The 63,597-nt window shown below is 37.2% G+C and overlaps 2 protein-coding genes across 8 annotated transcripts; both read right to left on the bottom strand.

The window, feature by feature from the left end:
* Positions 1 to 27,706: 27,706 nt before the first annotated feature.
* Positions 27,707 to 35,983, bottom strand: LOC124397586 (C-type mannose receptor 2-like). 2 transcript variants are annotated; one of them, XM_046867139.1, is made up of 9 exons: positions 33,115 to 33,364; positions 32,663 to 33,037; positions 30,859 to 31,245; positions 30,424 to 30,769; positions 29,792 to 30,163; positions 28,696 to 29,061; positions 28,577 to 28,588; positions 28,304 to 28,386; positions 27,707 to 28,076 (listed from the first exon to the last, which is right to left on the bottom strand). In XM_046867139.1, the coding sequence occupies exons 4-9, from the start codon at positions 30,515 to 30,517 to the stop codon at positions 27,996 to 27,998; spliced, it is 1,008 nt and encodes a 335-aa protein (XP_046723095.1). In that variant the 5' UTR covers positions 30,518 to 30,769; positions 30,859 to 31,245; positions 32,663 to 33,037; positions 33,115 to 33,364; the 3' UTR covers positions 27,707 to 27,995. The 2 variants fall into 2 exon arrangements, 1 of the variants encoding a protein (XP_046723095.1); XR_006927938.1 differs by lacking the exons at positions 27,707 to 28,076; positions 28,304 to 28,386; positions 28,577 to 28,588; positions 28,696 to 29,061; positions 29,792 to 30,163 and adding exons at positions 33,625 to 33,987; positions 34,076 to 34,462; positions 34,637 to 34,665; positions 35,924 to 35,983 and having other exon boundaries at positions 30,540 to 30,769; positions 33,115 to 33,488.
* A 1,899-nt stretch (positions 35,984 to 37,882) lies between these two features.
* Positions 37,883 to 60,715, bottom strand: LOC124397585 (C-type mannose receptor 2-like). 6 transcript variants are annotated; one of them, XM_046867133.1, is made up of 18 exons: positions 60,629 to 60,715; positions 53,414 to 53,477; positions 52,233 to 52,462; positions 51,079 to 51,136; positions 50,605 to 50,952; positions 48,675 to 48,840; positions 47,723 to 47,751; positions 45,277 to 45,684; positions 43,950 to 44,312; positions 43,467 to 43,841; positions 43,015 to 43,389; positions 41,432 to 41,818; positions 40,987 to 41,337; positions 40,529 to 40,900; positions 39,045 to 39,410; positions 38,814 to 38,825; positions 38,516 to 38,598; positions 37,885 to 38,285 (listed from the first exon to the last, which is right to left on the bottom strand). In XM_046867133.1, exons 6-18 carry the CDS (start codon positions 48,695 to 48,697, stop codon positions 38,205 to 38,207), a joined length of 3,225 nt encoding a protein of 1,074 aa, XP_046723089.1. In that variant the 5' UTR covers positions 48,698 to 48,840; positions 50,605 to 50,952; positions 51,079 to 51,136; positions 52,233 to 52,462; positions 53,414 to 53,477; positions 60,629 to 60,715; the 3' UTR covers positions 37,885 to 38,204. The 6 variants fall into 6 exon arrangements, with proteins under 6 accessions (XP_046723093.1, XP_046723094.1, XP_046723089.1 ...); XM_046867132.1 differs by lacking the exons at positions 53,414 to 53,477; positions 60,629 to 60,715 and having other exon boundaries at positions 52,233 to 52,635; XM_046867137.1 differs by lacking the exons at positions 38,814 to 38,825; positions 53,414 to 53,477; positions 60,629 to 60,715 and having other exon boundaries at positions 37,883 to 38,285; positions 52,233 to 52,635.
* Positions 60,716 to 63,597: the final 2,882 nt, after the last annotated feature.

A 63,597-nucleotide genomic window follows, 5' to 3' on the forward strand; every position in this document is an offset into this window, starting at 1 on the left:
TGAGGTTGAGCCCAGAGCTCTGTGAAGGACACTTGAGATCTTCCATTCTAACACACAATATCTTCATGGAACTTTCTTTGAGCACAGGGTCATTTTCCTGCTTTAGCAGGTTACGGTCTATAAAGAAAATTATAACATTACAGCATGCTAGACTTTCTATAAATGTGTGGTTTTTTGTAGCTTTGTTGCAGTGGTTTGTTAAAGACATCAGATAAGATACAACTTTATTGTCACTGTACAGGTATGTGGACGTGCCCTCAAAAATTTTGCACATTCATTAATCAGGACGCAGATTTTATATTCTTTGTCGGTAACAATTATGCAAAAGAGCAAGAAGCCTATTGAAATTATTTCCTTTTTCCACCAGTGCACTTTGTACTACATCGGCTTATATACCATGTTCCACTTGACTTGGCTTTTAAACCGTAGCCTATAAACATAGCTATATTCTGAAAAGCTCTGTAAAAATGTCCGAATGTCCTAGGCGGGATTAATTTACTGCAACATCATGCCTGACTGTAGTCTCTTCCAATTTCCTCTAACCTCGGTTACCTTTCTTTTGTACACCAGTGGGGGGAAAAAATACTGCACCAAGGTCCTTATTCAAAACTGTGCTCCGAACCTGAGGTATTATGCATTAATCATCAAGAATAAGTCTTCAGTGGATGAGGTGTGTGTGCGTCCCAATAGACCTGTAATTAAATTACTTACTTTTACCACATCAATATTCCTACAATTTTAACCTGCCTAAGGTTATACAGTATATCAGATCTTACTTATGAAATGTTACTGGTCTTTTCTAGACCACTATCACTGCCAACATCAGGTGACGCACTTTCCTGTTGTTGATTTGTTTGCAGTGAATTTCGCATTCGTGTCGGTATTTTCTATCTTTCTTCCCTTAAATAATCTCGAATTGAATGATTTTCTATATTCTCTACTTTCCATCAGTTGCATTTCTTGGTTGTTGTGGGCCGTCCCCCCGCCTTCTTGATGCCGGCCCATGGCCTAACAATAGCATTTTCACAATACTGGGATTTGAATCATGACTTACAATCACTAGGCCATTGAACTATCTCATTTTTAACTAAAAGATTTTACTGAACATTGTGGTTCATGGCTAAAATATCCGTTTTCCATAACCTACAATGGATTACCTACAATAAAAGATGCTCAAATATTAATCTTAACAATTATTTTCCAAGGTCAAGTGTAGCCACAGTGCTCTGGGACCAGCATTTTGTAGGTGTTGTAGGTATGTTTTATTAATGGTATAAGTTATTTATATTAAAAATGCATATTGTTTATAGCTAAGCACAGTGACTTTACATACTTATTCGTAAATGCAATATCAGTCAGACACAAACAATACTACAATCATTGAAATCTTTCATTTTCTGGAACCGAAGAACATTATTCGAGCCCATCGCTGATAGCAGTAGATATAAACACCGCTTCGGCATCGCTACAGGAACATTTTAATGACTTCCCCAAGCATTGCGCTTCCAGATCAGGATTAGCTTAGCAGTTTTTATAGCAGTCTTCTTTTCTCCTCTATGGACTGCCCTGGCTTGGCCTTCTCATTTAAACACCAATGCCTGTTTATAAATGATTGTAGGGAATACAGAGTGTAGCGATTTGTTTTCATCTAACATCCCATGCTTTACCACTCAGCTACCAATCTTTCGCTCCTGAAGCCAATTACCAAGTACCAGGTGTGTAAGATTGCACATGCGATTATTATGTGCCATTTCCTTTGCAGCACTCAGAGAAACTTTTTACAGATATCCAAGCACTAGTTTACTGAGTAATCTACAAACATGCTTTGCTGTCTGACAAAAGGTCACACATTATTGGAGCCCTTTATATTTCAGATGCTAGCCTGTTTAATTGCGACTCCAATATGGGGGAAATACTGCCCAGTCCTAAAGATCATAACCTACTGTGAAATTCATTTTCATCATGACTCAGTGAAGTGCCATATCTTTATAATTGATGCTTACATATTTACCATGAACATAATGGCCTTCAAAATTGTTTTTGTGCATCACATACTGATATGTATCTCCATTGTCTTATAGTGAGTCTTAATTTGCATTCTCTCTGTCAACAAACCTTGGATATCTATCATACACCTTTTGGCGACTGTGTGACTAATATTCCCAGAACCCTTCGGAGAGACTAAACAGGAACGAGTGGGACGAGACTTTAAGTCTCTGCTGGCTCAAAGATGAACCTAGTAATCAGTTAATAATCTAATTTAAGATTCTGTAGGACCTAAAAAGAATCAAGTCAAGCCAAGGTTTTTATTTACCACATAAAACTTTAAGCTAGGTTTAGGCTTGCACAGGCTTAGGCACATACACACTGTCTATGACTGTCTATCCATTTTCCATACTGCTTATCCTTAAAGGTTGCAGAGGAGCCCAGAGACTGTCCAGGATAACTTTGGCCGCAAGGCATTGGACAACCTGAACAAGGTGCCAACCAATCACAAACACACTATGGACAATTTAAAAATGCCAGTCAGCCTACCAGTTGTTGTGTCTGCAAACTGTTGAGAGACTCAATGTGACCTTGTCAATAGTTATCTCATTGTTGGGAAAAGTTTTGTATGGCAAGGTTTTCCATGACAGTAAGAATAATGACTTGAAATTTACCTGAATAATAATATCCAGCTGGCAGACTCAACAACAAAATCAGTCACTGGACGAGGTGGGGGTGGTTCTGGACTACACAGAAAAGACCCTGAAGTGCAGAGAGAACATGAAACCTCTACAGGATTTAAACCCCCAAACAAAGATGACTGATTTATGCTCTAATCTGACAGTATTCTGGTCGGTAAATGCTAACTTAATCACTACTGAAAACTTATTGGCTGATCACTTATTGGTAGTTATGTTTTAGAGGTTTTAGAGGTACATTTTTTTTTTACATTTTTAGAGCATAAATCTCCAAAATGAACAAGACACCAAATGATGCAACAAACAATCAATAGTCCATAACTTCAAATGTGAACAAGGGATAAACTACAAATAGTCCGACTCAAGTGCTAATCACCTAAAAGTGTAAAATAGTTACCAGAAAAGCAGTAACACATTATTCAGTGAGGTGCAATGAGGTGCATGAGTACATAAGACCATGACTGATTTTCTGGAGTTAAAGGTATGATTTGCCATGACGCTGATTAGGACTGTTTCTTGGCAGACACAGCAACTAAACTGCAATACAATCTTCCGCCATATGTGATATTTTAAGAGTGGTCACATTCATAATTATAATCAAATATTTGGAGACATTCTGGGTACCATCCAATATGTCAGCACTCTTCTTAAAGGACATAGTGTTTTATTTAAATTGTTTACTTTTGTATATTAATACACAATGTTTCGCACCAACTTTTGGCCTTTCCCTGATTTTTTCTTAGACATTAGAGATAAAACTGCAATAGCTAACACTTCCACTTTATAGCCTCAGTGAAAGGGTATGACTCCCAGAGGATTAAAGTGCACTGCCAAGCTATTTGTATTTGGACAATCTCCAGCTGTCTTTCACGTCTCTGTGTTGGCAGGACTGCTTATTCAAGTAGGGCTTTAAATCATTCTTTACCTCCTTATCTGCTGCTGTGGAAACCCTCTAAGCAGAACATAGTGGCTTAGTTTTGAAGGTCTAAGAGGACCACCCCCACCTTTTTCTTTACACAGGCAGTCAGATTTCAGTATTCAAGCTCTGAACTGTGGTGTTTTAACATTTCAAAACAGCTTTGGGCGGATTTAAAGATGTCAGCTTTGTGCACTTATCAGGGGTCTGCATTGAAAATCTGACATTGTGCTCAAGGTCTGTGTTCCTATTAGCAAGACCAGATGACGGTCAAGACTAAACCAGGGTTTGTGTTCCTATTGGCAAGACCAGCTTACAGAGCAAATGTAGAAAGCAAGAGTTGATCTGACAGGCCACTAGCTTATTAGTGTTCTGGCAGCAAGATTTCAAAGCTTTATTGGCTTTTTGGCTACATGTCAGCTTTTCCCCAAAATAATTAAAATGATCTATTGGAAACATAAGGACTTGATATAACTCAGTGAACAGTTTGCATTGGCAGGTCTACGTGCCAGGTTATTTGTATGCACGTTATGTATTTCATTGACACTTAGCTCTAACAGAGTGCATGGTTGACCTTTCGGAAATTTTACTCTGCCGTCGTTTGCTATATTGTACGATGTGGTTTTAAGTCTAGTATCAGTCTTCTGATTTCATTCTTCCTCATAACCCTCTCGGATGGGTTATACATTTAAGCCTTTGTTTGCACTTCTTTGTTCAACTGAAGAAATAGTTGCCCTAAATGCTGTATGATAAATAAGATCAGATGTGTTGTGCTAGTAACATGAGTTATAAGTTTTTGAACGTTACACTAATCTGTATTTGTAAAGAGTGCGAATAGTACAAATACTGTATTTCCACTGTGAGTATTGTCATTGCTATCGTAATGCTAGCTAAACCTATTTAAAGTTTTTACATTTGAAAATTAGCTATGTTTAGCTAGTAAGATTGCGCTAACGTTAAACTAACCATAGTGTAAATAATCAAATTAGCCATGTTTGTTTGAGTTCATGCTACACTAGCCACTGTGTGATTAATAGTTATGCTAGAGCTGTTTGCTAGTACTGCACCTAGCATGTTGAACTAATGTTATATGTAAACTGTGTAAAAATATAATTACCCATGTTTTTGATTGCTAGTTAGCTGACATTATACTGCTCGCTGTGCAATCAATAAAATAAACCAAGTTTAATAATATATATATATATATATATATATATATATATATATATATATATATATATATATATATATATATATATATATATTATTAAACTTGGTTTATTTTATTGATTGCACAGCAGCAGTATATATATATATATATATATATATATATATATATATATATATATATATATATATATATATATATATAAATATGAAACCCAGCCATTAGGGGCACAAGCCAGTGCACTCTTAGTGCCGGTCCCAAGCCCGGTAAATGGGGAGGGTTGCGTTAGGAAGGGCATCCAGCGTAAAACATGTGCCAAATCAAATATGCGGATCACAAAGGAGAATTTCATACCGGATCGGTCGAGGCCCGGGTTAACAACGACCGCCACAGGTATCGTTAGCCGACAGGGTACTGGTGGAAATTGGGCTACTGTTGGCGAAGGAGGAGAAGGAGAGGAGGAAGACGCCTACAGAGACGGCAGGAAAAGGAGCAGTGTAGGAGAGTAGAGGTTCGGGTTGGTACTTTAAATGTTGGTACTATGACGGTAAAGGGAGAGATAGCTGATATGATGGAGAGGAGAAAGGTAGATATGCTGTGTGTTCAGGAGACCAAGTGGAAAGGGAGTAAGGCCAGGAACATTGGAGGTGGATTTAAACTGTTTTATCATGGTGTGGATGGGAAGAGAAATGGTGTAGGGGTGATTCTGAAGGAAGAGTACAGTAAGAGTGTAGTGGAGGTGAAGAGAGTTTCTGATAGGGTGATGATCGTGAAGGTGGAAGTTGAAGGATGATGATAAATGTCATCAGTGCCTATGCTCCACAAGTTGGCTGTGAGATGGAGGAAAAGGAAAGATTCTGGAGTGAATTAGATGACGTGGTAGATGGTGTACCTAGGAAAGAACGATTGGTGATTGGGGCAGACTTTAATGGGCATGTAGGTGAAGGAACAGAGGTGATGAGGAGGTGATGGGTAGGTATGGTTTTAAGGAGAGGAATGTGGAAGGGCAGATGGTGGTAGATTTTGCTAAAAGGATGGAAATGGCAGTGGTGAACACGTATTTTAAGAAGAAGGAGGATCATAGGGTGACGTATAGGAGTGGAGGAAGGTGCACACAGGTGGATTATGTGCAATGCAGGAGATGCAACCTGAAGGAGATTGAGACTGTAAGGTGTTGGCGGGGACAGTGTAGCTAGACAGCATCGGATGGTGGTCTGTAGGATGGTTTTGGAGGCGAAGAAGAAGAGGAGGAATGTAAGGATTGAAAGAAGAATAAGATGGTGGAAACTGAAGGAGGAAGAGTGTAGTGTGAGGTTCAGGAAGAGGTCAGACAGGGGCTCGGTGGTGGTGAAGAGGTGCGGATGATTGGGGAACTACTGCAGGAGTTATGAGGGAGGCAGCTAGAAAAGTACTTGGTGTGACATCTGGAAATAGAAAGCAAGACAAGGAGACATGGTGGTGGAATGAGGAAGTGCAGGAGAGCATTAGGGGAAAGAGGTTGGCAAAACAGAAGTGGGATCGACAGAGTGATGAGAAAAGTAAGCAGGAGTACAAGGAGATGCGTCAGCAGGTAAAAGGGATGTGGCGAAAGCCAAGGAAAAGGCATATGAGGAGCTGTATAAGAGGTTGGACACTAAGGAAGGAGAAAAGGAGTTATACCGATTGGCCAGGCAGAGGGACCGAGCTGGGAAGGATGTACTGCAAGTTAGAGCAATAAAGGATGGAGAGGAAATGTGTTGACTAGTGAGGAGAGTGTGTTGAGAAGGTGGAGGGAGTATTTTGAGCAGCTGATGAATGAGGAAAATCACAGAGAGAGAAGGTTGGAGGATGTGGAGTTGGTGAAGCAGGATGTAGATAGGATTAGTAAGGAGGAAGTGAGAGCAGCGATTAAGAGGATGAAGAATGGAAAGTCGGTTGGACCAGATGACATACCGGTAGAGGCGTGGAGATGTTTAGGAGAGATGGCAGTGGAGTTTTTAACCAGATTGTTTAACAGGATTCTGGAAGGGGAGAGGATGCCTGAGGAATGGAGAAGGAGTGTGCTGGTACCGATCTTTAAGCATAAGGGAGATGTGCAGACCTGCAGTAACTACAGGGGAATTAAGTTGATCAGTCACACCATGAAGTTATGGGAAAGAGTAGTGGAAGCCAGGCTGAGAGAAGAGGTGACCATCTGTGAGCAACAGTATGGTTTCATGCCGAGGAAGAGCACCACAGATGCTCTCAGAGTCGTCACTCAGGATCTACCATATTGAGACTGTGTCTGTCCCCCGAGCAAAACCAAAATATAGGAATTATCAGAAAGTCTGTTTAAGTAACCTGATTAACATTAAATTAAATAGGACTGAACGCACAGCCAGCACCTCTGAGCTAAAAATAGGATTGTTGAATATTAGATCTCTCACGCCAAAAGCGCTGACTATAAACGAAATTATTACCGACCAGGAGTTCAATATAATGTGTTTGACAGAAACGTGGATTAAATCGAATGAATATGTAGCATTAAATGAGGCGAGTCCTCCTGGGTATAGTTACATACACCAACCCCGTCTAAATGGCAGAGGAGGTGGAGTAGCAGCTATTTATAATAATAATCTAAACGTCACACAAAAGACTAAACACAAATGTAAAACATTTGAAGTTCTTTACGCCAACATAAAATATTCAGTGTCCGAAAGCAGGTCAAGTCAGTTAATTCCACTAATTATTATTTATAGACCCCCAGGGCCCTACTCTGATTTTCTGATAGAATTTGCAGATTTCATTACAAATCTAGCTACTTCTTTAGACAAAGCATTAATTGTTGGAGACTTTAATATTCATTTTGATAATCAGGAAGACTCCTTAAGAGCAGCAGTTGTGTCCATTCTAGATTCAGTCGGAATTAATCAGAATGTTATAGGACCCACTCATAGTGGTGGACACACTCTCGATTTGTTGTTAACATTTGGATTAAAAATAAAAAAAGTCATAATTCCACAGTCTGAAGCTATTTCAGACCATTATCTCATCTCGTTTAAAATTTGCCTTAGTCATTGCATTTCTCGTCACCACGTTACCGTGTTAAGCGTACTTTCACGTCAGCTACAGCAGCGTTTTATTAATAATCTTCCGATATTACGATATTAGATAGATCTCCGTCAGACCCGCAGAGCTCGACTGGGCCACTGAACATCTAGAAACAACGTTACGTTACACTCTAGATGATGTAGCTCCCTTAAGACCAAAATGATCAGGAGAAAAATTAGCACAGTGGTATAATGATCATACGCGCACCTTAAAACAGACCACTCGAAAACTAGAACGTAAATGGCGTCAAACAAAATTAACAGTATTTCAAATAGCATGGAAGGAGAGCCTCCTAAATTATAGAAAATCTCTTAGTGCTGCCAGATCAGCATATTTCTCCACCCTCATAGAAAATAACAAGCATAATCCTAGATTTTTATTCAGCACGGTAGCAAAATTAACAGGAATAAAAGCACTACACTAACATGCACACCACCAATAGGTAGTAATGATTTCATGAACTTTTTTAATAATAAAATTGAAAACATCAGGCAAGAAATCCAGGCGGTTAATATAAATCCAAATTATTTTACAAGTAACCCTGTAGACAGCAGTGTCATTATAACGGACAATCAACTACAAAGCTTCACTCCTATTCATGAGAGTGACTTAATTTCATTAATCTCCTCATCAAAACCATCAACCTGCCTTCTCGATCCCTTGCCTACAAGTTTCTTTAAACAGATAGCTCCAGAGGTAATCAAACCTGTTTTAAAAATAATTAACTCTTCCATTAGCACTGGTTATGTACCTAAATCCTTCAAACTGGCAGTTATCCACCCCCTTATTAAGAAACCTGACCTTGACCCATGTCAGTTGTCCAACTACAGACCGATATCAAATCTCCCCTTTATATCCAAAATTTTAGAAAAGGTTGTAGCACAGCAGTTATGCTCACATCTGCTTATGAATAACATTTTGAAATGTATCAGTCAGGATTTCGCCTCATCATAGCACAGAGACGGCGCTAGTTAAGGTGGTAAATGACCTGTTATTGGCCTCTGATCAGGGTTTTGTCTCCTTACTTGTTTTGCTCGACCTTAGTGCAGCTTTTGACACCATTGATCACACTATACTGCTTGCTAGACTTGAGAACGTTGTAGGAATAAAGGAACAGCTCTCTCTTGGCTCAGGTCTTATTTGACTGATCGCTATCAGTTTGTGGATGTAAATGGTGAGTTCTCCACACTCTATGAGGTAAAGTTTGGTGTTCCTCAAGGATCTGTCTTAGGCCCACTGCTTTTCTCTTTATATATGCTGCCTCTTGGTGAAATTATTCATAAACATGGGATTCGCTTCCATTGCTATGCTGATGACACACAGCTGTATATTTCAGCAAAGCCAGATGAGAGATCAGCTTAACAATGTTGAGAAGTGTGTAAAGGACATTAGACAGTGGATGCTTAATAACTTTCTTCTGCTCAACTCAGATAAGACGGAAGTACTTTTACTAGGACCACATGCAGCTAGAAATAAACTTTCCGATTATGTAGCATCTCTGGATGGTGTTTCTGTTTCAGCATGTACGGCTGTCAAAGACCTTGGTGTGATTATTGACCCAGTCTTTCCTTTGAGTCTCACGTGAATAATATCACCAGAATCGCCTTCTTTCACCTTAGAAATATTGCTAAGATTAGAAATATGATGTCGTTACAGGATGCAGAAAAACTAGTTCATGCTTTTGTTACTTCTAGATTAGACTACTGTAACGCTTTACTGTCTGGGTGTGCGAGTAAGTGCATAAATAAGCTTCAGTTAGTCCAGAATGCAGCAGCAAGGGTCCTCACTAGATCTAGGAAATATGACCACATCACCCCTGTTTTAATCAGTCTACACTGGCTCCCAATCAAATCTCGCATTGATTATAAAATATTACTACTGACGATAAAGCGCTTAACGGTCTCGCACCGCAGTATCTGAGTGAACTTCTGTACCAGTATGATCCTCCACGCCTACTTAGATCAAAAGGTGCTGGCTATCTGTTGGTTCCTCAAATAATGAAGACTACAGCAGGGGGCAGATCTTTCTCTTATAAAGCCCCACAGTTATGGAACAGCCTTCCAATCAGTGTTCGGGACTCAGACACAGTCTCAGTGTTCAAGTCGAGGTTGAAAACTTATTTATTTAGTCAAGCCTTTTATCAGTAGATTTTCTTAGGTAAAGGCACAGATCTGGAGGGCATGGATATAGAGTGTTTGGTGAACTGGTATATTTGTATGCTGTCGTCCCTCACATTCACGTTCACTCAGGTTTGTTGAACGGTGGTGTGGTGGGTCGTCTCTTATCCCAGAGATCCCTCATGTCTGTGTTACCTTCTGGTTCTCCCTTTTAGTTATGCTGCCATAGCGAGTCTTGCGAGTCCAAACTGCACAGTGACATTAACTTTCATACACCAATAGTTACACTTAATAATCCATATCCTTCTCTTCCGTCACCTCTCTCTCTCTCTCTCTCTCTCTCTCTCTCTCTCTCTCTCTCTCTTTCGGTCGAGTTAAACATGCTCCTGAGGCTCCAGTGACCACTGTTCCTGCCCCTCTCCCTCCGTGGATCTTCACACTTCTGTGCAGCTCGGGACAGTCTCTCATCAACACCTTGGGTGGTTCCATGTAATTCGAGTAGAACGGGTGCTTTTGAGGACGGATTGGACTGTAGTTGGTGTCAGCGGTCTGCTGCACTGACTCGGGAGTGCAGTTTGCTTCTGATCATCATCATTGTACCCCGCAACTTTGCATATATGCTTCAAATGGACATTTGGTGCAACCCAGATGAGGATGGGTTCCCTCTTGAGTCTGGTTCCTCTCAAGGTTTCTTCCTTATGCCATCTCGGGAGTTTTTCCTTGCCACAGTTGCTCATCAGGGACAAACATACTTACAAAGAACATATTTACATTTAATCACCACATTATCTGTGTAAAGCTGCTTTGAGACAATGTTCATTGTTAAAAGCGCTATACAAATAAAAATGAATTGAATTGAATTGAATTATTTGCTTTGAGGATGTTGATGGAGAAGTATAGAGAAGGACAGAAGGAATTGCATTGTGTATTTGTGGATTTAGAGAAAGCGTCGACAGAGTGCCAAGAGAGGAGTTGTGGTATTGTATGAGGAAGTCAGGTGTGTCAGAGAAGTATGTAAGGGTGGTGCAGGACATGTATGAGGACAGTGTGACGGCAGTGAAGTGTGCAGTAGGTACGACAGACTGGTTCAGAGTGAAGGTTGGACTGCATCAAGGATCGGCCCTGAGCCCTTTCCTGTTTGCAGTGGTGATGGACAGGTTGACGGACGAGGTCAGACAGGAGTCTCCCTGGACTATGATGTTTGCAGATGATATTGTGATTTGTGGTGAGAAGGTCCCCTGGTGGTCTAGTGGTTAAGACGCAGCGCCCCACCGCTGCGACCGGGTTCGATTCGGTCAGGAACCATCCCCAGCCACTCTCAGTGCCGGTCCCAAGCCCGGATAAATTGGGGAGGGTTGCGTTAGGAAGGGCATCCAGCGTAAAAACATGTGCCAAATCAAACATGCGGAGGATCCGCTGTGGCGACCCCTAACGGGAGAAGCCAAAAGAAAGTTATTGTGATTTGTGGTGAGAGTAGTGGAGTGATGCAGGAGAAGAGGTGGAGGAGTTGAGGAGTGGAGGAGTTCAGGTACCTGGGGTCAACAGTGCAAAGTAATGGAGAGTGCGTTAGAGAAGTAAAGAAAGAGTGCAGGCAGGGTGGAGTGGGTGGAGAAGAGTGACAGGAGTGATTTGTGATAGTAGGGTATCTGCAAGAATGAAAGGGAAAGTTTATAGGACTGTGGTGAGACCTGTGATGTTGTATGGATTAGAGACAGTGGCATTGAGTAAAAGGCAGGAGGCAGAGCTGGAGGTAGCAGAGCTGAAGATGTTAAGGTTTTCGTTGGGAGTGACGAGGATGGACAAGATTAGAAATGAGTTTATTAGAGGGACAGCACATGTAGGATGTTTTGGTGACAAGGTGAGGGAGGCGAGATTGAGATGGTTTGGACATGTGCAGAGAAGGGACATGAATTATATTGGTAGAAGAATGCTGAAGATGGAGCCACCAGGTAGGAGGAAAAGAGGAAGGCCAAGGAGGAGGTTCATGGATGTGGTGAGGGAAGACATGCAGGTAGTTGGTGTGAAAGAGGCAGATGTAGAGGACAGGATGGTATGGAGACGGATGATCCGCTGTGGCGACCCCTAATGGGAGCAGCCGAAAGAAGAAGAAGAAGATATATATAAATATGAACTCTTATTAACAGCAAGGATACCTAATAATCTTCGTTTTTCACTTCTCTCTCTCTTTGTTTTCTCTCTCTCTTTTGAGCTGCACATGCTCCTGAAGTCCAGTGATCATATCCTCTTCATCTTACCGGACCTGTGTGATTCATCCTGACACCCCAATTCTGGATGAAGTTTACTTCAATTAAAGACCACTCACTGCACGTCGACGGTTCCACATGAACAACCCAAAGATCCACAAGTCAAGTCAAGTAAATAAGCTCTTATTGTCATTTCTACCATATATTGCTGACACAGTATACAGTCAAATGAGACAATGTTCCTCCAGAACCCTGGTGCCACATTAAACAACATAAAGCTACATAACAGAACTCAGGGCAAGGACTAAAGTAAGTGTCCTCGCCCCATAAAGTGCATCGTGTGCAACCGAGTGCAGACAGACAACACAAGACAGTGTGGGACAAATACACAATATACAAACCTATTCTATAATTTGATCATACAGTAATGTGCAAAAGAGGACTATAAACAAGAGTGTATTTGTTAACATAAGCACAATGGTGTGCAAAAACAGCAAGAGCAGCAGTTGAGAGGTGCAAAGCAGCATGTAAACAGTCTAATATGAATACATATAAATAAGAATAATGGTGGTGGAATGGATTGAGATGAGTAATGAGTGTGTGTTGAGTTTAGGTTGTACAGTTCAGTAACACACAGTTAGGTGAGTGTGTGTGTGTTTTGTAAAAGTTTAATTCTGTGTGTTGAACAACCTGATGGCTTGAGGGAAAAAAACTGTTGCACAGTCTGGATGTGAAGCCCGGATGCTTCGGAACCTCTTTCCTGATGGTAGGAGAGTGAAGAGTGTGTGTGAGGGGGGTATGATACACTGCTGTTGGCTTTGCGGATGCAGCGTGTGGTGTAAGGTTCCTGTGGAGGATAACACTGAAGAACACATGATGTTGGATTTGGATTATAATGAATATAAACAATCTGCTAGAATGTCTTAGGGCTTCAATTGTCAGTGAACGGTTGATAAGCTCAACAATGTTCGGTGTCACCCAGACTTTTCATCTCAAGAATTCTTCCTCATACCATCTAATAGAGTTTTTCCTCTGTATCATCAGGGATAAAAATATAGGGGCTTAATTATTCTGATAAAATGTATATTTGCAATCGATTCGATTCTGTAAAGCTGCTTTGGGATAATGTCTACTGTTAAAGTGCTGTACAAATCAAACTGAATGATTACACAGTTAAATTTATTATACAACCAGAAGTTAATGTAACATTAGGTTTTTATTATGAATTTCTCCAACATTTTAAACCTATTGAACACCTTCAGGATGAAATGGAATTGTATCTTATATTTATATATCTCTTTTATCACTTGAACCTTAAAAAACTATTAAATTTATGGCAATTGGCGGTCACTCTTATCCAGAGCCATTCACAACTGAGCAAAGGGAGGGTTAAGGGCCTTGCTCAAGGGCCCAGCAGCAGCTCGGTGGTGGTGGGTTTTTAACCTGTGACTTTCTGAGCCAAAGTCCAATGCCTTAACCATTGAACTTCCACCTCCTTTATTACAGATCAGGGTAAATATTAAAGATGTTCTTTCCCTACTTGCGTTTTTGTATAGTAGAAGTAACTGTTTTTTCGAAATGTTGAAAACTTGCCCCTGAGAAATCATACTGTACATTGACTGATTTATACATTCTTAGATTTTAGTGCTTCTCGCTTTCATTGCAAATATATCCAGTTCCCGAACCACAATATGTGATCAAATAAAAGACAACCTACACACAATGCATTTTTTTAAAGTACTAAAGTCGATATTTTCACATTATACAATAATCAAATTGACACTTATTTCATACTTTCATCTTTTTTTTTTACTAAGAAATGCAAGTTTCGGTTGAGTTTCTCTGACTATATGAAAGATTATATCGTCTTAGCCACTAAAGATATCAGAGTTTTGCCTTTTATGTCTAATCGGAGTTTCTCATCAAAGAGAAACAATACGTTTGAGGTTTGTTCAACAGTATTTTCCGGTGTTAGTGACTTGATTAATTGCCTCATAAGAAAAAAGTAAAAAAAAATAGTATTTTGCAATGAAACTCACCGAGCTGATCTCACGATAAACTCGAACGAGCACGAGGGATGTATGGGCAGTTTGTTAAAAAATAGTATTTTCAAACCCCAGTTTTAATAAAATAAGAAAATTTGTAATTGAGCAAAGTTGCAAGTTCCTCAACTTTCCTGCAAAGTTTAATGGGTCAATATTTTTTTGTGTATGGGGTTCTCTGGTGGTCTAGTGGTTAGGATGCGGCGCTCTAACCACTGCGGCCTGGGTTTGATCCCCGGTCAGGGAACCAACCCCAGCCATTAGGGTTGCATAAACCTTAGTGCCGGTCCCAAGCCCGGATAAATGGGAGGGTTGCGTTGGGAAGGGCATCCAGCGTAAAAACATGTGCCAAATCGAACATGCGGATGATCCGCTGTGGCGACCCCTAACGGGAGAAGCCGAAAGAAAGGGGTTTTTTTTGTGCATGGCTTCAGAATTTTGGGATTTTGCTTATATTTGATCCCATGCATGTAGCATTCTAAACATTTGCTTTGTATGATACTATAAAAATGTATTTTGCCAATTCATTTATTTGCAATGAGTATGCCCTAATACATGAACTACATTACTGCATGTACTGCACCTTTACATTTCATGTACAACTTGTGTATATACTCACAATCCACTATTTTAGATTCTTTAAACTAACCACCTTTGTTTCTATTACAGCTTTGCACACTCTTGGCATTTTCCCAGTCACCCTCATGAGGTAGTCACCTGGAATGGTTTCCAACAATCTTGTGGAGAGGTGTTGAGGGCTTGTTGGCTGCTTTTCCTCCTTGTGTTTCTTGGCCCAAGCAAATCTCTTCTGCTTGTTGTTCTTCTGAAGCAATGCTTTCTTTCTCACAGTTTGTCCATGAAGGCCTGATTCTCCTCTGAACAGTGGATGTTGAAATATGTCCAGTACTTGAACTCAGCGATTCATTAATGTAAATAAGAGGGTTCTGAAGCAGGTTATTTTAATAAATGTATCCTCTGCAGCAGATGTAGCTAATGGTCTTTCTTTGCCGTGATGGTCCTCATAAGAGCTTGTTTCTTCATAATGTTTGATGTATTCGAAGTTCTTGAGATTTTTTATTTCAACCGACTGACCTTAATTTCTTAAAGTGATGATCCTTTTTTTCTGTTTACTTAACTAAATGTTTCTTGCCATAATAAGGATTTGTAGAGTAGATATAGTAGCACAAATAGGGGTAATGACTCTGTACTCATCATTTCTTCTGAACAAATTATCTCTTGACAAAGCACACCAGTGAATTGAAAACCAGGTGATCTTGTGAATCTGATTAAGACACACAGACCCACACACACACACGTGCACACACACACACACACACACACACACACACACACACACACACAAGCAATACATCCCATTTCACATTTAGTCCCCATTTGCTGTTATAATAACCTCGACTCTTCTAGGAAGATGGAACACTTTAAATCTGTACTTCTGTCAAAATCTAAATAATTTCTTTCTTTTTTTTTTATAATTTGTGTGTGTGTGTGTGTGTGTGTGTGTGTGTGTGTGTGTGTGTGTGTGTATTTTTCAGACTAACTATCTGCATGTCTTCTGGAAACCTCCTCCTTGGCCTTCCTCTTTAGCTCCTTCTGGCGGCTCCATCCTCAGCATTCTTTAACTGACTTTCTCCACATCCCTCCTCTGCACATGTCCAAACCATCTCAATCGCACCTCCCTCACTCCTGTCACTCTTCTCCACCCACTCCACCCTGCCTGCACTCTTTTCTTCACTTCTCTAACAGACTTTACATTACTTTGCACTGTTGACCGCAGGTATCCGAACTCCTCCACCTTCTCCACCTCTTCTTTCTGCAACCGCACCACTTCACTGCCATCCCTCTCATTTACACACATGTTCTCTGTCTTACTTCTACTGACTTTCATTCCCCTTCTCTCCAGCGTGTACCTCCACCTCTCCAGGCTCTTCTCAACCTGCTCCCTACTCTCACCACAAAACACAATATCATCCACAAACATCATAGTCCATGGAGACTCCCGTCTGTCCTTGTCTGTCAACCTGTTTATCAGCACTGCAAACAGAATAGGGCTCAGAGCCAATCCTTGATGCAGTCCCACCTCCACCTTGAACCTCATACATGTTCTGCACCACCCTCACATACTTCTTTGCCACACCAGACTTCCTCATAAAATACCACAATTCCTCTTTCGGCACTCTGTCGTACGCTTTCTCTAAATCCACAAACACCTAATGCAACTCCTTCTGACCTTCTCTATATTTCTCCATCACATACTCAAAGCAAACATTGCATCTGTGGTGCTCTTCTTTAGCATAAAACCGTTCTGTTGCTCACAGATGGTCACCTCTTCTCTCAGCCTGGCTTCCACTACTCTTTCTCATAACTTCATGGTGACTGATCAACTTTATTCCCTTGTAGTTACTGCAGGTCTGCACATCTCCCTTATGCTTATAAAGGGTACCAGCACATTCCTCCTCCATTTCTCTCACTTTCCAGAATGTATTTGAACAATCTGGTTAAAAACTCCACTGCCATCACTCCTCTAATCTGGGTCAACCGACTTTCCACTCTTCATCCTCTTAATCGCTGCTCTCACTTCTTTCTTACTAATTCTATCCACTTCCTGCTTCACCATCTCCACATCACTTTCTCTCTGTCTCATTTTCCTCCTTCATCAACTGCTCAAAATACTTTCTCCACCTTCTCAACACACTCTTCTTACTAGTCAACACATTTCCAGAAACACATTTCTAGAAAATATATATATAATTTTCTAGATCTAGATTTAAAAAAAAATAACTTGTACTCCATGTACAAGTACAAAAAGTGATGATTAAATAAAAGTATAAAAGCCAAAATTTCAGTAGAACCATTCTCCTTGATTTTTTTACAAGCTATGAGTGAGAAGGAATTAATAATTTATTTAAAACATGAATCTTGTCATCACATGTGATATCTAGAACTTAGGTTCTACAAAAAAATATATATAATAATAATAAAGAAAAATCATGTAGTAATTATGTCTTCAAAGCATAAAAGTTGTATGAGGTCAAGGTAGTAGGAGGGAAAATGAGGTCAGGGTTCAATGCTGATCTGAGATATGCATATAGGGGGTTAATGAATCATTAATCCAAAGCACAGTTTGCCCCGAGCTCGGTTAAAGACACTGTAATTGACTATAATTCGGTTCTGAACTTTGCTCCTGTGCATAGATTCCAGTACCAATTCCCAATAGATTCCTTAATGACGTTCTGTTGAACCTGACCTCCATCAGTCCCTCGGTCTCGCCTGTTTTAGAATCTTTTCTTCTGCCTTTCAGTGTATGCTTGTTTAAAATATTCGCTCTGCACATGAATAATGTCCACAGGCACGCTCATTTATACTCATAAAAGATACACATGGCAGATGATTATGACAGGACCAGGAGAGCCGATATGACTCAAATATACGCCGGCAGAGATGAACGAGCACGCATCACGCACAGCTCGACCTTCAGCTCCTGTCACGCTTTATTAGATAACGCAATAACAAAAAACAGGGGTTATACTGATTTGTTGTTCTGTGTCGAACGTGTGTGTCCGAGTCGCACCAATTCAGTTGGTAATTGGCTTATAGAGTCTAGGTTCGGAAAGTAATAAGATCTTTAAATTAAATTGCTAAAACAGATAATGGATAATAATTCTTTATTAGAGAAAACTGATTAGCTTCCCGAATGTTCTTTTCTGGAGTGTAAAAAAAGACATTTGTTGATTCAACATTTGATCTGTAAGCAACTGCTCAAGCAAACAGCTTGGTATCTTAGTTTAAAATAAATGTTGCAGGTCAGTCTGAGGGTAACAGTGAGTGCTTAAGCATGAGTTTATTTAGGTTGTTTATATTCATTTAATATTTAATTCATTTATTTTATTCGTATAATTGCATACTGTACAATATTGGACAGCGCATGTAGGACGTTTTAGGGACAAGGTAATGGAGGCGAGATTGAGATGTTTGGACATGTGTAGAGGAGGGACATGGGGTTTATCGGTAGGAGAATGCTGAGGATGGAGCAACCAGGGAGGAGGAAAAGAGGAAGACTAAGGAGGAGGTTTATGGATGTGGTGAGGGAAGACATGCAGGTAGTTGGTTTGAAAGAGGCAGATGAAGAGGACAGGGGGGTGTGGAGATGGATGATCCGCTGTGGCGACCCCTAATAGGAGAAGCCGAAAGAAGAAGAAATGCATATTGTATATATATATATATATATATATATATATATATATATATATATATATAGAGAGAGAGAGAGAGAGAGAGAGAGAGAGACTCCAGGAGCTCCAAACTTGTTCCAGCATGGTAATGCCCATAGCAATTGTAAAGAAGATCTTGAGTAGCCTGTTATAGACCCCTGACCTCAACATTGTTGAATGTAATCAGTACATGACTTTAATAACACCCTTGTGGCTGATTGACCACAAATCTCTACAAGCGCACTTCAAAATCTAGTGGAACATCTTGGAAGAGTGGACGTTACTATAACAACAAACTTTTGTTCATATATTGCATATTACAGTCTAAAATATTTTTAAATCACTTTACAGTTCTTAGTATTTTACATTTTTTTAAAGGATTTTACAAAAGCTGCTGGATGCAATATTTTTATGGATTTTTCATTTGAGTAAATATTACCTAAAGTATTTGGTACTACTAGCTATTATAATATTATCCATTTGCAAATGTACACAAAGCCCTGCCTACAAAACATAACTAGAGTTAGCATGCTAATTAGCATGCTAATGCTCGGAAAAGTTCATGAAAATGAAATACTACATGTCTTTAAAATAAGTGACAAGAGTCCAATCCAAATACAAAAACAAAGTTATAGTTACTTGAGTTTTATTTTTTATTTGAATGTTTTGCATGTATAATACAATTTGAATTTACTTTGCATTGACCAGCCGAAGTTGGATGCTATGCCCCGTAGATGAACGCATAACTGAAAAGAAAAAAAAAGCAGGCAATTCCTATTAATTTCCTTTTATTTCAATACACCATGTTAATTTGTAATAAAAATGTCAAGTGCACCACCGATGACTATTCGTTCCAGATTCACAAGGGTCCTATGAGGGTTAAAACTTCAATGTAATGACAAAGGTCATAGGAAATGGAAATCCATAATAATTTTATGGATGTGAAATCTTCATAATGAACATCATTCTTCACCTTATGGTCCCGTAGGCCAAATGACTTAAACATGAGATTCAGAGACACTGGCTTAGAATTGATTTTGGAGAATTTTTGCTCCATGTCTGGTGCTTATCAATGTAAAAATACAAATAAATAAATAAATAAATAACAGAAATAATAATAATAATAATAATAATAATAATAATAATAATAATAATAGCCTCTATCCCAAGTACTATATAAGTAGTAATTTTGTGATTATCAGATCATGCATACTTCACAGTGTAATAATATCTGAGTCTAATTAGTCAGTCAGGCTCAAATGTATTTCAGCAACCATCTGTCTGGATTATGAACAGCATTCTAAAAGCTCTGGCTGTGTTTGTTTTTTCATTCATTTAAAAATACAATCATAATCAATCAGTATGTAGAATAAGCCGTATATGCACTTTACATGTTAATGTGAAAACAGCATGTTCTGACAGAGAGCATGACCTGGATTCCATTAGTCAGTTTTCCTCCCACTGTTCATTAGCTCATTTACAATTCATAGCAATTTGTATGCATTAATTCACATACAAAGCAAGGTCATGCAAAAGTCATAGGAAGTCTGCATGTTTTTCGATTATGTTAAGTTTCTAAGCATGATTTAGGATCAGCCTCTGGGCAGAATCGAAGCGACCGAGCCACTATGCTTGAAATAATTATTATTCTCATTATGAATTTTGGTGATTAGCATACTGGTTAGAGTTAGTATACGTGTGGATCGTTAGCACATTTGGACATTCCAGTGCTACGAATTAATTATTTCTCATAGGAACAGTTTAGGAGGATAATAATCGTTAGAAGTGTGTCTATGATATGACAGACAAGAAGCCAATCCAAATGCAAGCAATCATTTATGACCAGAAGGCAAGTTTTCCTCTGTCCAGTGATAGAAAGTAATCGCCACACATCTGAACTTAATGTGACTCTCATGATTTGAATGCAAACACACACAAATATCCCTGTGCACAAAGCATGCTTCTTGAGGATCTGGTTTATATGCTTTGGAGAGGAAGATCATGAGTGGCCTGCTATATTGATGAATGTGAATGCTGACTGCACCCCAGGTCTCCTCACCTACATCAGTACCTGCCTTTCATAACACCATTGTGGCTGATGAACACAAATATCCATAAGCACAATCCAAAATCTAGTCAAGTCAAGTCAAGTCAGGTTTATTTGTATAGCGCTTTTCACAACAGACATTGTCTCAAAGCAGCTTTACACAAATCAACAGTCAAGGTGAACGGTGTGAATTTGTCCCTGATGAGCAGCCGTGGTGACTGTGGCAAGGAAAAACTCCCTTAGATGTTATGAGGAAGAAACCTTGAGAGGAACCAGACTCAAAAGGGGAACCCATCCTCATTTGGGTGACATCAAGAGTTTGATCATAAATCTTTCAACAATACAGAACACTGGAGAGTGAGAACTAACATGAGTACTGGAGTATAAGATTATAAGTAATGTTCTTTCTGCAGTCTTATACAGTCTTTATGGTTAGTAGCTCCTAGTTTTATGAGCTCAGCATTTGTGATCATCACAGATCCAGCAAAATCTAGTGGAACATCTTCCCAGAAGAGTGGAGGGAATTATAAGAGCAAAAACAACCCTATTAGAGAGGAGAGGCAAGCACCACTGATGCTAATTCTGGCCAGTTTGTGTGGTTTGCTACAAAGGAAATCAGTATAATGAACCCTCAGTTATAATACCCCCTAGTTAATATGCTTTCTTTTATAATTGTGTGAAAGCATATTTAGTTGAAAAATTACAATGGTGCTTACGCATGTTTAATTAAATTGAATTGAATTTGATTTGCATGGCGCTTTTAACAATAGACATTGTCCTAAAACACCTTGAATATCAGAAATGAGTTCCTCATCTCTAGAAGGTAATCCAGTGGTTCAAAGGATATGAAAAAAAATTTCCAGTGATAGTTCAAGAAAAAACCTTGAGACATCAAACTAACCAGAACACTACATAAAGTGGACGTCTAAAAATCTTTTAGTGCGAACTACACAATCAAACAAATGCAGTGACAGTGCAGCACCGACCAGTGTAGCAATGTGTTAGTGCATATCAATTCTGTGCTGTACATCTACATTTGGACAGATTACTATCCCAAATAATTTCCCAAACTAAACCTAAAAAAAGTGTCCAAATATTCAAGTAGCAAAAGAGTCTCACCACCAGTAATTTCCTGTATTAGTTACATGGGTACTTTTAAACATAGGCAGAGGAAAAAAGAAAATGTTTTGAATTTTCGAGGACAGAAAGGTACCCCCTGGCTATATTTTTACTGGCAGATATGAAAATGATGAGAAGAGAATAATGTAGTCAGTGCATAAAATGCGGCAACCCTCAGGAGGGGACTAACATATAAACACAGAATGCTAAAAAAATGTCTGCCAGCTCCGATTTTTGTCCACGGCTGCTGAAGTAAACAAGGAGAAATAGAAAGCCGTTGAAACTGCTGGATGCAGGATTTGGGATTTTTTTTTCTCGTTCTGCGATAGAAAAAAAAATGCCTGGTGCTACTTAAGAACAGTTCGATATGATCTCCTGCTTGGAAACCTTACATTACTCGTGTTTTCCGAGTGTAGAGCATGTACTGAAATTATATAATGAATGTCTTGAGTGTAGAGATTTTTTATTATTAAATATTATTATAATACATAAAAAGAACTTTTGTATGTAGGACATGTTTTCTCCATAATCCTCAGAATCAGGAGTGATCACTCTTGCGTATAGCCATATGCAGGTTTTCCAAATTATGTAACACCATAGAGTGAAATAAATAACAAAACTTCACCGATCAGTGGCATACCAAGTAATATAAATCACCCAGTACAGCTGATCATATACATCAAACTGAGCTGAATTGATTTATTCTCCCAGCTGGCTGTTTAAAGTTACAAAGTTCATAATTCATCAAAAGCATCAAGTAAATCATTCTGTTTTCTCAGACTTTGAGATCATTCCATCATTACGCCTCGCTTTCCAAAAACTAACGTGGATTTGTTTGCGTCTGAGCTTATGTTCTGAACAGATGCTAGCATGATTGTTCTGACATTAGAACGCAAAGCATAAATGATTAATGATGCAAAAGGTTCATTTCTTAATGCAGTTGTTTGCTCTACTCAAGTGTGAAGATTTCCTATTTACTTTTTAGAACAGCGTCAGATATGCGAAGGCTCTGACATTTCCATTTTGATAGATACATACCAGAGAATTTAGACGCCGAAATCTTATGTTTGAGATGATTAATTGCTGGAGTTAGAGAAATTAGAAGTGAAAATGTGGGCAGAACCTTAAAGATCAGTGAGAAAATGGTTGTACTTCATTCGAAGACTGACAACAATCAAAACTGACAGGATAAAGGTAGATTCCTTTACAGACTTATATTACAAAATATATTATCCTAGCAAGGGTTTGTATATTTTTAACACAAATAAATATGTTTTTTCTTTGGGCATGATGGAGATTGGAATATCTTATCACACGGAAAAATATATCAACCTTCCAATTGATCCCAAAAGATTTTTAGTAGGTTGGGGGTCATAGCAGGCCACTAAAGATCTTCCACTCCAACCCCAAATCATATCTCCATTTGTCATTATAATTACCTCCACTCTTCTGGGAAGTTGGTCCAATAGATTTTGGAGCATCCTTGTGGAGATTTGTGATTATTTGGCCACAAGGATAATAGTAGTAAAAGTAAGCATTCCAATTCATCCCAAGGGTGTTCAAAGAGGTTGAGGACAGAGCTCTATAGCAGGCCACTCAAGATCTTCCTCAAGATATTTCATGGAGCTGGATTTGTGCACAGAGGCATCATCATGCTGGGACATGCTGAGTCTCAAAGTTCAAGTGAAGTAAAAATAAATGCTACCACATCCAAGGAAATCCTACAGTTGTTTGCCTCCAACTTAGTGAAAACAGTTTGGGGAAGAACCACACACACACACACACACACACACACACATATATATATATATATATATATATATATATATATATATATATATATATATATATATATATATATATATATATACACCTGTATAGTCTGTCAGTGTTTCTTTTCATTTAATTTTTTGGGGGTTTATTTACAACAGAAATCTGGCAACCCCTGATATTTTATAATCTGAATGAGGCAATACAAAAATCCATACATAAATATTGATGCATCTTCGAACAAAAGTCGGCTAACTGATTCAGCTTATAATGCAGGTTGAATATTTAGGAAAACTTTGCAGTTTTGCAAGCAACAACTTCAGGCTTAAGAAATGGCAACTACAGAATATCAAGCAGTGTGTTGAGTGATTCATACTTATTTTTTCAAACCCAGTGCAGAAAAAAAACTGAACATTTACCATACATTATTTGGGTATTTGCTTTCAATTATGTGCATGCCTCTACACACGCAAACACACACACACACACACACACACACACACACACACACACACACACACACACACACCACATTCACACAAATACCCATAATGTATATTTCCAAATAAAGAAACACCATAATGCAGACGGAGTAAAGGTTCTAAATGAAAACTGAAATGCACACTCAGCTTTCTATCCCCAAATCCCTAGTCAGTATCCTATTGCCAATTGAGATAGAACTACCATTTGTTAAGAGACCTCTTTGGGTCTCTGATTCCCTGATAAGAATCTGGTTTATTTTTAATTCTCTAGAATGAGAAGTGCATGTATCTCTTAGGGCCAATGGGTGTCAGGCAGTTCCCACTCTCTCAAAACCTGTCATGTTAACATAGATAAATGGATTGGCAAAACAGTATTATGTCCTGAGACTGTATTCAAAGAAGATTAAAGCTTCCGTATACAGCACTGTTTCTGCATTTCAGTCTTTCTCTCTGAAGTTGTAATTCATTTTCTTCTTTTTCAAACTGAATTCTGTATGTAAATGTATTTGTGTGGTCTGTGTTCACAAGCTTACCTTTATATATATATATATATATATATATATATATATATATATATATATATCTATCTATCTATATATATATATATATATATATATATATATATTTCTATGAAATTAATGAGTAATGAAAGTGCATAAATGCTGTATAAGTGATCAAATAAAATTAATAGTCGGGTGAATGAAACTTCAGCGTGTTTGTGATGGCCATGTGTTTGCAGGCCTTGCTGTGTTCTGTGAATTCGACATCGATAGCAACGTCGACTTAATGGAAATTCTGTTGAAAAACAAACTCTCCTAACACTCAGAATACAAAAACCCTGACAAGGAAAAAATCACTTTCTGAAAATGTGTAAATAAAAATGTATGATTGGTAATTACAATATATGAAATGATTTAACTCATTTTATTGATCAGTTCTTCCATTGAATCAATTGTTCCATTATTCAAGAGTTCTTTTGTTTACGTATTATATTCTTATTCGTTCGTTATATTTCCAACATTTTTGCGACAAAAAGGAAACCACTGTGTTTTAGGGGGAAAGAAAATTGTAAATAAGTCATTAAATTATGTGGAGCAGACAAACAAACAGAATCCATTTGATACTGCTGGATTCTGGCAAAATATGATGTCCTATTGCATATTTTTACCATTCTATTTATGTCAGCGAGCAGAAAACATTTATTTGTTGAATACCTCCGCAGAGATCCACTCATAGAGCAAATTGAAAAGCTCTTGTAGTGGAGTGTAGTATGAAATTACGATAAATAGCACACCATCTCTTGGAAATAGGACGGCAGGATTTAGCAGTGAGGCAATTTCCGGGCGACAGGCATTATTAAATCCTTTATGCCCAACTACTTTCTCGTTCTCCTGCTTTGTGAGGCTGTCTACCTTAGCCCTAATTGAGTTCACTCAAACCATACTGACACATGCAGTGGCACCCTGTACTAATCTGCTAGACAGACGTTCGGCATAACGACAATCAATACTCCTATATTTTTACACTTATTACCCAGTCTGACATCTAGTCAAAGCTTCAGGATGTAATCTACGCACATATAGATTAACAGATGAGGTGTTAAGTGGCTTGCTACAAAGTACTATGAGTGTGAGACTTTGTATTAAAGTGTTTAGGCTTTCTCAATTCTCTGCTTATATCTTCACAAAAGCACTATAACAAATATAAGTTTCACTTCCTCATCTAAGTAGTACATTATGTAGTTTGCGGGGTTCTCAAATGGCAGGCACAACGAGATCAACCACCGAAAATGTCAAAACCATTCGGCAACTTGGGCATGATGATTGTCCGAGAACAATCCACATGATCTCCCTTTTGCACCTATCCTACTGGCCAGATTTGGCTCCCGCAGACTTCGCCCAGCCCAAGACCTAGCACAAAGGTTGCCGTTCTGATACCACTGGCGAGAAGGTGCTTGACGCGGTTTGAAAAGACTTCCAGGACACATTCTAGAAGTGGCAGGGATGCTGGGAGCACTGTGTTGCTGTGCAGGGGGACTATTTTGAAAGTTACAGTGTGTAGCACTTTCTTGTAAACATAGCTAGTCTAAAAAAATTTTGATAGTACCTTGTATCCTCCACTCTTAACTGTAGATAATTGTTGAGGGGACGTTTGTTTGTCACACAGGTGTGGCTTGACATCATGCAGCCATTGAGGGAATTGTTTACATTTCTGGCTGACCCTATATAACCATATTCGATCTGAGGATGTTGCTATGTCCCCCTTCCCATTGGAGGACATCACTCTAACTCTCTAGTTCTATGCTAAAAAGATGATGTAAATCCACCTCCCTGCTCAGCAAAGGACACTGATGTACTTCCCTGGCCAAAAAAGAATGCCGCTCTGCCTCTGTGCCCTCCTGAGGACATTGCTGGACCTGCTTGCTTGGCTGAAGGTGTGTCTTGGACTGCCTGCTCAGCTGAGGACCTCATTCAGCTTGTTTGCCAGCCCGCCCGAGGCCATCTTTCAGCCTGCCTGCTTGCCTGAGGACATCCCTCGGCTTGCCTGCTCGACTGAGAATACTCCCCCCATGAGTTCCACCTCAAACTTTGTTCTTCGTGTATGCTTTGCAGTGGCTGTCAATCCCATGGACCCACACAGAGCAGGGAGTGCTTCTTTTGCTGGCCAGGACCCCTCCAGAAGGGCCTTTTTTGTGCTTAGTGTGTACTTTCAGCCTCTGCGCCATCACATGAATTGATAACATGTTGTCTCTGATTACTCACACCTGAAAGTTTCACCTTTCACAGCACACTTTGTCTCACATTTGTCCTTTTTTGGTTCTTCGACTTTTTGCTCAATTTATTTCCATCCTGTATTGTTACTGGGTGTTTGTTTTTGCTAGCCATTTTATGTTGCATAAAATAAATATGCCTCACTATATTAACAATTACTTGCCATTCTTTGTTAAATAACTAAAAAAATTTAATATGTTATTAGTGTTAGATTTATATAGATTTGGTGGATCCATCTGTAAATAAGGTGTTACTACAGAAATAATGACAGTATAAGAATGAGTGCATCAATATAATAATAAAGCCTGTGATTTAAATTAGATCCAGAATGTCTGTCAGTGTTACAAAAATGCATGCCTGCCACCTTAAATCATCATACCCATATATACACATAAGTGAAACTGCATGCTTGGTATACCATGGAGAAAAAAGTACTCTTGCACCATGTGTTATTATTTCTGAAAAATAAATGAGAGCTGGCAATTATTCACAAATAGAAATTAAAGGATTAATGTGGTATTTGTCTATTTTGGGTTCTTTGATTAGGAAAATTATGAACCTGTTGTGTTCATGTGAATATAATTAATGACCAAAAAAAAGACCTAATTAATAAGGCCCCAAATTGACAAGGAAACAATTTTGAATTAAAGTCATAACAAGATAACTAGTAATGAATAACCTTTTAAGTGACTGTCATGCAACTACAAATGCTTACAAATGACTGCAAATTAGAGACAATTTGCTCATATTTACGGTGAATTTCCAAAGAATTTATGCTTATAAATTATCTACTGAAGTTTGTCATATAAAATACAGCTTTTTTATGAGAACACTGAGAACAAAGTTGAATAAAAATAAGACCTGAACAACAGAAATCTCAGTAAATCAACAAACATTTGTATGTTTTTCTCCATCATCTTCTGGTATTCATAATAGAAATTAAGACTGTTTTTTGTAAAAGATATTAAAACATTAAAATCTACCTGTTTTTTTCCTCCACACAGATAAAAATATCAGTCTTTTATTCAGTGTATCTACACATGGTATTGATATAAATACATTGTATTGAAGTACATGCAACTAAAACACCATGTAAAATAAGTTGCCTAATTTAAATCGCTTTTAATATTTGCAAAATGGTTAAAAGTCCTATGTTTATTCATGTAATTACAGAGATTTTTATTGTAAGAAGCATTTCAAGCAGTGTTTAATCTAAAATGGATCTTTATTTTATTAGCTTTGTTGATTTTGATTATGTAGTGTGTATTATTTTATTCAACAAATCTCTACAAAGAGAATTACCTAGCATTTCTCATTCACTTGAACAATAAATGAATGAAGGATGGAATAAATGAGAAATGAAACCAAAACTTCCTCTCAGGGGCTGATCTTCCAGATGTTTCTAACTCTAAGATTGATGTTCCTTGGCATCCCCAGTCTGATCAATTCTTTTTTAAGCTGATAAAAATGTGAATTGTTCATATTAAAGCACTGTAAATCACATCTTATATGTATTTGATTACATTTTTAATATGTTAGACAATAGATATGTTAAATAATGGACAATTGGACAAAAGGGGCTGCATTACATTTACATTTACGGCATTTGCCCGACTCTCTTACATACAAAGTGTCATTAAAATCAGAGTAACTATTAAGTAAATGAATGTAGAAAGTTTACTTACTTCCATCAATACCAGTTCTTTAATTTGTGATTCCAGCATGTTTCCTGGTGCTGTAACTTTCATTCGCAGTCCTATTATAGCACCTGAGGTAAAAGCATTGTGTACAATTTGCACAATATATTTTTATGTGTATACTTTTATATTTGGAAATTTCAAGTTATTCATTATTAATTGATTTTTACAATGTTTTGTACAATTTTCTCAGGTAAATGTTAAACCTATTATGCAAAAAAATGTAAAAATATAGACAAAAAAAACCATGGATTTTCTTACCTGGAATGGACGCTAGAAGAGTACAAATAAAAAAGCATGGATTAGAGTGCATTGTGGATCACTGCAAATGTTAATAATTTATATATTCCTATTATTTTACAGAAAACAGATGAACTCACCACTGTAGCAGAAGAAAGGGAAACTGGAGAAGCAGTTTTCATCAGTCCATTTGCCAGACGAATCCAAAGCGGTGCAGTGTTGTGCTTTAGATTGTCCATATGAATACAAACCATTATTGGGTTCTGCTATGTAATAGTTTTGGATCTCTGGTCTCCAATATGTAAAGGTTGAGTTGCTCCGATCTGACCATAACCGGTTCCTATAAAGACCTATCCAAACTTCAAAGCCCTGTGTGATGTTCAGTATCTGCTGAAGCTCAGATTCATTCCTCACACTGGCCAGGTCTGTGTGCTTTGCTCTACAGTATCTCTGTGCTTCTTCCCAGGTCATTCCCTCAGAAATCTGTACATATGTGTTGTTCGTACCTGAGGTTGAGATGAATGTATGAGTTCAAGTTTATTTCTATAGCGCTTTTCACAATGCACATAGTCTCAAAGCAGCTTTACAGAACTTAAGAATTAAAGTGAATGATGTTTATTTATCCCTGATGATGAAGCCTGAGGCGACTGTGGAAAGGAAAAACTCCCTAGATGGATGAGCAAGAAACCTTGAGAGGAACCAGACACAAAAGGAGAACCCATCCTCATTTGGGGGATATCAAGGGTGTGATTATAAATCTTAAAACACTGGAGAGTGAGAACGAACATTATTACTGTCATGTGTGTGATTATGAGTAATGTCCTTTCTACAGTCAGTTGATGTTGTGGAACCAGAGGCTACTGAGCAACTCATAACATAGCTCAACATTTAAGATCATCATAAATACTGTATGAGTGCTAACTTAGTGGGCAAGGCATTAGCTTTTTGATAGAAAGGTTGTGAGAAATCCCACTACTGTGAAGCGGCCCCTCCTGGGCCCCTGAATAAGTCCCTAACCCTCAACTGCTCAGTTGTATAAATGAAATTACTAAGTAAGTCTAGATAAGGGTGTCTGTTACATGTCATAAATGTAACATAAATATGTTACTCACATCTTCATTTGCCTGATAAATGCTGAAGTGGTACCTCTAACTTTCTATTCTTTGAGACTCTTTAATGAAATACATCCATGTAAAGCATTACATAAATAGAACAACAAACATTTTTTGCACTTACTATTATAGCAAACAAATCCCAATCTCCAAACACATGGCTGATCAAACCATTCCCCATTATGCGACATGGAAACGCACATTTCTTTGCCATTGTAGTTATCAGGTTGATGGTACCATCCTCTGAACTCTCTCTCACCCTCCTTATAAAAAGCATCATCTTCCAGAGACCATCTCCAGTTTTCCACATCAGCATAGAGTCCAATCCAGGCCAAACCAGTGTAGTTGCCTTTTGTTGTGTTAAGGAGTGAGTGTATGTCCTCCATGTCATTAATGGTAGCCAGGTCAGTGTAATTTTCTCTGCAGAATTTCTGTGCTTTAGTCCAGGTCTTATTCTCATTAATGAAGTAAAACTGATGAGAGATGGATGATGTTGCTAGAGAGGCATAACAAATAAGATTACATAAATATACATGTATGCACAGTTATGTATGAATGACATGACAATGCGCCTGTGCATGTAGATATGGTTTACATGGGTTGGAATGGAACATCTTGAGTGGCCTGCTATATAGAGCTCCGACCTCAACTATATTAAACTATATTAAACATATCAACTATAGAGTTTACAGAGAATCTTATAGCGAGTTCTCCACACAAACTTTTGTAAATATTACAAAACATAAAACTACTTACTTCTGTAGCAGAAGAACGGAAAGGTTTGTTCACAGTTTTCATTTGTCCATTTCCCAGACCCAGTTGAAGCAGCAGTGCAGTATTTCCTCTCCATAATTATATGGCTGTCCAGGATTCCAGTTGCTGAATAAGTAGCTGCTGTTATCTGACCAAGACTTGGAAGTTCGGTATAGTCCAATCCATACAATGCTATAATAACCTCGCAATAGGGATCTGATTTTCTGGTTCTCAGTCTTGCTCCTAACACTGATCAGGTCTGTGTAATGATCTCTGCAGTATCTCTGAGCATCAGTCCAGTTCATGTATTGATAAACAAAGATGTACATTTCACTAGCATTCCTCCTTCCTAAAATAGACAGCAGCGTTAACAACGAATTCAAAGGGATATTGCACTTTACTGAAAAAGTATTCCATATGTTTAACTGCTGTGCTCACCATCAAAGCAAATGAATGGCAGTGTGGCTTGACAATAGGTTTCCCACCATGTGTCATAATACACTGAAAAGTATACACACATATTATTTTCAAGCCAGTTTGTCGGTTTGTATATATACCAGTTCCTAAAGTCTTTCTCTTCATTCTTGTATAAAAGATCATCATCCAGAGACCATTTCCAGCTGTTCAGATCATCATACAGTCCAATCCAGGCTGAACCTGAATATTTGCCATATACTGTGTCAAGCAGATTTCCCACATCTTCCATGTTATTAATGGTGGCCAGGTCAGTGTAGTTCTGTCTGCAGTAGCCCTGGGCTTCAATCCAGGTCTTATTCTCAGTAACATAATGATACTGAAGGGTGCATGATGATCCTGTACAAAATTCTTTCAAAACGGTTGACAAAAAGAAAAACAAAGAAATTATATTTTTTGCATTATAAACATTGACAGCATATGGAATTGACATTTAATACATTTAGTAACTGTAAAGGTTAAAGGATTCTGGATTAATGTTATCCATAAAAGTTTTCTATTTTACATTGTACTTGTTTTATTTGAATGCAGTGAACTGGTGCACTAGAATTTAAATTCAATTTTCCTTTTATTATTATATATATGGGAATTAAGTTAATATTTTTTTCTCTGTGTGGACACTATCAGTCGAAAGATATTTTTTAATGTTTTTTATTCCTCTTTATTGTTTTCAACATTATATACTAATACTGAAGACATTGCATTTATGGCTGAACAAATTTTAAATAATGTAGTCAACAAAAACTTGGTCTTAGTATGAGAGATTACTAAATAGAAGCCTCTCCTCAGTGAAAAACCCATGGAAGCCCACTTGAAGTTTACCAGCAGGTACCTGAAGGACTGTATGGAACAAGATTCTCTGGTTTGATGAAACCAAGATTCAACAGTTTGGCCTCAATTGCACATGTAAAGCATGATGGTGACACCATTATGCCGAGGGGGTGTTTTTTAGCAGCAGGGATTTGGCAGCTGGTCAGGGATGACCGAAAGTCATGGAGCAAATGTTATTCCATAGGGCTGGGCAGAAGTTTCACCTTCCTATATGACAACAACCCTAAGAACACAGCCAAGACAACACAGGAAGCTTAGGGACAACTCTGTGAATGTCCTAGAGTGGCCCAGACAGGACCCTGCCTTGAACCCTATTGAACATCTCTAGAGAGACCATAAAGTGCCTGTCCACCGACAGTCCCCGTCTAACCTGACCCAACGTCAGAGGAATGGCCAAGAAAAATGGCAGAAAATCCGGCAATCCAGGTGCGCAAAGCTTGTTACATCAAACCCCAAAAAACTCTAGGTTGTAATTGTTGTCAAAGGTGATTTAACTAAGTAACAAGTAAAGGGTCTGAATTATTAATCTATGTACAAGTGATATATATATATTTTTTTTTTCATTTAAAAATCTTTATAGAAATTTTGTTTTTACTGATTATGGGGTACTGTACATTCTTAGAAAATAACCCACTAAACTTTGAACAAATTATTACAATCAATAACACGCAAATTTATTTTCCTTTTTCATTCTTTATTGCTTAAAAACATCGATTTATATAAAGTTTGAGAAAAATAATGTTTAACAAAAAGCAATAATTAAAGGAGTATTTATTATAACTGCAGATATTTTAACCAAAAAAGCCCGTTGTTTGATTGATTAATGCTGATCTTCTAATCATTATTCAATACTTTTTATATTTTGTTCAGTTAAACAAAGCTGTAGATGCCGGAAGTAAATGAGATATAAAGTACATGAGACAAAACATGAACTTACTGTTATAGCAGATGAAAGGGAGCGTTGCTAAGCAATCTTCATCTGTCCACTGCCCTGAATCTTCAAGTGATACAGCTGTACATTGCTGAATGCCATGTTTCCAAAAGTCATATAAACCATTGTCTGGTTGTTCAGGAATATAAGGGGTGGCTTGTCTCCAGTTTTCATATGTAGAACCATGCTGGTCTGACCACAGCCTGGTCCTGTATAAGCCGATCCAAGCCTGAGAGCTCAATACGAGGTTGAGGATTTTATTATTATCTGCTTGATTTCTCACACTGGCCAGGTCTTTGTGATATTGCCTGCAGTAATGCTGAGCTTGTGCCCAGTTCATATTCTGATTAACCCAGATGTAATCGTTTGTTCCATTTCTTCCTGTAATAGAGGAATGTTGTGCTGAATAGAACAGGGTAACATCTATAAAAGTTAGTTCATTCATGATATATTCTCACCATTATAGCAAACAAAAGTCATATAATTGTTACAGTCTCCATCAGCCCATGTCCCATCAGACTGTATAAAAACACACAGCTCTTTTCCATTGTAGTTATTGGGTTCCTGGTACCACCCCCTGTACATTTTCTCTCCTTCCTTGTAGAAACTATCATCATCCAGAGACCATCTCCAGCTGTCCAAATCATCATACAGTCCAATCCATGCCAAACCTGAATAGCTAGCATTTACTGTTTTAAGTAGTGTGTTCATTTCTCCATGTTATTAATGGTAGCCAGGTCAGTGTTATTCCCTCGGCAGTAACTTTGTGCATCCAGCCAGGTTTTACTTTTATTTACAAAGTGGTACACATGGGTAGATGCTGATGACGATTCTAGAAAAGCAAAATGAAAATGTTATATTTGTCCTCCAGTTTCCAGAAGCGGTTTGAATTTTTCATGGAAGTAATAGTCGTATATATAAGTAGTAAAAGTGGATCGAAAATGTTTGGTGAAAAGAAATATACTCACTATTGTAGCAAAGGAATGGGAGCATTTGATTACAGTTTTCATCTGTCCAATTTCCAGAATCCGAATTATTAAATGACACCGCAGTACAATATTCACTCTGTCCATAATTATCTGGTTGTCCTGTTTTCCAGTTGCTGAAAGAACAGTTGCTTTTATCTGACCAAGACCTGGTTCTGTACAGACCGATCCAAATGTTTTCATAATAATTAAAGCTCTTATGTATCAAACGTCTGATCTTTTGGTTCTCAGTCTCATTTCTTATACTGGCCAGGTCAGTGTAATGCTCTCTGCAGTATCTCTGAGCTTCATTCCAATTCATGTGCCAATAAACCAGGATATATGTTTCGCTGGCATTAGCTTTCCCTAAAAGATATAGTAGCTTTGTTTAACATGTTATACAGAAAGCTTTGTAATGTAAACATCTGCTTTCACAAGTATGTTCTGAACTCACCATCAAAGCAAACGAACGACATTGTTGCAGAGCAAACAAACTCATACCAATCTCCACTATAAACAGACACAAATGCACACAAATTGTTTCCATTCCAGTTGGTTGGTTTCTGTATGTACCAGTTTCTAAAATGTCTTTCTCCCGCATAATAAGAATCATCATCCAGAGACCATTTCCAGCTTGTCAGATCGTCATAAAGTCCAATCCAGGTTTGCTTGCTGCTCCTGATGTCTGTTGATTTAATGAGGGCCAGCTCTTCTTCAGCATTATCAACACTTGCTAAGTCAACATAATTCTCTCTGCAGTATTTCTGCGCTTCAGCCCACGTTTTATTTTCGTTAATGAAGTGATACTGACGGGAGAGACAGAACCCAGTGGTGCAAAACCCTGTTTAAGACACAATGCGTTTTAAATTCAGTTTGAAATAATCTAGTGTATAGTATATAACAGCATCTGAAGGTTTACTTATATTAACGATAAATAGTAATGATATTGAGAGTAGAAGTAGCAATAAAGTATAACAATGTGTTTAGTAACTCATACATGGTTTAGCTTACTGACCTAAGAGCAGCAAGAGATGAAACATGGCTCTGTAAAGAAAAAACTGAATTTATGGTTATGAGAAATAGGAATGGGAATACATTTGAAAGTAGTAACAGAGGTGTAAATAGTAGCTGAAAATTATACATGAGTAAAACTATAGATACCTTAGTGCAAAACTTACTCCATTACAAGTTAAAAGTCACTACTTCCAATATGACTTGAGTAAAATTCATCTAAAGGATTTTATGATTTCGATAGTTCTTGAGTATTTGACTCATATTGAACCTAGGCTTAAAGATGCACTAGTCCTTAACACCAAGACACATGTTAGTGAAAAGCAAAACGCAATTGATTTGAGTGGTTTTATTTCCTAAAATACAAAATACAAATTGTACACCTCTAATTGAACACTGCATTAACCATCAAAACAGCCTTTCTTCAACAACCATCTATAAAAAAGACAAAGTAGTAAAGCAATCTTTCCAAAAGGTATCTTAAATTCACAAATAAAATTACAGTATAATGTCACAAAGTAGAAAAACCATAAGTATTTATTGAACAAATAAAATGTAAGTAAATCATTTTACATATAGTGATTTGATGCACCTCTCCGTCTCAGAGAGGGGCAATATTTTTATTCAACTTCAACAAAAGCTGGTTCTCAAAGTCTTAAGAGTTTATTAAAACTAGCTGTTTAAAGATTAAGAATTGTCTAAAAAGTCTCACAAATCTTCATCAGAGGTGAAAAAAACGTAATTTGTGAAGGTCATTGTCAATTAGAATATAATGGTGTAACATACATATATATATATATATATATATATATATATATATATATATATATATATATATATATATATATATATATAGAATCATAAATGTAGTTAAGTAGAGAGTAAAAGTTTTTATCTTTGATACTCAGTAAAACTAGAAAGTAAGCCACAAATGTACTCAAATACAGAAACAAAGTTTATTTACTCTAATACTTTTCAGCATTCAGACTATGCAACAACTGAGTATGTTCCAATATAATTTCTGATTTTAATGCTGGAGACCTGCTACACTATATGGTCACAAGTATACCTGGACACCTAACCATTACACCAATATTTGTCGAAACACATGATTTTTCAAAATATCTTTGCATCCTGCAGCTTCTTTTCAGTGGAACTAAGGGATCTGAACGTAGCCTGGCAATGCTCCTGGTGTGGTAGAACTTCAGGAGCTTGAACAGAGCTCTGGTATAAACCCTACTGAACAGCTTTGATGAAAATCCAAAAATAATGTAAGTAATTGGAAGTTTACCTCATAGTTTTCCTTCCCTGGGTCATGTCCTTTGCTTTCCTTCAACCAGTTGGATATATTGCAGCGATAACACTGAATCAACTGTACTGTGAACCAGCCTGTATAAGTACCGTAGATGTGGGAGTAGTTTTTTTGGGATGTGGACAGACTGGTTGTTAATCATAGCAACATGAACATCACAATAAAGGTGTCAGGTGAAGAGAAAGAGTTGTGTGAGATATATATATATATATATATATATATATATATATATATATATATATATATATATATATATACAGTATATAAAATATTCAGATAAAAAGAATATATCAAACATATTTTAATGTAAAAACCCCTATTCAGACATACAGAAATAGTAAGGCATGAGGAAGGCAGTCTTGGGTGGCCTGCACAACAGTACTTATGTGTCATTGGCGTCAAGTTCCCCATTTATTATTTTATTCTATTTCTATTCTATTTTATAAGTCTGAGATTATAATTCGCCAAAGCTGCTTTATATTTAAAAAGTCTATTGTTTAGTGTTGTTTTGGTCGATTTAAGTTGTAACATAATCCACTTGCAGAATGTGTAAAAGGACACACATACAGTAGATCCAACCGTAAAGCAAAAAAAATGAAAGCATGGCTTTTGGAAATGAAAAACGTACAAGGCAAGCAGTCCAGCCAAGAATTCCTGGATTAGATTATGTGTAAAATTACACACAGTTTTATAGCCATGTTGCACCTTAAAGGCAATGAATGCACCTTGGGAAATCGGCAATTAGAATCTGAGAGAAGAAAAGAAAACAATAAGGCTTGGAATTACAGGAAATAAGCATGGGAAAACCCTGAAGAGGTTGTAACGAGAGAAGCGAATACAATAAGTGAAGTGAACCAAGTGGATAATGGCTTTAGACCCTTAAAATGCAATAGGAACTATGAGTAAACCACAAAGCATATGGCGTTGTTACCATAGTGCATTTCAGAAAAAAGTACATGTACAGTATTTATTATTATATGAATGTTCCACTTGAAGCTGGACTGTTACTGTGTTATTGACATTTTCTTGTACTTATGTACTAAAATGTCTTCATGTACGTGTAGGTTTGTTTGGTCTTAATGATTTTGTGTTGTCTTGTATTAATTTGTATTGTTTTATAAAGCATCCTGGTCCTGAAGGAACATTGTTTTGTTTCAGTGTATACTATGTTTTTATATATATATATATATATATATATATATATATATATATATATATATATATATATATATATATATATATATAAAATGGCAATAAAGTTACTTTATCTGACTAAAGAATGCAGGCAGCCTTAAAAAAAAAAGTGCATGTAAATGAGTGTACGTGCATGCATTCAGAAATAATCCTCAAATTATACATCGGCATACCAGTGCTCTAAACCAGTCTTTAAACCAGGATCAGCTCAGAATCCACTATACACAAACACATGCACTGAAACCTGAATGCCATTTCTATCTATCTGTCTATCTATCTATCTATCTATCTATCTATCTATCTATCTATCTATCTATCTATCTATCTATCTATCTATCTATCTATCTATCTATCCATCTGTCTGTCTGTCTGTCTGTCTGGCTGTCTGGTTGTCTGGCTGGCTGTCTGGCTGGCTGTCTGTCTGGCTGGCTGGCTGTCTGTCTGCAAAGATGTACGTATTTCACTCTTAAAAAATATATATATTTTTTTATTTCAATTTTATTTTTATTTTTAGTATATACAAATATTTATAGCAACTGAATTCACAATTATGCAATTCCAAAAAAAAAAATATATATATATATATATATATATATATATATATATATATATATATATATATATATATATATATATATATATATATATTTCTTTAGTCAATACTGTGACACCAAAACTTTGATAAAATTATTAAATCCTTTTTTTTTGTAAAAAGAAAAAGAGAGTGAGAGAAGAAATAACACCAATCTAAGCTTCTATTAAAATAATTATTTGAAAATCTTTTTATTAATTATTTGACCAAATATGCATTATGCACACACACACACACACACACACACACACACACACACACATACACACACACACACACACACACACACACATATACTGTATATCCATAATTTTCATATTAAGACTTTATTAAGTATCTAATGAAAAAGTATTACAGCACACAGCATACCTGACCCAAATGAAACAAACGAATGAATGACTAATCTGCATAAACCCTTGTACAGTTCTAAGTTTAGTATTCTGAAATTAAATTGCTTCTGAATGCCTTTCTCCTTTACAGGCTGATCTTATAGATGTTTCTCACTTTCAGAGTGATTTTCCCCGACATCCCCAGTCTGGTTAATTCTTGTTGAAGCTGGCAAAAGAATGGGAAAAATAAGACATTGAAAAGCTTCTTTTTTTCATAAATTTCACTGCAGTTTTCAACGTTTATTTAACAAATATTACCTTACAGGTTTATTATCAGTAGACAAAATCCAATTTGAAGGACATTAATTGGATAATATAACCTTTACTGTATAAAGGAGAGAATATAACCTCAGTTCTTAGGACATTAATAACCTTTATAGGAGAACAGTTACTCACTTGAATCAATACCCGGGTTTTAATCTGTGAGTCCGGCAAGTTTCCTCGCACATTTATTTTCATTTGCAGTCCAATTACAGCATCTGTGATTAAAGTATAGAATCAGAACCACATTGTCACCTCACCTATGATAGTTTTTAAATCTTTTAAATAAATTTGTTTAAATTATGAATAAAACAATAAGAAGAAGATGAAATAGTATTACAGAATGAACATAATCATATTTGTCACTACATTGTTACTGAATCTTAACTACTTATTAAAACTGCAATTTTCTGAGTTGAAAGGTGAAACTAACCTGGAGTGGACACTGCAAGAGTAAAAGAAAAACGATATTGAGAACATGTGCAACTTCATCTTCAGTGTCAGCATAAAGTCGATGGTCTGATTTAATAGCAGGTTTGGTCATTCATAACTACACGACTAATAGATTATTAGTAATATTCTTATAAATAATTAATATATATTCATTCATTTCATATTGTTCTTATTCATTTCTAATTGTTTGACAGAATAGAGATGAACTCACCGCTGTAGCAGAAGAAAGGGAAACTGGAGAAGCAGTTTTCATCAGTCCATTTGCCGGTTGAATCCATAGCGATGCAGTGCTGATTTCCGAATTGTCCATAGGAATACAAACCATTATCAGGTTCTGCTATTATATGTGGTTGAAACTCTGGTCTCCAAAATGTAAAAGTTGAGTTGCTTTGATCTGACCATAACCGGTTCCTATAAAGACCTATCCATACTTCAAAGCCCTGTGTGATGTTCAGTATCTGCTGAAGCTCGGTTTCGTTCCTCACGCTGGCCAGGTCTGTGTGCTTTGCTCTACAGTATCTCTGTGCTTCTTCCCAGGTCATTCCCTCGGAAATCCATACGTATGTGTTGTTTGTGCCTAAAGTAGTGAACAATGTAATAGTTAGATCTTGGAAACTTATGGTTGGTAACAAGAATAATGTATAATGTATGTTTTGTTAAGTATATGAAACAGTGGTTACACATGTTAGGACTCTTTCCATGTCATAATTATTTGGTAAATGTAAGGTTGTAAAATGCAGCTAAATGATATGGACAAAAGTATTGGCATGCTGACTCTTTCAGTCAAATGTGGTTCTTCACTTCTTCAATCTGGAAGTCTTTGGATGTGGTAGCATTTAATTGAACTCTCAACCCTATTGAACTCCTTTGGAATGAAGAATGTTGACTGTTGAATGTTGACTGTTAACACCCTTATGGCTAAATGAGCACAAATCTCTGCAAGCACACTCTAAATTCTAGTGCAACAACTTCCCAGAAGAATGGCCATTTACTGTATATAACAGCAAATGGAGCCTAATGTGGCCACAAACTTTTCCCTATTTGGAGTGGACTATTATGTTTAACTATTGTAATTCTTTTTTGTAAAGAACAGTGCTCGAATTGAGGGGAGACTGGGGGGATCCGGGACCCCTCATAAGGCATTAGGGACCCCCATGACAAGTAGAAAATAGACTTATGGGGTCCCCAAGATTTTTGTAGTAAAAAATATATGAATTACACACCTGATTAAATTCAAGCTGTTACGATATGGTCAATTTCGTGAAATAATTCATGTGACATTAGCATGTTTATTTAAGAAGTTGTCATGTTTATTTAAAATGCAAATACCCCTCATAAAAATGAGGGGTGATTTCTGACTTTCTGACAATATTTATTTACTCCATGTGAGGGGTTTTGTATTCAAGATAAATGACAAATTTTTCATTATTACTAGGCCCAGTTCTATAAAATCAATTTTCACATTAACCCTGGCAAAAAACCTGATAAAAAACATGAACAATGTGCAATCAGAAGTAATGTTGCTAAAAGTCATAAAATGTTCTGGAACCAATATCTAGCATGATCGAGAGCAAATATTCTCTATTCTTGCTGTCTATTGACAAACCATTTTTGGCTTGACTTGTAATCCACTCATTTATCATCGAAATAATAAAAGAAAAAATCAATAGGAGAAAAAGAATTTTCTACACTTACCATTAAAGCACACAAATCCCTGTTTTTTAATACATGGCTGATCGAACCATTCTCCCGTCTTGTACATGGAAACGCAAAGTTCTTTTCCATCATTGTTATTGGGTTCATGGTACCATCCTCTGAACTCTTTCTCACCCTCCTTATAGAAATTATCATCATCAAGAGACCACCTCCAGTCATCCTGATTATCATAGAGTCCAATCCAGGCTAAAGCGGAATTGCTGTCTTTTACTGTGTCGAAGAGGCTGTTCATTTTATCCATGTTATCAATGGTAGCCAGGTCAGTGTAATACTCTCTGCAGTATCTCTGGGCTTCAGTCCACGTCTTATTTTCATTGACGAACTGATAATTGTGGGAGATTGATGCTGTTGCTATGAAGTGCAGCAAATCTATGAATTAGACTTTACAGTTAAATAATAAAAGATATACTATTAATATGAAGCTAAAAACTACTCACAAATGTAGCAAACGAATGGAAATGCTTGAACACAGTCTTCATCTGTCCATTTCCCAGATTTAGTGTAAACAGCAGTACAGTATTTAACCTGTCCATAATTATCAGGTTTCCCTGGATACCAGTTGCTGAAAGAAGAGTCGCTCTTATCTGACCAAAACATTGTACTGTACAAGCCAATCCACACGCTGCCAGCATAATTATAATTAAATAATAAGGATCTTATTTTCTGGTTTTCGGTCTCATTCCTCACACTGATCAGGTCTGTGAAATGATCTCGGCAGTATCTCTGAGCTTCAGTCCAATTCAGGTACTGATTAACAAAGACATGTCTTTCACCGGCATAAGTCCTCGCTAAAATAGACAGTTGTATTATGGAAAGGGTGCTGAACATATTCCTTTTAAAAGCTTGTTTCTACTGTAGGAAATGTACGACTGATGTACTTACCATCAAAGCATATAAATGCCATTTGGGTATAACACGAAGCTCCCCACCAGATTGCATCCAAACTTGAAAAGTATACACACAAGCTATTTCCAAACCAATTCCTCTGTTTGTATTGAAACCAGTTTCTAAAGCTTCGTTCTTCCTCCTTGTAGAAAAGATCATCCTCCAGAGACCATTTCCAGCTATTCAAATCATCATACAGTCCAATCCAGGCTAGACCAGAATAGGTGCCATATACTGTGTCAAGCAGCTTCCCCATGTCTGCCATGGTATTAATGGTGGCCAGGTCAGTGTAGTTCTCTCTGCAGTAACTCTGCGCTTCAGTCCATATCTTACTGTCAGGAACAAAATGATACTGATGCTTGCATGATGACCCTGCACAGTATTCTTAGAAGAAAAAAGCATAATTATTATAGTTCTTGCAACGTTAAATAAATTTGGAGTATATACATGTGCTAATTATCATTAACATAAAACAGGTACCCAAGAAAACACATGACATTCAGGCACAATCCTAAACAACTTATAAAAACATTTTTGGACAAACTGAACTGTTGAATGATAATGAAATCCTTTTGTTTATATGTGCAACTTGATATACAGTACATTAAAAAAAGATTAACACCAGGCTGGACGGGGATCATCAGTGAGCTCGAGCTGGGACACTCTAGGACATTTGCAGAGTTGTCCCTAAGCCACTTATGTGTTGTCTTAGCTGCATGATTAGGCGTGTTGTCATGTAGGAAGGTAACTCAGTGTCAGAGGTACTGAACACTGTTGAACAGATTTTTATTACGAAAATTTCAGTATTTTGCTTCATTCAGCTTTCGCTTAACCCTGATCAGCTACCAAGTCCCTGCTGCAGAACCCCCCCACCAGCATGATTCTACCACCACTATGCTTCACTTTTGGGATGTTTGTTTGTGTGATGAGGGGGAGCCTGGTTTCTGCATTAAAACATTTTTTAGTATTATGTTTTTACGTTTGTCATTATAATCAATTCGAGCTATTGTATCAGGCTGCAACATAACAAAATAGAAAAAGGTGAAGGGGTCTGAATACTTTCTGAATGTGTGTATATGCAGTATATATATATATATATATATATATATATATATATATATATATATATATATATATATATATATATATATAGTTATAGCTGTCAAATTTTCGCTTTATTGATGCAACACACATTTATTCACAATGCCCTTTCTTAACTTAGATTGAAAGAAATAGTAATATTTTTTGTTACTAAACAATGTTTAACTCATGGGTAAATGGGTCAGTGGCACCCTGGGGCAGATAGAGTTAAGTGCCTTGCTCAAGGACCCAACAGTGAAAGCTTGTGGCATAAACACAAATAAAATCTGTTGTTATTTTCATCAAAAAATGATTTTATTATCATTATTATTATTGACTGGTATTCTTACAGCTGAGCAGACTGCATAATATAAACTACTGACTGGCTGGTGTTTCCTATGTGTGCAAAATAAAGATCTAATGCCAATTTGGCCATTCATGGATATTTATGGAGAAGACATGGAGACTTGATGTAAGAGACACAGAAAACATGAACTTACTGTTATAGCAGATGAAAGGGAGCGTTGCTAAGCAATCTTCATCTGTCCACTGCCCTGAATCTTCAAGTGATACAGCTGTACATTGCTGAATGCCATGTTTCCAATCGTCATATAAACCATTGTCTGGTTGTTCAAGAATATAAGGGGTGGCTTGTCTCCAGTTTTCATATGTAGAACCATGCTGGTCTGACCACAGCCTGGTCCTGTATAAGCCGATCCAAGCCTGAGAGCTCAATACGAGGTTGAGGATTTTATTATTATCTGCTTGATTTCTCACACTGGCCAGGTCTTTGTGATATTGCCTGCAGTAATGCTGAGCTTGTGCCCAGTTCATATTCTGATTAACCCAGATGTAATCGTTTGTTCCATTTCTTCCTGTAATAGAGGAATGTTGTGCTGAATAGAACAGGGTAACATCTATAAAAGTTAGTTCATTCATGATATATTCTCACCATTATAGCAAACAAAAGTCATATAATTGTTACAGTCTCCATCAGCCCATGTCCCATCAGACTGTATAAAAACACACAGCTCTTTTCCATTGTAGTTATTGGGTTCCTGGTACCACCCCCTGTACAGTTTCTCTCCTTCCTTGTAGAAACTATCATCATCCAGAGACCATCTCCAGCTGTCCAAATCATCATACAGTCCAATCCATGCCAAACCTGAATAGCTAGCATTTACTGTTTTAAGTAGTGTGTTCATTTCCTCCATGTTATTAATGGTAGCCAGGTCAGTGTTATTCCCTCGGCAGTAACTTTGTGCATCCAGCCAGGTTTTACTTTTATTTACAAAGTGGTACACATGGGTAGATGCTGATGACGATTCTAGAAAAAAAAAAAAGTCAAGTATTTTCCTCTTTGTTGGAAAATGTGCTATTATATAAATAATTTGCATTCATTGTGTTCAAATGTAAACAACAGAAATCTACTCACTACTGTAGCAAAGGAATGGGATCGTCTGATTACAGTTTTCATCTGTCCATTTCCCACTATCGGAATCAATAAATGACACCGCAGTACAATATTCACTCTGTCCATAATTATCTGGTTGTCCTATTTTCCAGTTGCTGAAAGTAGAGTTGCTTTTATCTGACCAAGACCTGGTTCTGTACAGGCCGATCCAAACAATGTTATAATATGAAAAATAATTAGACAATAATGATCTTATGTTCTGGTTCTCATTTTCGTTCCTCACGCTAGCCAGATCTGTGTAATGTTCTCTGCAGAATCTCTGAGCTTCAGTCCAGGTCATGTACTGATTAACCACGACGTACTTCTCACTGGTGGTTCTGCTTTCTGAAAGACATTTAATTGTAATGTTTAACAACTGAAGATCGGGTACTACATCAGTCAGATTTTTTATAATAAATATCAGAGATGGGATTTAATGAAGTTACTTTGTTACTGCAATTAGGTAGATTTTCTTTCTTTTTTCTTTATTTCACTATTTATTTTTTGACAACTTTTTTCTTTCTAATTAACGTGGATGAGACAGAGGGAGTCAGTGATGTAAACATGACTGAGAACAGAGACATTTCTGATCACCATCATCTTTTCTCTGCTTGTGTTCTATATAGTGGATGTTCCTGGATACATTCATTAGGTAACAAAATGTTATATCCTTTTATATCAATATATTAATATGATGTGAGGTTCAGTTACCAGCGTGACATTAAAACAGGTAATAATAATGACTATGTCACTTAAGTACATGTCAGAACCCAAACATCTTTACTTTAACTTGAGTAAAAAAGTGTAGTCAGTACTTTAACTTTTACTAGAGTCTCTAAAACATAAGTATCTGTACTTCTACTTGAGTGAAGAATGTGTATATTTTTGCCATCTCTGAAAAATATACACGTATCAGCCATAACATTAAAAGCACCGTTAGGTGACATGAATAGCATTAATTATCTTGTTAGACCAAGTTACACTCCTTCTGGGCTACTGAACTCACAATATCATCCAGCAGGATAATATTCCCCATTCCACTGCAAAAAACATGACAGAAATTTCAAGGTTTCGATCTCCAAATTCCTCAGTCTGATCAAGCGCCTGTAACAAAAGTCCAATCTACATCGCAGCTTGCAGGACTCAAGGTTTTGGTGCCAGACACCACAGCATACCTTCAGGAATCTTAAAACGTCCAGGTCTTAGACCATTTAGTTGTTTAAGTGGCACAACGGTGAACTACACAATATCAGGCAGATGGTTTTAATGTTATGGTTGATCAGTGTATCTTCCTGTCTGCTGTACTCACCATCAAAACAGACGAAAGGAAGCACCTGAGAGCAGTCATTCTCCTGCCATGCTCCGTTAAAACTTAAAAAGATTGCACATAATTTGTTTTCATCCCATTTCCCTGGTTTCTGTATAAACCAGTTTCTGAAGCATTTCTCTTCATCTCCCTGGTAAAAAGCATCATCATCATTATTATCATCATCCAGAGACCATTTCCAGCTTGTCCGATCATCATAAAGTCCAATCCAGGTTTGCTTGCTGCTCCTGATGTCTGTTGATTTAATAAGGGCCAGCTCTTCTTCAGCATTATCAACACTGGCTAAGTCAACATAATTCTCTCGGCAGTATCTCTGTGCTTCAGCCCACGTTTTATACTCGTCGATGAAGTGATAGTGGCGAGAGAGACAGAACCTGGAGGTGCAAAACCCTGGAGACACAATGGCAGATTTGCATTCTATATACAATTTGAAAGATACAGTATGCATCTATAATACAATAGCATCATGTAGAGGTATAAGTGCTTGGAAGTGTATTTTTCTCCATTCTCTTTATTATACACACTACGGTAGAGATCTTTATAACTGAGGCCGATGCGATTTACATCTGGATGCGATGCAATACGATTAAACCCTATTGCAATGCAGTGCAGACCGATTTCGATCCAGCACAATTTGATTCAATGGAAAATACATCATATAATACAGATAGGTTGCTTTTCTTTCCTTGCTGGAGACAGACAGCAAATCATAAATAAATAAACTGAAGTGCCTTCTGACTTCTAATGCAAGGCTCTTCACAAACAAGCCATTTAAAAAAAAAGACTCAATAAAAGCAGTTATTTTCCTGTTCAGATGCAGCTCTACCTCTGCCATGTTAATCTGTATCCTATGAGACTTTCAGGACACGCCTCAGCCTCTATAGTGTTGTGATACGTAATATTCACGTAGCGGCTGAGAAAACGCGCTCGAGAAACAGCTTAGCGAGAAGAAATCGATCTACATATTAAATATTGGTTAGAAATTGTCACTTTCTTAATAATTAAAGTATAGAATGTATATAATTAACTAATAATTATATATACTTTCTTTTGCAAATAACTTTCTTTCAGCTTCTCCCATTAGGGGGCGCCACAGCGGATCCTCCGCACGTTTGATTTGGCACATGTTTTACGCTGGATGCCCTTTCTTACGCAACCCTCCCCAATTTATCCGGGCTTGGGACCGGCACTGAGAGTGGCTGGGGTTGGTTCCCTGACCGGGAAACGAACCCGGGTCGCAGCGGTGAGAGCGCTGCATCTTAACCACTAGACCACCAGGGGACCATACTTTCTTTTGCAAATATGATGCAAATATGTTCAAAACAATGCAACGCCACCTTGTATCTGATGCACACATCAACACACACCAATGCAAATCTGTGAATCTTAACATCCCAACTCTATAAGTGGGAAGTAAAGAAGTACAAATACTTCGATACTGTACTTAAGTAGATTTCGGTATTAGTACTTTACTTCAATGTTTATTTTTCAGACAATTTCGCTTTCATTACATTTTTTACACAAATATCTGTACTTTCAACTTCTTACATTGTCAAACCAATTTTGCAATTTTCATCAAACAACCTATTTCTTGTCATTGTGCGGCGTTTTCAGCTTTCGTGTATCATTTCCTGTCTATCACGCACCACAGATGTAGGCTAGCCTACGAAGCTAACAACAAACAAGCAAGACAAAAAACAAAACAAAGTCTAGGGTAAACGTGGATGAGACAGAGGGAGGCAGTGATGTAAACATGACTGAGAACAGAGACATTTCTTATCACCTGATCATCATTGTGTGTTCTTTATGGTGGACTGACTAAAACCAGATACACCATATTGCCAAAGTGTGCCAAAGTGTGTATGTGCCTAATCCAAATTTGCACTTAGAAGTCCCTCCACTCTTCTAAAAAGATGTTTCACCAGATTTTGGAGTGTGCTTGTGGACATTTGTGTTTATCAGCCACAAGAGTATTGTGTAAGGGTATTGGGTATTGTATTGTCTCCCCATGTAGGGAGAGGACTCCTGGTGTGCAGTGTTCCAATTCATTCCAAAGGTACTCAGTAGGGCTGAGATCAGAGCTTTGTAGCAGGCCGCTCAAGATCATTCTTTACAAACCATGTAAACCAGATCTCGCTTTGTGCATAGAGGCATTGCCATGCCTAGCGCTATAGAAATAAACTTGACTTTTTAAAACATATTTTTGTTGTTTCATATGACTGTTTTTGTCCGGTATCGGCAGTGAATCATTGCATTTGCTGTTTAAGTAAATGAAAGAGTGAACCGGCATACAGGTATTCCTAATAAAGTGGATGGTGACTGTATTTGAGAATCATTGATGAAGTAATTATACTGATGTTCCACCATGGTACACAGATTTATATTTCTGTATGTATGTATGTATGTATGTACATTTTAGCTCACTGACCTAAATGCAGCAACAGATGAATCATGGCTCTGAAAAAAATACAGAAAAAAGAATTGGTTAATAGACATATGGATGCAGATATATACGCCATGTGATATTGTAATAGATATGGTGAATATTTCACACAAAAAAATAGTATATTTAAATAAAATAAACTGGATAATTTAAAATTAGGAAGCAAACAGCAACAAATTCTTTGTATTATACAGGTAGTCGTCAACTTACGACCACGATTTCGACCGACAGACCGGTCGTAACACGATTTGGTCGCAAGTGGAGTAGGCTACGACAGTTCGGCATTATTACAGTACTGTGAAATGATGCCGGAAGCTGGTACGAACTGTCGTACGCCGCGGCTAGCGATTGTGGTCGTAAAGTCGAATGGTCGTAAGTTGCATAGGTCGTAAGTCGAAGACTACCTGTATACATTTTGCTCTTAATTGTAGTTTTTCTTAAAGTATTACTAGCATCATTGATAGAAATATTCACTGCATGGTATATGTTGTATAGATTCAGATGGCAATGGTAGGTCAGTGGATAAAGTGCTGGATTACTAATTGGAAGGTTTGGGGTTCAAGCCATAGTATCACTCTTGGGCCCTTGAGCAAGGCACTTAACACTCTGTGCTCCAGGGGGCGCTGTATCATGTCGACCCCAGATTTCAAAACAAGCTGGGATATGCAAAGAAAAAAGTTTTACTGTGCTATAATGCATATGTGACAAATAAAGGCATTACTATTCAGTGTTATTTTGTTGTGGTTTGTGCTGTTGAGCTTGTAAACACAAAAACTATAGGCTATTATCTAAGGTACAGCAAATCTGACAGCCAAGTTCTTATGAAATAAGAGTAAGTATTGATACACATGGTAACACATGCTTGACATAGATTATTCAACATAGCCATATCGGTAAAAATGGTACAAATGTAGTGTCCTTTAAAAAATATATATACCTTACAGTTGTGCCTTTTGCCATGTCCTCTCCTTTCCTTTCCAACAATCGAGAGCATCGCCCGAATAAAACTGAATAACATATTCGTAAGAAGCCTGGATAAGTTTCAGGGGATGTGGGAGGGATCTGGTGGGTGGTGGACAGACTGGTTCTTCATCTTTGCAACACTATCATCACAATAAAAGATGCCAAGTAAGAAGAAAGTATTCTATGATCATTGAAGTATTAAAAAAGTAAAGTCCAAATATCTTATACTACAAAAATGGAAATTTTAAAACATTTATAACAGAGAAGTATTTTAGTATTGAAACAAACATTTGAATGTCTGAAGAGAGAGTCATAAGGATGGTAATCAACAGTGGCCTGATTTTACTGGATTAACTGTACTTATACAGGGTTTCTGCAGGGTCTTAAATTTGTTGTTCTACGTCTTAAATCATTTTAAACAATCCGTAATTTTCCGGTGTCCATGTAACACTACCTCTAATGTTTATCAAACTGCTGCTACAGCACTTTAGAAATGTATATTTTAGTTTCTTTCATGTTGTAGTTCTTTCCTTCACTAAACTTTCTTTCGGCTTCTCCTGTCAGGGGGCGCCACAGCGGATCCTCCGCACGTTTGATTTGGCACATGTTTTTACGCTGGATGCCCTTCCTAACGGAACCCTCCCCATCCGGGCTTGGGACCGGCACTAAGAGTGGCTAGGGATGGTTCCCTGACCGGGGATCGAACCTGGGTCGCAGCGGTGAGAGCGCTGCATCTTAACCACTAGACCACCAGCACTAGCAAAATGGCTGAGATTTTCTGTGAAGGGTTTTTGCAAACACATATAAAACCCCAATGGCTGTTCCAACTGAACATGAAATGTAAATAAAAGTAAAATGTAATGATTCACAAATCTCCTAAATCCATATTCTATTTATACATTTTAATGTACCATTTTGAGGAAACATTAAGGTTATTTTGAATTAGTTGGCTGTCAACAGGTCAACAGGAAACTGAGGAAACCATTTGCTGAAATTTTGGGAAAGAAAAGTTGTCCTATATGTGTCAGATATAGGATTCCAGCTGCTCAACAGTTCTGGGTGTTCTTTGTTGTATTTTTCATTTCATGATCCGTGAAATGTTTTCAAATGGTGAAAGGTCTAAACTGCAGGCAAGCCAGTTCAGCACCTCTACTCTCCTACTACAAAGTCATGCTACTGGAATAGATGCAGTATGCAGTTAGCATTTTCCTGTTTAAATATGATTTGATGGATCCTTTGATGGATTTAATAGATCATTGATGGATCCTTTCCAAATGTGCAAGCTGCTCATTCCACAGGTACTCATGCAATCCCATACAATCACAGATACTGCTTTTTTAACTAAGCGCTGATAACAAGCCAGATAGTCCCTCTATAGTCTGGAGGAGATGGTGTCCATGGTTTTCAAGAGGAAATTTACATTTTGATTCGTCTGACCACAGAACAGTTTTCCACTTCCTCAGTACATTTTAGATGAGCTTTGGCCCAGAGAGGATGGCAGCATTTCTGGGTCATATTGACGCATGCCTTCTTCTTTGCATAATACAGATTTAACCTGCATTTGTAAATGACATGGCATTTTGTGAACTGTGTTCACTGCTAATGATTTCAGGAAGTTTTAATGAGCCTATGCAGGGATCTCCATAACAGAATAATGACTGTTTTAAATGCAGTAGTGCTTGAGAACCCGAAGATCCCAAAGACCTGAAGGACCCGAATATCACCGGCATCCAATATTGATTTTAATAGTTGGTACATTTGTTATACTTCTTGAACATGTCCACAGTGGTATGGTATGGTTGGCTATTGATTCAAAGCCAAAAATCATAATCCATTGCACTATGTCACATGATCATTGCACCGGATTTACGTTCACAGAAAATAAGTGGCAGTAAATGTCTCACCTTGCAGTGCATTGGTTGTCTTGTATTAGTCCTCCGCTAATGTTTTTGATAATTGTATTCGATGTCTCATGCTCAGTTAATGGTTTCCTTGTTGCTTTGTGGCACAGGCAGTCCCCTCTAGTCAGGTTACTGATTAGCTTATTCCCTTTGTGTCATTTAATGCTGGGAGGCACTCAACCCATTTTTCTCTCAAGAGCAGCAACTAGGTCACTGGCACCTGGTGACTGAGTTTCATTCGGAAGGTGTGCTTGACTCTTGTCTTTTTTCCTTGTTGTAGTGTCTTTGATGGAGGTTTCTATGCTGCCCTCCTTGGACTAGTGCTAGCTGTACTTCTTGTTCACAATCTTGCTGTTTGTTAGAAGATGGCCAAGGCATGATTAGGAAAGAAAAACACTCCAGACACTATGCCAGGTCTATGGAGAAACCTGAAGGACTGTGCTTGTGCAAGCACATGATAATTCTCTTCTTTCTTACCTCTTTCACAAAGCATGGGTGGGTTGCCTTGACCTGTGAAGAGAGTTATGTGTCACATCTACACATGTGTACACATGGATGGAGGTTACGTACAAAAGCCACCTGCTCTATTTCCACATTGAAATGGAAAAAAAATCTATTCATATTCGTTACGTTTTTTTCAGCAATTTTTTGTTTATTGTTATCCAGCATGATCTATTTATTTCCATGTGTGTATCATATTTCACAAGCCTAAAAATACATTATATATGGTTGTAAATGGTCTATATAGCTGAATCATGCTAGTATCATAAAAAATGTCCACATTACTTTAGTTTAATGATGAAAATAAAAAAAAATAAAGAGACCCTGGATGTGAACATGACTTCTTGAACTGGTGGGCTGTGCATTTCACACCTAGGGCATCAGTGGTCTCTTAATACCATCATTATGATGGCACGGCTATAGAAACCATCACTATGATAGAGAAACGCAGTATAACAGAGCGCTGCATTACAGACAGGTATGGCATACAGAAAGAATGAATGCCATTACTAAAGCTATAAACCCAATAACCACAATTTAACAAGTCTCCTTTCACTGCAGCCACAACTGCACCATCCGCATCTCCAGCAGAAGCATCGATATTTACCTCACAAAATGACCATGGGATTTCCAACATTTTTGTAAATCAAATTCTGAGGATTTAAAATTAAGGCAAATTTTATAGGAAGGAAAATTAAAAGTATTTTTAAAAACAGTTTTAATGTGTTTTGGCCAACCATTTTCCTCACAATGTCCTTTTTCTTCAGCTTTTCTCCAAAAGTAAGAAGATCAGACTTTACTCTAGGTTGTGGGTGGGTCTTCTCTCCAGCTCTAACAAACCTGGTGGTCTTTAGCCTTTGTTGGCATTAATGGCTATGACTAAACTCTCAGCAACTGCCTTAAGCACTTGGTCGTGGTGCCATCGATAACGCCCGTCTCCAAGGCCTTTTGGGGAGCTGCTAAGGACATGTTCTAGGAATTCCTTCCTGAACAAAGGGGACAGGAAGGTGTCTCGCTTTTACCCCAGAGGTGGAGGTTTGCAGGTCTCTGTAAGACATCATAGATGGTTTGGACTAAGAACCTGATTCAATGGAAATCTGCTTTCCAGATATCAGCCCAGGTGATCTTACGTTGCCGTACATTTACCCATCTAGGCCAAGCTCCTTGCTGTCCCCATTGAACCATCTGGCTCTTACTTCCTCAACACCTGCCCACACTTCCTGCTGAACAAGATGTTGACGTTCTTTACCTTCAGCATTGTCAATTCTCACACCAGAGAAGTAGCCAAAGCCTGCACGAGATGTTGTCCAGGACAGGATACTATGCTGATAAATCCAGGACATAAATTTCCCTGGAAGACCTAATACATATTCATGGACAAAAACATAATAAAACATAAGTCAGTGGTTCAGTTAGAGAAGTTTATTCTGACTTTAGGCCAGCAGAGAAGACCTTGCTAGCCGCCACCACTTGAACTTATGACTCACAACATTTTTGCTGACTTTATTTTTCGCTGACTTTCCAGCAAGCCTTCCTTGGCCCTGATAGTGCTTTGTTCCAAGACAAATCTTGCGACTCGTGGCAGTCGTGTTAATTGACGAGCCCCCGAAGCATGGCTGAACAGCGAGATTATGGATGCTCATTTTCCCCTTCGCTGCTTCTCAAGTCTGCCAATGGATGGCTACAGGGCCTTTATTTATCGCATCAGACATTACATTACAGCAGGACACTGCTAAATAGCAATAACAGCGCCGCAGTACCGTGCCTGTTCAGTAATAAATGATAAACAGGGAATGATATATTATTATAATTATTAAGCTGATTATTGATGTGTGACATTTGGGCAGCTGGTACACAGGAAATGAAATGCACTGATGATTAATTCGAAATAAAGTATTATGGTCTGAATTTTGAAAGGGTGATGGAGTGCTGTCATTTGGGAAAATATTAAAGAGTGTTGTTTTTTTTTTAATGAATAGAGAAGAAACAATCTCATTAAACCAACATAGACATAATTATCATCCTATAAAAATGATCCTCTTGGCCACAACCATTGCTGAAAATGAGCAACATTGGCGGTGGCTATATTAACAGAGCAGGCAAAAAGTGCTAGCTCAGTATCTTCATGATCATGTCAGAGATCTTTCCTGAAGCCTTGAGACATAGCAGGGAAAGTATGAGCTACAGTTACATCAGAACCCATACATCATTTCTATGGGTACCCTGCTATATAATGCAACCTAAGCATAATATTCAGATGTATAAACCGAAACTTGACATTAATAAAGAATTTATGAATCTCTATACAGACCTTTATTGTGTAGTTTATCTCAGAGCTGCGTACCCATTCCATTCTCACAAACTGCTAATGTTGCCTGGTGGAAATTGAGAAGGAAACATGCAAAATACACCATGAAACCAGATACATCAGATGGGTGTTGCAGATGGTTATAAACAAAGGTATAATTTAGCGAAATTCCCACCAGAAATTATTATTAAAAGGTATGGATGATGTTTCATTTTGTTTTTTCACAGCTTTTATTGTTTTTATTATTATTATTATTATTATTATTATTATTATCCTGAAAAAAAATCCCTATTTAATAATAATTATAATTATTATTATTATTACATTTGATTATTATATTACATTAATAAACGTATTATTTAATTAAATTATGCTAAATAAAAATAAATAGTCCACTGTTTAAAGTGTAAATAAAAATAAAATGCAATGATTTGCAAATCTCATAAACCAGTATTTTATTCACAAAAGAACATAAAAAACATATCAAATTGAGGAAATGTACCATTTTAAGAAGAAAAACAGTCATTTTGAATTTATTAGCTGCAACACATCTCAAAAAAAAAAAAAAAGACTAAGTGTTACTTACTGTTGAGTAGCTAGAATCCTTAATCGGGTAATGGAACAACGTTCCTCTTGTTAAAAGAAGGGAAACTGCTACACAGTGCAGCTACCAAATTCAAAGTGACAATTTTTTCCTAAAGATTTTTCTAATATGATGAAAAATACGAGTTTATGAGGTTTTTAATTAACTTTTTTTGCATTTCTTTTTTTTTTTTTTTTAAGTGTGTATTAAGTTAAATTATAAAAAAATCACAGGCATGGTAAAAATCTTATCTAAAAAATCAATCTGTAAAAATAAAGACAATCTGACATAATTACAAACATGGATATAACAAAAAAAAAATGATGAAGATTAAATTCATTATGTAAATAATTGAAGGTCACTCTAAATACCAAGGACACTGTGCAGATAATTTCTTCTAATGCATTTGAAATTCCTGGATTGCTTGCTACTTCAGGAAATCACACAGAAGAAAACCTTTTACATAAAATAAGTGACTAATTTCTCACAACAGCCTTGAAAAAAAATATATTACACACTACATTAAATATACAGTTGTAATGCAGAGTTTGGATAAATTCAGCATGTAAAGATTATACTTAACTCCCGCTATCTTTCCACTACTTTGTAGTTAATTAGGCGGCATATGTGACAGGGAATAATTAGCAACCAGTGACATGGCAGCTTAACTGAATCAAAATGAGTTCAGGCTCAGCAAGCATGAATAACTTTCTTTTTGTCATTTTACGGAAACAGAATGAAAACATTTAGACAGGCTTAGTATTTCTTGCCATGTGGAATCAAGCATGAAGCGATCTTACTTGGTTATGTTCTGACTGAAGGATTTCGTTGTCATGTCATTGTGGCCTGAATGCTACATTAACTCCTATAATTTTTTTTCTTTTTTCTACACTTAATAATGAATTAAAAAGAAAACCAACATACAGAAGATAACAAAATTTGGAAGAATGCAGTGCAGCTAAACAATGAACCTATGAAAGGTGAAAGTTAGCTAGGTTTTAGGATCGCTAATACCTGCTAACTTGACTACAAACAGTTGAATTTTTTATTTCTTCTCCTTTGTTTGGTTTTGTTTTGTTGACTAGCTAAGCAAAACTAGCCAGTGTGGTTTTGCATGCTAGTTAATTATGTTTTAGCTTATTATCTTACGTAGCCAGGCAATACATGTTTTAATAATTATATAATCACTTAACATTCCCCAAGACTGATCACCTGACACAATAAAGAAGCTTTGGCATTTATGATTTATGACAGAGTATCCTCAAGACAGCAACCTTTGAGATGACAAGTACAATGGTGTTGATTGTTGTACTTTTTCAATATGATGATTGAACCGATTAGATGAAAGAGCTGGATAGATGAAACCACTTTTGCGTCAAAGTCTTTGTGTGAAATTCTGCCTGGTTAATACAGGAATCTTGTAACCAATATTTTAATGAGTAATAATAGGCATTTATTGGAGAACCTGCAAAATCGCATGGATTTCAGGGAACGTTATTAGTATGAAAATGCGTGGAGCTTCTGTGGTGACCCATTAATTGTATAAATTATATGAGGTTAACCACTGAAAGAGTTCTTTGTGTGCAAAAATAAAAATGGAATCATTTACTAAGCCTTTTAGCTTTAGAGGTTCTTTGCTGTTTAATTGTGGTAACCAGTTTTGCATGTGACTAGAAACTTGTGGGTAGTGCAGAAAACCTTCAACCAAACTAGTATAATAATCATGTAGTTGAATATATATATGTCCAACATCAAGATCAAGCGCTGAAATTTAAGGCCATGGAGACATACAGCTTAGTAAAAGTTTGTCAGTATGAACACCACAATCTTCATATCAGCATTGAAACATACAGAGGACTATTATGTATAGAAGACTATATAGACAAATGTTTGTGGACACCGGACCATTAGATTCATATGTGCTTATCAAACATCCTATTCCACATTTAGTCCCCTCCACTCTTTTGGGAAGATGTTTCACCAGATTTTAGAATGTGCTTTGTGTTCTTTCAGCAACAAGGACATTAGTAAAGGCAGGTGCTGATGTAGGTGAGGTGAGGAGGCCTGGGATGTAATTGGTGTTCATGGGTATTTAGTGGACAGCTTGTGAAATTCCATAGATTTCTGAGAATTTCATCATTATCAATTGATTGCGTCATGAAATCATGGGCCCTTATGAGAATACCCAATGTGACCAATGAAACAACTCCAACTCAGTTTGGTCCAAAGTACAGATAAGTGCATCAATGTAAGCTCTTGAGAAAAAAATCATCAACTCAGTATTTCATTTAGAAAAATGAGTCGAAGAAGCCACTGAAGATTATCATGAATATTAATATACGAGTCTTTTAGGGCGGAATTTTACAGTTCCATTACATAGTGTACATTTCCATAGACTAGCGTGCCAAGAAGTCAGTTTAAATGATCAGAAGAGAAATCTCAACAATCACAGATGCTGCTTTTGGATCATATTTGATGCAAGCGTCTGGGTCTTGCCATGCCCTGGCTCTCTGAATTGTCCATCTGTTCTATTTTATTATTCATCCTCTGTGGCAACCGATTGCGGAAATTGCTTTCATACAATTCCACAAAGGATTCGTCTATACTCGGAATGATTTGCGAGGCTATTCTTCTTCTTCTTTATCCTGATTACAGACACTCCAGTTTCTTTCAAGGTTTTAGATTCGAGAAGGCCCTCTCGACGAACTTTTGATTAGATGGTAATGAAACAAACGGGGGGATGACGAATGAATAGGTGTCTTGTTAGAGACTGTGTGAATTAAATAGGAAACACCAGCCTGGATGCATAAAGAGAGCAAATCAAAGATGGTGAAATGATGTGTGAATAAGTATTCTTTCACTAATAAGCCATCATGGTTTCATTTCTTATCAGTGGACAAAGAAAACCGTCTATTTGAGACTCTTTCCAATCACAATCAAGTGTCTGCATTTGGCCGTTAATGAGAGATCAATCATATGTAATGCGATTTTATTACAAAATAATGCTTCTTATTTGACTTTTTGCATAGGGACTCTATATTCTAACATCAGAGTATGCTGCTAGCAGAGGTGGAAAGAGTAATAAAATTTTCTACTCATGCAAAAGTACTGTTTATTCTTAAAAAGAAAAAATGGAGAACTTCTGTTTACATTTTTGTATCTGTGATTGTTGATTTTTCAATAAAAAGAATTGGGGGAAAAAAAATTTTATAATGAAAAACTATCCGTTTAAAAAAAAAAAACAACACTTCTTCAAACAAAACATACTTCTGTAAAAGCTCAATTACAGATTTTAAAACCTACTTTAAAAAGTAAAAGTACATTAAAAAATGACTCAATTACAGTAATGCAAGCAAATGTATTTTGTTACTTTACAACTTTGAGTAAAAGTAAAAAGCAGCTTATTTTAAATATATAATTGTTTTGCGAGTTTTGTGGAGGGTGGGGTTGGGAATTCTAGTGTATTTAAAACAGGTGGAGGTCCCAGGTGGAGGTGGAGAAGAGTGATAGCAGGAGTGATTTGTGATAGAAGGGTATTTGCGGGAGTAAAAGGGAAAGTTTATAGGACTGTGGTGAGACCTGTGATGTTGTATGGTTTAGAGACAGTGGCACTGACTAAAAGACAGGAGGTGGAGCTGGAGGTAGCAGAGCTGAAGATGTTGAGGTTTTCGTTGGGAGTGACGACACTGGACAGGATTAGAAATGAGTTTATTAGAGGGACAGTGCATGTAGGACGTTTTGTAGACAAGGTGAGGGAGGCGAGATTGAGATGGTTTGGACATGTTCAGAGAAGGATCATGGGGTATATCAGTAGATGAATGCTGAGGATGGAGCTACCAGGAAGGAGGAAAAGAGGAAGACCAATGAGAAGGTTTATGGATGTGGTGAGGGAAGACATGCAGGTAGTTGGGTTGAAAGAGGCAGATGTAGAGGACAGGGGGGTATGGAGACGGATGATCCACTTTGGCGACCCCTAATGGGAGAAGCTGAAATATGAAGAAAAGATATAAGATCCAAGTTTGATTGATACTATTGATGATTCTGCCATGATTGAAAGCTAGTATGTTTGCTATTAGGTTAGCAGAAAAGAACGCAAGTGCAGGTTGTGAGGTGTTTAATAATCGTGGCAATCATAAAAGTATGAGATTCAAAATCAAGGTTGTGGTGCAGGTAATGATTCAAAAGACAGCATTAACTAGGGCAGACAAGGGCAAGTTGAGAAAACCAGAAACAAGATAAAAAAAAAAAAAAAAAACAGGATAACTAACGATATTCACTGGCTTGGTAACGACTGGGGAAAAGGGCGTATACTTCATAAAGTAAGTGTGAACTAAAGGTCTTATATTTTACACACATGCTGTATCTTGGGAGCTGTAGTTTAATGTTGATTTCAGTGTAGATGACATTGACAATGTTATATATAGATATTTTTTTAAACTGTTCATTTTTGACAGCGTTATGAAACCGAATAAGGAATTTGATCAGATTAGATAGAATTGCAGAAGGAAGAAGACGTGAGAAAGGCTGGTGTGCCATATCCCAAGCATGTGATTTATTTATCGACTGAGACCGTATCTCTCCGTCTCTCCAAATAAGATGATATCAGGAATGGCTTAATCTGGTATCCAGGCACAATGTTTAGTCCCCTTGGGAGGTTCAAGCTGTCAAGTCTCATTGTTGTAGGAGAGGAGAGGCGTTCAGGCCACATTTATCGAGGTGGGGAAAAAAGATAGCATGAGGGTGAGGAATAATGAAAAGGAAGTAATGGGTCAAGTAGGGGAAATGAAAGGATTGCAGAGATAAAATTGAAGTGCAAAAATAAAGAGTGAGAGAAAATAAAAGGGTGAGTGACAGACGGTTAGGAAGAGAGAGAACAGAGTAAATGAGTTAATGCCAGAGGGAGTGTTGTATGGATAAGGCATGCCTCGAGGGCTGCTCCAGGCCTTCTGTGATCAGTATCTGCACACACACGCTTTCATGCAAAAATACGTACCTTTTCTATTTATTACTTCACCGCTTCATGGCACTAAAACGTTAATATATACCATACGTTGGGACATCATCCATCATAGACTATTAGATAATATCTTTTATTAAGATTGAGGATGCAAATTGGCATGCAGAAACTTCCTGAAGTCTATTAAGTATACAGTAGATGTAATAGAAATAAAAATAAATGTTTTAGAAATTGAATCATAATTCAAATGAAATGTCCTGGTACTGATCTGGGGTATTTAGTGGACAGCTTGTGGACTCCAATCGATTCCAAGGAATTTAACAGGTATCCCTTGAATGCATCATGGCATCATGAGAATACATGAAATTCCCATTGTGACTCATTTACTTCTATAACTAAATCTGTTCAAAAACTTGGTTTTGTTTTGCATTCAATTGATGAGCTTTCTTTCTTTAAATCTTTCTTTATCTTTTTTCTTTATTTTGCTGATGATAATACTATAAGACAAGGCAAATGGTAGGGTGGTCAAAATTGTGTAAACACACTAAACATAATAGACTAAATACAAAAGTATTGGGGCACCTGACTGTTTTGATATCTCTGTTACCCCTAATTTGGAGGCACAAAATTGTATAGGATGCCTTCAGATGATTCCTTCACTTGAACTAAGAGAACCAAACCTGTTCCTACCTGACCATTTCCAATTCCTGTGCACAAAGCCAGCTCCATGAAGATATAAGTGGGAGGGGAATGAGCGGTAAGGTTGAGTTCATTTTGTTCCTTTAATCCGTTAATCACCTGCATAGCGTATGCAGGAGTCACATGGCAAAAGACTCCATTCGACTCAATTCTGTTTCCTGTGTAATGCCCTGCATTACCTATATAACAGTCTGAAAATGAAGATTTGAGAGGTGAACAACTCAATTCTGTTTCCTATACATAATCTTCATAGAGTTTGCGATCCTTTGCTCATGCGCGTCCAGTAGAAAATGAACGAATCACTTTTTGAGATGACTCGTTCTTCTGAGTCACATTAAAGACTCATTCAAAATGAACTAACTGTTCATGACCCACACTACGGAACACCTTTGGGATGAATTGGAACACTGAGGCCTCCTTGTCAGTGGCTAAAATTAGCTTTATAATTGTAGCATTTCTCAGACACCTTTATCCAGCAGGCAAGGGTCGAGGACTTGTTTAAGGGCAGATTAGTGGTGTTGGGATTTGAACTCAGAACCTTCCAATTAAAAGTCCAACATCTTAAACACTGAGCTACGACTTGAGCATAAATCTCCACACACGCTTCTATCTTCCCATAAAATTGGCTGGATATTATAACAGCAAATGGGGACTAAATGTAAAATTGGATGTTCAGAAAGCACCTATATAGCACCTATACAATGTGTCTCCATTATAGTGTAAAATGTCCCATATAGTGTATATAGTGTAGTGTCTACTTATGCACACATTTCTCTATACCAGAAACGACACTATTTATGCCTTTTTTCAAGTATATATATTGAATATATAAAACGAGTGGATTAGAATGTACCAGATTCACAGCTTCATTAATTTTACTGTCAGAACGTGGCCTTTCGGAGTTTACCAGAAGAAATGGGTTTCATGCATGGAAAATAAATGTGTAGGGGGAAGAAAAAAATCAATGCGCAGTTCTCACATTATTCAAGGTTGTGGAAATGGATGTGGCTGGGAAACATATGCGAAGATGCCTGAGTGAGCAGAAACCTAAGATGAAGGAAAAAATAAAATGGGATGAAACACTGCTCTGTTGAGTCATGTTGCTTTATCAGATATTGATTAATTAAGTAATGGGTGTAAATGAAAAAATGTTGGCAAGTATTAAAGCGAGGAAAAAAAAACCTTTATGAAGTTCTACTGACCTGCCGAGCTTGAAAGTATGTGAACCCGCCAGAAGTAGAAGCGTAGACAAACCCAGTTAAGCAAATGAGACGAAAAACTTATAGTATATTATATTGGTCATATATTTATTGAGGGAATATTATTTCCGAATATGACAGATATGTAAGTTGCAAAACTAAGTCAATCTCTAGGTGTTGTCAAATAGGGGTGTAACAGTACACAAAATTCATGGTACCTCGGGTTTTGACATTAACAGTTTACATTTTTAGAACAATTTTAAATAAAATGCCTGCTTGTATAAATGACATAAAATAATATTTTATAATATTTTATTAAAAAATGAAAATTGTAGGTCATTTATGGAGACATTTAGACTATTCTAAAGGTCACAAACTTTCAAGCTTACCACTTGTTTGTATTTTTAAGTGCTTTCTAGCCAATATCAGTCACAAGGACTAATGCTGTTTATACATCACAAAACTCCATGTCATCTGCACACAATAAAAGCTTTTTGGCAGTCTTGTAAAAATGAAAAACTAGGCCAGAAGCTCACACTGTGATGTTTGTTTTCTTCTTCAGGAACAGTAACTCGGGTTTCAAACCACACCCAGGTAACAAACTGAATACCAAATGTAGTTCTACAACATACATTCAGGTTTCAGATAACAGAGCTGGCCAGCGATCCAATACGGAAACTTTAAACTATTTAACAGATCAGATAGATAGATAGATAGATAGATAGATAGATAGATAGATAGATAGATAGATAGATAGATAGATAGATAGATAGAGCAGGGAAGGTTAAGGGCCTTTCTCAAGGGCCCAACTATGGCAGATGGTGGATTTAAAGGTATATAGCACTGGTTCAGGTTATGAAGATCAACAAACACAATCTGTGTTCCAAATTGGGGCCAGATTTAAGAAAACTGATCCAAATCAGTGAAGAAATGTTTTTAGTTACTACTACCTCAATCTATGTTATAATCTGCTTTATCTATCGTTTTCCAGTTTTACATACTACAACTTAATTTGTTTTCTAACAATTGTCTAAAATATACTGTATATCTACAGTATCTAATCAGACTTTTGAACTTTTTCACATTCTAGACATTGTATTCTAATTTACAAGGTTGAATTTAATTAGCCTCAATGGTTCATTTAACAACAAAAAAACATTGTATGCCATTAACCGCCGCTTGCCTAAGCTTAGTACAGGAGCCGGGACACTTTCATTTCTCCCATCAGGGACACATTTTCATTAACACAATATGATGGAATTGTTGAAAGTATTTGGGAGTAATTATTAGTATTGATTCATTAGTAATGAAGATATTATTTTATAAAAATTTGACTTTATCAAATTTGATTTGAACCAAATGAGTCAGTTTAACAATGACTGAGGACCCCAACATTACTATTCAAAACACTTATGACCTTATTAGAGAAACTATGGCTTTCATCAAAACATCAACTAATAAAATATCTGGTGCTTATTGCTTCGATATAGTTCTGGAAGTTCATGCTGGTCCACTCACTAAAACACTTGTTTTTTTCTGTATATGTAGGTGACTCTTTCGGGGACCAGAACTCCTATAGGTTCTTCAAATCACCCTTTGAGGACCAGAACTTTTATAGGCTTTTCAAGTGTCCATTCGGGGACCAAAATGTCTAACGGTACTTCAAGTGACACTTTGGGGGCTGGACCTTCTAATGGTTCTATAAGCAATCCTTTGATTCCAGAGCTTTTAAAGGTTCTTTAGATAACCCTTTGGGGACCAGAACGTCTAGAGGTTCTTCAAGTGACCATTTGAGGATCAGACTTTCTAAAGGTTTCTGTACTTAAATGTTCAAGTTACCCTTTAAGTACAGAACTTCTGTAAGTTCTTTAAATGTCTCCCTTTGAGTACCAGAACTTCTAAAGGTTCTTTTAGTGACCCTGTTAATATTAGCATTAACAGGGATTGTCTGAGACTTCCTAATTTTAATTAATGCATTACCCATTAGCTATTATACCTGTATAGATTAAATAAATAAATAAAGAAAGAAAGAAAGAAAGAAAGAAAGAAAGAAAGAAAGAAAGAAAGAAAGAAAGAAAAGGAAGAAAGTCTTTCCTAACAGTATTTTCTTTTTTTTTTTTTTTTTTTTACAAATTTATTCCAAATATTACTCCAGTGATGATCTCTTTTCATGTCTAATAAAATACAGTGCCAACTGGGCCTGATTCAAAAGCATTAGCAATATGGAATAAGCAGCAGACATTATCTGAGGCGAATTTGGACTTAATAAAGCCAGCTGGATCAATGTGCACTTAAAAAAAAAAGACATGAAGTGCTCTGGGCAAGACACAATAACCCTTGTGAACAATTTAATTTTCCAGTATAACAGACTATGTGAGATATTGCTGGAGCATTCAGTGTGAGGGCTAGGTGTCTTAATGGAAAGGGAAAGGTGGTAAAGTTATAATAGAATTGGAAGATCTAATGTCTAATGTCATTAATAAAATGACAAAAGATTTTGTGAATACGGGGTCTGTCAGAAGAAACAGTGTTAAGCACAGTTCAGTGAAAATACTAAACCATTTCGCTTTATGTTTTTTTAGATCATTTGGATAATATTTGTGTGGCTTTTTCTAAAAGACTGGTGTGATTACAATGACTTAAAAAAATCCAAACTGAGGAAGCCTTATACAAAAATATTGTATTCAAGTCTATTAGAATACGTCAACTCTCTGTCCTAATTGAATGTATATTAGGAATTAGATATTAC

This window comes from Silurus meridionalis, chromosome 15 (genome assembly GCF_014805685.1).
Source record: "Silurus meridionalis isolate SWU-2019-XX chromosome 15, ASM1480568v1, whole genome shotgun sequence".
NCBI lineage: Eukaryota > Metazoa > Chordata > Actinopteri > Siluriformes > Siluridae > Silurus > Silurus meridionalis.

Coding starts and splice junctions, on each gene's coding strand:
- LOC124397586 (XM_046867139.1), bottom strand. CDS start 30,517: ATGGAGAGGAAATACTGCACTGCTGCTTCAACTGGGTCTGGGAAATGG. Junction 30,164..30,423: donor TCCGTTCTTCTGCTACAGAA/GTAAGTAGTTTT, acceptor ATGCCTCTCTAG/CAACATCATCCATCTCTCAT. Junction 28,077..28,303: donor AAGAACTGGTATTGATGGAA/GTAAGTAAACTT, acceptor CATTTTTATCAG/CTTAAAAAAGAATTGATCAG.
- LOC124397585 (XM_046867133.1), bottom strand. CDS start 48,697: ATGGCAAAAGGCACAACTGTAAG. Junction 40,901..40,986: donor TCCATTCGTTTGCTACATTT/GTGAGTAGTTTT, acceptor TGCACTTCATAG/CAACAGCATCAATCTCCCAC. Junction 39,411..40,528: donor GGGATTTGTGTGCTTTAATG/GTAAGTGTAGAA, acceptor TCACTACTTTAG/GCACAAACAACACATACGTA.